We start from the raw sequence: 72,089 nt of genomic DNA on the forward strand, positions 1-72,089 counted from the left end.
GTTGTTTGGAACAAATCTGAGACACAGTCTTCATCCGTAAATTCATAGGTCTCTCGGTTTTTCTTCCTTCGATTGTTCAGGAAAGATCCTAGACTGAGAATTATTTTCTACGATATCTCTGGACATCTGATTTCCTTCGTTTGAGAAATTTAAATCTCTGGGAAAAAACACATGCACTTCTTCATGATTAATAACGTCATCTTGATTCTCCCATTGAATTGGTAAATTAGTCGTAAGTGGCCTATAGAAAAGTTGTTTCTCATGAAAAATAACATCTATGAAAACATAAAACCTCCGAGAAAATGGATTATAACACTTTTAGCCCTTTTGACTGATCTCATATCCCAAAACCACTCTTCACTGCACGAGACTCAAGTTTAATCCGTTGATATGGTTGCAAGTGAACATAGACCACACACCCAAAAATTCAAGGAGCCAAAACTACCATTGGCAAAAGATTGTAGTGACCAGAGAGAGCATCTAATGGTCTTCTAAAATTGAGAACACTAGATGGTATACGGTTTATTAATTAGACTGTCAAATTCAAGGCGTCACCCACAAGTGAGAGGAAATATGATCTCCAATCAAAAGAGACTAAGTAACTTCCAATAACTGCATGTTTTCTGTTTTGCAACACCATTTTGTTTAGGAGAATAGAGATATGTTGTTTGGTGAATAATCCATACTGAGTGCATGAATTCTGTCAATTCTTACTTGAAGTATTCTCCTTCATTATCGAACGAAGGACTTTTATTGGAATACCAAACTGAGTAGTCACCATTTGATGAAACAAGCAAAAATTTGAGCAAACATCACTCTTGTGCTTCAGTTGAATAACCCATGTCATTCGAGTGCAATCATCAACAAAAGTTACAAACCACCTCATCCCATTAAGAGTATAAATTGGTGCCGGTCCCCAAACATCAGATTGAACTAGTGAAAAAGATATATTTGCTCTATTATCACCTAAACGGAAAATAATATGGTGACTTTTTGCCATTACACAAGTTTCACAAATAAAATCCAAAAAATTACATCTACTAAAGAATGAGAGAAATAATCTCCTAAGATTGCTAAAAGAGGGATGTCCAAGTATCTTATGCCGCAACCAAATTTCCTCATTTTTCTTATTCAACAAATCTTCATTCACCAAGTGAGCTTGTCCTTCTCTGTTGGAATGTTGGATCCCATCCTCCAAATAGTACAATCATACACTTTGTCTACCACTACCATCTTCTCCTTGGTATGGATGTTCTGAAAAACACAGTGAGTAGGGAAAAATAGAGAAACACAATTATAAGATTTTGTTAATTGATTCACAAAGAGAAGATTACAATTTAATGATGGTACAAATAAAACATCTTAATTTGATAGCTAAAGTAGGGGATAACGGGATTGTACCAACTCCAATAATTGAAGATGATACACCATTGGCATTGGTAATGGTAGTTTTGGAACATTTGGGGGATAAGTGAGTAAACCTATAATGGTTACAAGTCATATGGTCTGTTACACCAGAGTATATTATCCAATCACTATTTCCAGTAAAACACATACTTGACTTAGCAGTAAATCTAGGATTTGTGGCTAGATTCCCTTTTGGATTAGTGTCCTCCTTAGCATTGGAAGACATCTAAGACACATTCTTGCCCTTTGGATGCCAATTAGGATATCTATGGAGTCAAAAGCATATATCCAACGTATGACCAATACCATTACAGTGAGTACACTTCTGATCCTTCTTTGAGGTAAGCATTTTCCAAGAGGCCATAAAAGTCTCCTTCTCCAATCTTTCCTCCGAGAATAGCATCTTGGTGATTAGCTTCCATACAAACCATAGCATAAATAGCTTGTATATTTAGAAGTGGTTTGGTAGAAGTACACGACCTCGAACCCGATCTAATTGAGGGTCAAGACCAGTTAAAAACATTTACATGTATTGGGAATTAACATTCATGGTATATTTCACAATATCATTGGCACACTTCATAGTACATTCATCAATATCATCAATTTCTTGCCATATTTTCTGTAGTTTGCCAAAATAAGAAATAGCAGAAACCCATTCTAGCAGACAAAAATTACCTCATAGTGTAGTTGATAGACTTTAGATGCATCCTAACCGACCTAATATGTTTGCTTTATAGCTTCCTATAATTTTTTTGCTGTAACCAACCAACGAAAGAGAGATCTGATGTCCTTTGTCATTGCATCAAGGAGCCAAGATTTGACCAAACAGTTTAAATCCTCCCATGCTTCATATTCCTTTGAATGAACATCTTTTGGCGCGACCTTAGTACCTGAAATAAAACCCCAATGTTTCCTCCCACAGATCTTATTTTGAGTATTCAAAGATCACTCAACATAATTGGTACCATCAAGCCATTTCAAAGTGATTAGAGAAGCGATTTCCTACACATAGAACCCAATCGAGATAGTAGTAGATTCATTCTTCTTTAGAGAATTATAATCATTTTCTTTTGAATCATTCATATTGATAAAGGCCCTAAAAAAACAACTTCATAGCGGAATGATATGAACAGAAAATAACAATTGTGAACATAGGACCAAACTTCTATTCCCAAGGTAAATAAGAGGAGATTGAAGGAGGCTCTGATACCATCTCAAAGAACACAATTGTAGAATAATTTTATGATATTTGCATTCATTGTAATTCTATCATATATATAGTACATACATAAAACATTTACAAGGAAAGAATAAAAGAAGTAACTATAGAATATTACAGGAAATATTATATAATTAAGAAAGAATTAATATCCTATAATTAAGAGAGAAATAAAAATAATAGTATCAATCAAGAATATTGACCATATCAAACTCTTAATTATAGGACATTATCCCTTAATTCTAGCACTTATATCAATCGTTAATGTTTAATTACTGTTATCATTATTAGGTATCACCAATTGAAAATCTGAAGTGAGAAGATGTTAGAATTTCTTGCCAACAGCCAAATGGAACTCTTATTTATATATGTGAGGTATTTGAGATGTTTGATTAAAATGATTATTGGGATGGGATGGAGCAATTCAGCTTCACTATTCGATGGGTGAAGTCCTAGCCGACCAACCAACTCATTACATATGGTTTCAAAGCATCAAGCAAGAAATGATTTACGTTTCGTTGGGATGAATTCGAAGAAAGCTTGTACTATTCCAAGTATGGTCGTACCCAATTTGTTGATTATTTTGAGTAATACCAAAACTTAAACAAATAGGACAATCATAGAATATCAACTAAGGTTTCAGAAACTGAAATTTAGATGCTAACTTTAGGGTTATCATGCCAATACCACTCCTAATATTTTGAAATTTGTGTAAATACCACCATTATGACTAACAATGTTACATTTTCTGTCACTAGAAAACGGTAATTTGTCATTCACTTGTTTAAAGAAGGAAAACAACTTTTTGGGATGAATTAATCTAACATCTAGAAGACAGTTTCACCATTTCATTAACTTTCCATAAGAAAAAAGTTGGTGAATATAGGGTTGTATGCCATAGAGTGGTGGTGGTCAAGTTGGTGGCGTTAAACAAGTCAGATTAGGTGGGAGCCGGAAGGGTTAAAGGGTGGTGGGGTTTTATATATGTTTTTAATTCTTTAATGTTTAATATTTCTTTTTTTACTAACTTCTTTATTTTAAATTCCTTTTTTCTTAAAACAACTTTTTGGGATGAATTAATCTAACATCTAGAAGACAGTTGACAGAAGGGAGGTATTTGACTAATTTCCAAAATGTTAGGGGTAATTTAATACACTCAAACTTAGCATCTAAGTTAACCTTATAGGTGGAATCTACAATTAACCCATTAATCAATCTTTAGTTTTTGAATATACTTATATCCGTGTGATAAGACGTGCATATATTAGTTTGTAGTTTATGAGATGCTTACCATTGTGATCACTTTCTTTTTTCTTATGTCTTTATCAAAATTCTACAAACAAATACTATAAATGCATAAAGTATGTGATAATTACATTGTTTGAAACTAATATTACAAGTTATTTGTCTCCATTTTGTTAGAAATTACATTGCATAAAGTATGTGATAAAACTCATAGTAAGAATATATATATACTCTTCCTATTAATGATATATTGATCATTTTTAAAATTAATATTAAAATATTTACTGCATAAAACTTCTAGGATATTATTAACACACTTAATTTTTTATAAATGGAAAGAAATTTCCCAAAAGACCTTTCTTTAACATAGGAAAAAGATGAGATAAACAATTTGTCCAAAACTGTGAACATAAACAATTTTAATTCGAAGAATAAGTAAGTTTCAATTTTGAAATGGTTGAAATGGGGAAAAGGATTATAAACAAAAAACCTAATTAAGCTCAAATTACTATTTTCTGTATTAGATGGGTTTTAAAGAAATTTCTTTTTCAAGTGTAAAAAAGATATATTTTTATCGTAGCTCGAAATTATGTTTACAACCATGAAACATGAGTTGGACACTTTGTTTTGATAAGGTTGTTGTGTTCTCTACCTTCGTGGGGGTGAAGAATCTCAAATCACTAAAATGGGGATTTTAGGGCAAAGCCAGTTGTGCATACGTGTTGTGTTATTTGCAACAACTACTAGCAAGTGCACTAGTCTCAAGTAATATAGTATAATAAAATACAGGTTATCGTACCCAAGGGATTGCGTAAACAAGTACTGAAATATTATTTAGTCTTAACTTTATCTAGATAATCAAAACTTAGAATGGTGATCTTTAAAACTGAAAATATTAAAATCTAAAATATTAAAAACAAATTGCAGTAAAACTAAAATTAAGAATTCAATGAGTGAAAACGGCTAAGACTTCAGGCTCATCTATAACTTCTCTGCACCGGTCAATTTACTATGGTCAATGAGTTTATTTAATTAATGTGACAACGAGATTTCCTAGGTTAACCAATATTCTCTCTCAAGCAATATTAATTCTACTTCTATTTCACAACCTAAATATCTCTATATAGATTTAATGAAATAGACGAGCATTTAGCTTTGTGAAATCCTCTAGCTTTCAGCAAAAGTTGATCCTGCTTATGACTATTGCATGTATCAATTCATATATCTCTATATCCACTTAATCCATGGCCTATATTACTAGAGCACTCATGTGAGATCTCCTCTCGGTCTCAATCACACAAAACAATTCTATCAGAAATTGATTAAGTTCCTAATAGCATTAAGCACATAATATAAACTCATCATTAGAAAAATAATTCACTAACCAAAAAGTAAAAGATTGATCACAGATCCATAAATAGACTAACCCTAGTCTTAGCCTGGGAAAATTAGTTCATAATAAAAGAAACAAGAGTAGAATCTAAGAAATAAATCATATTGAAAAAGTAAAAACAAACTCTTTGATGAATTTTGTTCTTGATTCTCCTTTCTCTTTTGTTATACAATAATCTCCCTTCAAGAATAGGTAAAATTCGGCCCCCTAAAGAGTAATCTTAATCATCCTTAAATATCCAAAAGAGTTCTAAACGAAAAAGGAAAGAAAAAACTAATAAAAACCCTAAAAGTGCTCGACACAGCCTAGGCCGTGTCTAAATGTACGTCAACACAACCTAGGCCGTGGTGTTTCCTGTCCTCGTTATTTTATCTTCATTCCACCACCACGGTCGTGGTAAACCACCAAGGCAAGGCCATGGCTTTCAAACTTGTCAGCAAATCTCAATTTTTTCAAGCTTTGAGTTCCAATTTCATTCCAATGCTCCAATCTACTCAGTTAACGCCTGAAAAGTACAAAATTCTCCAAATCAATAGCTAACCATTCATATTTCAAACTTAACAAAAACTAACATAAAAACACATAAAACAAATGAGAAATTAACTAGAAGGCTATAAAAAACAAACCTAAAAATACTAAATTTATGCAACTTATCAATATGATATGCATTGAACTGGACCAAACACAATTTATAATTCTGTGTAACTACCATAATGGAAAACATAAACTTCACACCTTATCAACTTTGGCATATGTATCTTAATCCCGAGTGGGTAGTGTACCTTGGATTTGTAGACTACAGTCTTTGATTAGAGTGGAAGGTGAGATTCTGTTGTTTAACAGATTAGTATCTTGGCTGATTAGGATTGTAATTCTAGGGGTCCGAGAACAGTATTCCATAGGTATGAAATTCATGACTCCGAAAGGTTTAAAGGATACCATCTTGTGGGTTTTATAGGTCTTGAATGATGAGACTTTGCCAAACCTTTAATGAGTGTTCATTAAACATTTATCATTCAGTGGATATAAAACCAGACACAAGGAAATTATGTAACTGAAAGGGTATATCGGTATAGTGACCCTGTTCCAGTTATCAGTGTTCCATGAGGGTATATATGTAGTTGTCGTAAAATGGAAATGCCTTAATGAAATAACTTAATTGGATTAAATTGTTAAAGTTTTTGAAAAACAAAATGTTTTATTTAGGAGTGCGTTGTCCCAATAATGGAGTCAGACAACGTTAACACATTCGGTACCTTATGTTTATATGATAAAGTGGTACATAACTAATTACATTGAAGCCTGTTATTAAACATTTCCATATGGGTCCCCTAGGTAGCCCATAATAGTTATCCTAGACAATATGTGTGAATAATAAATTATTCTAATTTAATTTGAATTATTTAGAATAGTTTGAGAAATTTAATTAGACAAGTTACGGAATGTATTCAAATACATACATTAAATGTATTAAATGGTTTAATATATTTGTGGAGAAAGACTAACTTGATTGTCATGCTTAGTTCGAGGTAATAGTAGGCTAAAACATGATATAATTAGTGGAGGAATACTTGCATGAATGTGATGCGTTGTTACTACAACATGCAAAAATAGCAAGTGCACTAGTTGCACAAAGTAATAAAGTGATGAGTGAGTATCGTTCCCACGAGGATTGGTTGCTAAGCACTAAGTTTTCTATTGTTTTCAAGTTGGAGCAATCGAAATTGTTTGGATTAATGGGAGAAAATTAACCTTAAAACTAAAACAGAAAATTCTAAATATTCAAAACTAAATTATGAAAGCGAGATTAAAACAAGGTAATATCAATTTAAAACAACGGGTAGGGTTTTGATTTCATTCAGACTCTATGGATTAAACCTACAGATTATGCTATTTTCATATTCACATGCATTGATTGTAAATCGAATTCTCTAAATTGTAAACATACATTCTCAGGCTATGTTTTCCTACTTTTCCCTATTAAACTTTCGCACCCAACAAATTTTAAGATTAATAGTTCTAAGCTCATTAAGCACCTAGAATCCTAGATTGATTTCATTGATTCTTAAATCTATCTCTAGCATTTAATACTACAATGGTGATTACCCAAGAAGCTTAACATGACTCATTTCTCAATCTCATCATGTTCATCAATTAAAAACAATAAATCCAGAATAATCACACAATCTTTGCACTAGCATATGAAAATAATAAAAATCAATTGCTCAATCCATGAGAATTCGAACTACATCAAAACCCTAACCCAAAATGGGTTAGTTCATAGCTAAATCCATACAATAAGCAAGAAAAACAATAAACACAAAGTTCAACATAATAAAAATGAGAGAAAAGACGAGATCTCCCCTAATTGAAGAATCCACCGGAGTTAATCCCAAATCTTCTCACTTTTCAACACAAATTCGTCAAATCTAAAACTAAGAAGATGAAAAAGCTGCTCTAGACTAAGGAAAACACGACTCTCCTCTAAAATGGCAACGTTTTGCTTTTATACCTCACCCAAAAACCTAAAACTGAGCCTAAAATTGAAACTGTGCGTTTTACAAAAACTAGGATTTGCAGACTTCGCCGCTGCAAAGAAGAAATCTCGCCGCGGCAACGAAGTGAAATGGATTCTCGTGCGTGACTCATTTCGCCGCGGTGAAGAACAAACTTCGCCACGGCGAACCTCCATGAAGAATTCTAAAATTATAGAATTACCCTCCGCTTGCTTCTTTGCTTGAATCTTCGATCTTCAGTGCTCTCCCATGGGAACAAGCTTCATAGTGCTTCATTCTGCTTCAGAACTCTCCCAAATTCTGAGATCTGCTTACTTCTGAGTCTAGAAACTCCAATTCGCTCATTATTTGCTCAAAATGTCTATTTTAGCCCAAAACACGAAATGTAAAGAATTAAGTAACAATTCAGGCATAAAAGAACTAAGGAGTATCTAAAATCTGGCCTAAAAGCCTAAATAAAACAGTATAATCCTCTGATTATCAGAATGTCATGTAAAATTTTAGACTAAAATGATATTGTCCAATTCCACTAACTACGTAAAGGAGCTAAAACACTATTACATGCAATTGAAATGATTTTAGATCAAAAGCAGATCTAAAATTCTCTCCTCCAATAGCCGTACCTTCTTCCTTATTTTCCTTTTGTTCTTTCTATTAATTTTTTTGTTTTTTGAAACAAATTTGAAAAAGGTTCACTTATATGAGCTCGAAAAGTGTTCCGAAAGCGTCAACACCCAATCGTTACATCCAAGAAGTTTAGGAAATACCTTAGGAATGTCCATTGGTGTAGAAACTTCAACTTGTTTTAATAGATCTTGGGTTATAGGTTTGAGTTGGTCGACTATTGCATGTTGGATGTTTTCTGGCGACACCTTGTTTTCGACCCCACATGAACCAGTTTTCACTATAATGAATTTTGATGCTGTAGCAAATGGTGAGAATGATGACACCAAGGTTAGAAAAATTAAATAATAACTCCATTTTTTTTCTAGCTTGACTACTTATTATTAACTCCATTTTTTTTCCTAGCTTGACTAATTATTATGAAATCTCAAAATATTTTTATATATGTAATATTAATTATTATATTTTAACTAATGTTTTAAACCCGAATGGGGCATTGATCTGATCAAGGGCCCTAGTCCCGGGTTGACCGATTTAATCGATTCGACAGAGAGCCTTGTTGTTATTTTGATGTTGTTGATGCGTTGTAACTACAACATGCATACATAGCAAGTGCACTAGTCGCACAAAGTAATAAAGTGATGAGTGAGTATTGTTCCCACGAGGATAGTGTTACTAAGTACCGATTTCCCTAGTTTAAGTCCTAATTAAAGCAACAATAAATTGGATTGATGAAAAATTAACAACTAAAAACAAATTAACAAAATATAAATGAATGATAATGAAATTAAAACAAAACCCAAAAACTTAACTACTTAAAAAATGCTAAAAAAAATGCTAGGGTGTTGATTTCACCTAGATACGCTAACCCAAATTATAGAATCTATTACCCAGGTTTTAATTCCTTGATTGAAAATCGAATTCCCTAAATTGTAAAACATACCTTCTCAGGCTACATTTCCCTACTTATCCCTATTAAGCTTCCGCATCCAACAAAATGAAGATTAATAGTTCAAAGTCTTTAAAGTTTTATGGAATTCTATCTAGATTTCATAGATCGCTAAACCTATTTCTAGCGTTTGCTAATCTACGGTATTTATCCCAAGAGGCACAATCACAAATCACTTCTCAGTCTCATTATGAACAACATACATTTGAATGGTGATCAAACATCCAAAAGTCATTAAGCAAAGAGATAAACACTCAATCATGAAATTAAAACTCAAAGTAAATCAATTCATATAAATTTGAATAATTGTATCAAGGTTACATTAAACCCTAGCTAAACAACTCAGTTCATACTAAAAAACGAATTAAAATAACAAAAACAAACTGAATCAAGATTAATCATTGAAAAACAAGCAAAAGATGGAGAAATCTTCTCTCATTTGAAGCCCAAATCTTCAATAATCTTCTCCCTCCATGAGCTGCCTCCCAAATGACGAACCAAGACCCTTTTTCTTTCCCTTTTGCTCTAATTTATACCTCTTTCACTTAAGGACCAAGCCCTAGCAAGCCAAAACGCGTCGTTTTATTTTTACATCTGATGCAGGTTTCGCCGTGGCGAAGATTTTTCCTCGCCACGGCGAATATTTTCGGGCCAAATTTTAGCATGATAGATTCTGAATCTGAAGAAGTGTTAAACATATTAATTGTAGCACTTTAAATAATTTTTCTACTAGTTCAAGAATCAGCACAATCCAAGGTCTACAGCTCAAGTTATGGAAAAAATACTGAAGTACGTCCAAAGACGTTTTTCTTCAGTTCCCAGCGTATTGTTCACGACTTCAAGCTAAGTTTTCGCCCTTGTCCAGTCAGAATTAGGAAAAACCCAAAACATGAAAGTTATAGCTTTTCTCCTTAGCTTTTCAAAGCTTTTAAATTCAGGTCATTCCGAGTTTTCAAGCTCAAGTTAGACAATTTACGCTCAAAACTGTCATTTATGCTAAAAATCATCGTTTAGGCCTGCAAAGACAAATTAATAGAATTAGGTAGCAATTATGGCCCAAATTGTATGAAAAGTATCATAAATCCTATCAAAATTCAATGCAAAATCATAGTGTAAAATATTATTATCAAATACCCCAAAATCTCATTGGCGTCAAGCTATGGCTTATGAACTTAATGCTCTTGCTCATAATCATACATGAGATTTAATGTCTCACCCTGCTCATCGGAAACCTATTGGTTATAAATGGGTGTACAAAATCAAATACTGTGCTGATAACTCCATTGAACGCTAGAAAACCCACCTAGTCACTAAGGGCTTTGCTCAAAGTGAAGGTTTGATTATCAAGAGACATTTTCTCCTGTTGCCAAGCATGTCACAATACGAGCTTTCCTTTTTGTTGCATTTGTTCGAAGGTGGTCCTTGCACCAAATGGATGTCCACAATGCATTTCTCCATGGTGACCTTCATGAGGAGATCTATATGGACCTTCCTCCAAGACTTCACAGATAAGGGGAGAACACAATGCGTCATCTTGAAAAATCACTTTATGGCTTAAAACAAGCGTCTCGTCAATGGAATGCAAAGTTCACAGAGACACTCACAAGCATAGGTTTTACTTAGTCCAAGCACAATTATGCACTCTACTCTTGGCATAGAGATAAACCCTTCATTACTCTTATAATTTATGTCGACAACATCCTAATCACAAGAAATTATGAGATGATTATCAGAACTTTAAAAGAGCATCTCAACAGGCATTTTCGTATCAAAGATTTAGAAGAGCCAAAATATATCTTGGGAATTGAATTTGCAAGATCTCTAGCTGGTATATCTCTTTGTTAACGTAAATATGTCTTAGAGCTCATATTAGATTCTAGGTTATCAACATGCAAACCAAGTGTTATTCTTACGGAACAAAACATCAAGCTCACCACTTAGGAATTTGATAATTGGACATCATCTTCAAAGATCAATCCACCATTGAAGGATCTTTCACATTATCAAAGATTTGTGGGTCATCTTATCTATCTTACATTGATACGATCAAATATCAGTTATGCAATGCACATTCTCGGTCAGTTCATGCATGGCTGAAAACAATCTCATATGGATGCAGCAATGAAGGTGCTCAAATACTTGAAGGGATGTCCTGGCCTAAGACTTCTCTTACCTCGGGATGGGAATTTGGACATCACAACTTATTGCAATTCGGATTGGGGCACATGTCCAATTACGAGGAAATCACTCACTGGTTTTTGTATAAAGGTTGGAGGATCACTCATCTCCTGAAAAACAAATAATTAGTCAATAGTACCCCTTTCATCAGCAGAGACTGAGTATAGAGCCATGGCAAAAACTACATGTCAGATCACCTGGATTCTTAGGCTTCTAAGGGATCTAGTGGTGCCAATAAGAAAACTTGTTTACTTATACTGTGATAACATGGCCGCAAAAGACATTGCAACAAATTAGGTATTTCATGAAAAAAAAAGCACATAGAAATTGATTGCCACTTCGTTAGAAAAAAATTAAGGAAATGAGTAATTAAGACCATGCGCATTCGAACATTGGAACAGCCAGTAGATATTTTCACAAAATTGTTATCCAGCAAACAACATTCATATCTACTTCACAAGTTTGGAGTTTATGACATATACAAACCACTAACTTGAGGGGGAATGATGAAGATTGTTTTGGAATGTTGATATTACATTTAAGTATCAAATATTTTGTTTCCGTTCGTTCCTTGATTTTGTGTGTGATTACAACATTATGACAAGATTGTATTTCCATTCATTTTTTTTTTTTTAATTTAACCTTGCACAAGCATACAATATACAATATAATACATAATACATTTTTGCTCATTCTCCCACTTCTTAGGCATACTATGGCAGCCTCTGTTTTTTCTCTTGCCTCTCTTGCCCATTCAAACTCTGGGAGAGGCGGCTTAGTTTTTTGCTTCATTTAATGAAGCTTATCATGAAATTAGCTATAGAGCTCTTTGTTTAGGCGACGGGAAGATTAATGGCTAAGGAATTCAATATAAACATCTTATTTTGTAGAGAGTTTTCATTTAAGAAAGGGAAGATTTGTTTCCCTTTGAGAGTTTTCTCCTTCCTTTGTTATGAGAGAAAGTTATTTCTCCAAATTCAAGAGAGAGTTTTATTATTCCCCCTTTGTATTTAGAGAGAGGTTGTAAAATTATTCTATAGTGAAAATATGTTGTACTTAGAGTCTAAACACACACCTAAATCTACCAAATCACACAGATCAATCAAGAACACAAAGACACCAATTTATCGTGGTTCACTTGTCCAAGATTGAACAAGCTACGTCATTGTTGAGCTCCAGAACACCGAGGCCCACTGCACTAGAGTTATCAAATGTGTTTATAGAGTACAACAATCGTTCATCAAGAATTGCTCACTCACTAGCTAACTAATCACTTAACCCTTTATAATAATCTTTGATCCTAAAGAAAGATTACCCCCCTCCTCTAATCCTTGAAGGAATCACAACCCTTAATCAACAATCTTACTGATTGTACAGAGATTACACAGTTTGAGTACTACCAAGAACCTTAGCAGAGTGAAAGATTAAAGATGAAGAGAAGAGAAATATTGCAATATTGAACATGAACTTTTTGGGCACTTTTATAGTGTTGACTTTAAGGTGATTTGTAGCCGTTAGATGCCTCTTGAATTGATGATCAGGATTTAAAGAGAGGAGTCCAAAACGACAATGATTTTTTTTCCTTTAGACGACGTCGTTGTGGGCTTCAACAATTAACAATCTCCACCTTGAAGCCTACAACTTCCCTTTAGTAGCTTCTTAGTAGTACAACAGGCTTCTCAAGTGTTCTTTCTTAGCTCAAATACATCACCTTATGTGTAGCAAGTCCAAGCTATGCTTGAACTTTGCGGTAGTCACCACTTTGGTCCCCATATTTGTTGGATTTTCTTCAGTTGGTATCTTCATTAGGTTGAGTTGGCCATTTGAGATGAGATCTCTCACGAAGTGAAACCTTACATCCACGTGCTTGGTTCTCTCATGGTATACGGGGTTTTTGCTTAGATGGATGACACTTTGATTGTTTGAGTATATAGTCACAAGTCCATCTAGTAGGTTGGCTTTTTTCAAGATTCCTTGAATGCTTCAGTCATGGCCATGTATTTAGCCTCTATTGTGGACAGTGCAACTAAGGGTTGTAATTGTGACTTCCAGCTTACATAGTTACCCCAAGAGTGAAACAGTAGGCTATTGTAGACTTTCTTGTGTCTCTATCACTTGCAAAGTCAGAATCTACATACCCAACCTGATCAAGTGAGGTGTTTCTTTTACAAAAGTCTAAACCAACATGTACAGTGTTGTTAATGTACCTTAGCATCCATTTTAAAGCAATCCAATGTTCCATTCTAGAATTGGACATAAATATACTTAGCAGTGATATGGCAAATGAAAAATCAAGCCTAGTGCTAATCATGGCATACATCACTGATCCTATGGCATTAGAGTAAATGATGTTTTCCATTTTAAACACTTCAATTTCAGTTTTGGGACACTGCAGCCTGCTAAGAATAGAGTGACTTGCTAAGGGCATTATGACTAATTTAGAACCAGCCATCCCAAATCTGGAGGACAGTTTCTTTAAATAAGGCAATTGGTGAAGTTTCAACTTATTAAGCCTTCTATTTCTATCAATCACCATCCCTAATATTTTCTTTGCACAGCCTAAATCCTTCATTTCAAATTCAATATTTAATTTTGCTTTTAAGTCATGTATACGAGCCTTAGATTTACTTATTAATAACATATCATCCACATATAACAGCAAGTATATAGGCATGTTATTAATGCAAGCAAAATAGAAACAATTGTCATATTTGCTCCTAGTGAAACCAACTCCTACTATGAATAAATCAAAATGTTTATACCATTGCCTAGGGGATTGTTTAAGTCCATAAAAAGACTTATGCAATAAACACACATGTTCAGGTAAACTTTTATCCTTAAAACCAGTAGGCTAACTTATAAAAATTTATTCTTCCAACTCACCATGCAAAAAGGCAGTCTTGACATCTAATTGCTCTAATTCTAAGTCATGGTAAGCTACAATTGACAACATTATCCTAATGGTTTTGAATTTAACTATAAGTGAGAAGATTTCATTAAAATCAATACCCGCCCTTTGTGTGAAGCCCTTTGCCACGAGCTTGGCTTTGTATCTTGGAGGATTTGACATGCTGATGCCTTCATTTAGCTTAAAGAGCCATTTGCACTCCACTAGCTTCTGGTCTTTTGGCTTTAGGACCAGGGACCAGGTCTTGTTTAGCTTTAGGGACTCTATTTCTTCCTTCATGGCAACATGCCACTTCTTGCTATCCTTGGAGTTTATTGCCTCTTCATAAGAGTCAGGCTTAGACCTCTGAATGTCTACACTAGCATCTAATGTTATGTAGATCCAGTCTACATAGCTGAATCTGGTTGGAGGTCTAATCTTCCTCCTAACTCTATCCCTTGCTAGCTTGTCTTGGTCTAGGTTTCCATGTTGGGCCTCCTCCCTATTTTCTATCACCTCTCTTTCATTATTTTGGTCCTGGTCAGGAGGCAGTAGTTCAACTATTGGTTCTATGTCCTCGGTTGGGACAACCAGCTTAGTATGGCTTGCTGGCTCCACCTCAATCTGAGTGGTCTCAACTAGATCAAAATTCAGGGAATTATTGCTAGAGATACTTGCATTTATGTTAGTAATCCTGCAAGGGAACTCATTCTCATTAAAAATCACATCTTTGCTAATTATAATTCTAACCCCTTGAACATCTTTTTCCCAAAGTCTATACCCTTTTGTCCCTTCTTGGTATCCTAGAAATACACACCTAAGGGATCTAGGTTCCAGTTTCCCACCACTAGTGTGAGCATATGCAGCACACCCAAAGACCGCAAGTGGCTCAGAGTTGGTCTTCTCCTAGACCATCTCTTTTCAGGGCAGTCAAATTCTATTGAGCTAGACCAAGTAGGCTACTGTTGTTAGGGCTTTCCCTAAAAAAGTTTTAGGTAGGCTAGTAGTGAATAAAATACATCTCACATTGTCTAGAAATGCCTTATTCATCCTCTCAGCAACTTTATTTTGTTGAGGGGTTCCCTTAACAATCATATGCCTTAAAATCCCTTGACTACTATAGTAAGAGTCAAATTCAAAGTTACAAAACTCGAACCCATTATCTGTCCTAAGGGCCTTAACCCTCCTATCTACTTGGTTTTCTACCAGGGTTTTCCAAATCTTTAAATTTGGTTAAGGCCTCACCCTTAGTTTTGAGAAGGTACACCCATACCTTCCTACTATAGTCATCCATAATAGATAGGAAGTAATTGTTCCCACCATGTGATTTGACTTTTTTGGGTCCCCATAGGTCAGCATGCATATAATCCAAGCAATTTGCAGCTAGGTGAGTCCTTTTTGGGAAATTCATTCTGTGTTGTTTGCCCAGGACACAGGTTTCACAAAAGATTAGGTAAAAAATAGACTCATTTCCACAATACCCCTGCTATTTAAGTACAACCATACCTTTTTGGCCCATATGGCCCATTCTCAAGTGCCATTTCTCTACAACAAACATGTTAGTAGATAAAAGAGCAGATTAAAAACATCAGAATACTATTGCCCACACAATATTTATAAAAAATATTTTTTAATCCCTTTAAGCAGTAATTTACCATTCTTATATACTACTATGCATCCATTTTTGTGCATTGTAACTACAGCTAGCTTTATCAAGAGTTCCTAGAGAAATCAGGTTTCTTTTAAGTTCCGATATATATCTTACTTTAGTTAGCAATATTACCTTGCCATTATCAAGTCTTATAGTGATATTACCTATGCCTTGAACCCTACAAGCGTGGTTATTGCCTATGAATACAATTTCTTGTTCATCAATTTTAAGATTTTGAAACCAATCTTTGTTAAGGCTCATGTGGAAAGAACATCCTGAATCTAACACCCATTTCTTGAAACTAGCAGAGTTAGAGATTGTAAGGGCTTCAGAAATTTCAATATTATTACTAGTGCAAGCTAGGTTACTCTCAATGCTAGCCTGTTTCTGTTTCTTTACTTGCTCATAGCAGTTCTTTTTTAGGTGACCAGGTTTGTTACAATGGAAGCACTTCCTAGTTTCTCGCTTAGGTCTGCCATTTCCCTTTCCCTTCTTTTATTGAGAACCTTTTCCACCCTCCTTACTAAACTGACTTGAATGTGTCATGCCCTTAACAAACAAATTGTTTCCATTAAGTTTTTGGATCTTTAGTTCAAGCTCCCTGGATTTCATTCCAACCACTATCAAGTCAACACTAGGGGCTATCCCACTGTACTGTAAGACATTCTTTGCTACTAGGTAATCCTCAAGCAATGAATTTAACAAGATCATGGCTAAGCTATAGTCTCCTAGTTCCTGGTCAGTCCATTTTAGTATCAGTGACATCTTTAGAAACTCATCTAAGTTTTCATCTAGTGACTTAGTGAGGTCCATTTTATATGAAAACAATGCACCTTTTAAAAAAGCAAGATTAGGAGTAGATTGCAGGGCATATAAGGTTTTAAGTTTACCTTAGAGTGCGATTGGAGTTTCCAGGCCATCTACCTTTCGTAGCACATTGTCAAACAGATTCATGATGATGAGATTGTAAGCTTTCTCATCTACTTCTGATTTCTTCTTTAGTTTTTCCTCTGACCATTTGCTAGCATTCTTCTCCAATGTAATGCCCACTTTGTTGTTTGACAAGAGGGCGTTCATCTTCTTTTTCCAACTGTTGAAGTCTATCTTCCCATCATATTGGGAGATCTCCATTCACGTCGTACTCATGGTGTTGAGTTCAGTAGCAAACTTAAGAAATCAAGATTGATTTTTGACTTGACCTTTAGAGATTGAAATTGATCTTTGATTTCCAAGATTTAGTTACAGACTCAACGATTTAGAGACCCTAGAACTCTAGAAACTGTAAAAAAAAAAAACCCTCAAAATTTTGACAAACCCTAAAACTCACGAAGTCACTAAATCACGAATGATCTTTGGAATAGATTCAAGCTTTGATACCACTGTTATACTTAGAGTCTAAACACACACCTAAATCTACCAAATCACACAGATCAATCAAGAACACAAAGACACCAATTTACCGTGGTTCACTTGTTCAAGATTGAATAAGTTACGTCCATATTGAGCTTCAGAACACTAAGGCCCACTGCACTAGAGTTATCAAATGTGTTTATAGAGTACAACAATCATTCATCAAGAATTGCTTAGTCACTAGCTAATTAATCACTCAACCCTTTACAATAATCTTTGATCTTAGAGAAAGATAACCCAGCTCCTCTAATCCTTGAAGGAATCACAATCCTCAATCAACAATCTCACTGATTGTACAAAGATTACACATTTTGAGTACTACCGAGAACCCTAGTTGAGTGAAAGATTAAAGACGAAGAGAAGAGAAATATTGCAATATTGAACATGAACTTTTTGCGCACTTTTATAGTGTTGACTTCAAGGTGATTTGCAGCTGTTAGATGCCTTTTGAATTGATGATTAGGATTTAAAGAGAGGGGTCCAAAACGGCAGTGCTTTATTTTTCCTTTAGACAGCGTCGTTGTGGGCTTCAACGATTAACAAAATCCTTCTTCACCTACATGTGGTTTTTCTTTCAATTTGTTTAAGAGTTTTCCATGTAAATTGATTTTGTCTCAATTTTTATTCTATAGTGAAAATCCTTCTTCACTTACTCGCGGTTTTTCTTTCAATTTGTTTGAGAGTTTTCTATGTAAATTGTTTGTGTCTCAATTTTATTTTGTTGGGTGATATTGCTTCCACCCAATTTCGATTTTCTAACAAAATCAGACGAGCTAGAGAACAGGTCTTCTTATTCATGGCTTGCTCCAAAACTACTAATATTATCCCATCCTAGAATTGGAAGATTTTAACACATTGGGAATGGAAGTTAACACTGAAAAGGAAACAAACTGCGCCATTGAACTGAACATCACAACAATTATTTTTATTATTAAAGTAAATAAGAGAGCAACTTCATTTATTCTATTCGGAGATTTCTTAGAGAAGAAAACACACCACTTGAGAACATCTCATAAACACACAAGCAGACCTAACTTTCAGTTTCAGGCTGCAACAAGAAACAAGCATCAGCATTCTCATCACTGCAATACAAACAAGGATGTTGCTCAACGTGCTGTTCTTGTAAAATCTTCCTGGCCATCATCACAACCTCTCTATTGCTCAAAGGATCAGAATGCTCCTTCAAAACTATCTGAACAGCATTGCTAAACGCTCCATAAGCCTTTCCACCACCCTCTATGGGGCTCATGTCTGCAGAAGTTTCATTAGATTGACACCCACTTAGCAGAATCCCTTCATCAGGCTTCAAAAATTCAAACAACTCGGATTCTTGATGAGGCGCTAACCTAAACCGAATGCTCGCATCAGCTCCGAAGTATTCCAGCAAGTGAGTGCCAATATCAGATGTGTTTATTGACGTTAGCGATGAGAGATGTTCAAGTATGGATTGGAAAGGGATGGTCTTTGGTTTGGAGGAACAAAGTTTTTGACTCTCCTGAATGATTGAAGAAGGTCCAATTTGTTCTTTTTCCTTGTCAATAAGCCCACCGCTGTGGCATGAATCTGAAAGGATTGTGAAGCTCGTACCCTTTGGCAGACGGTTAACAATTTGCCGGAAGTCCACATCTGAGTTATGGAGTCAGAAATCCATTATTAAATTGATATATAATAACAAACACCACACTCGGGAAAAAGGAAAAAAAAAATCTCATTTACAATACGTACCAGTGATGAGATTGAAGTCACAAGGGACAATGGCTTCATCCTGCCTAAAGGGTCGACCGGGTTGCCGAGAAGGAATCCTTGTGCCATGTCCACTATAATGGAAGAACAAGACATCTCCATCTTCAGCCTTGCTCACCATTTTATCAAGTGCACCTTTAATGTTTGCACCTGTAGGCATCACCGACGACCCCGGTGCATCGGTGAGGAGCTCAATCTGGTTGGGATCGAACCTGAATCGATTCACAAGAACTTCTCTCATTTCTAACACATCATTTATGCATCCATGCAGCTCATTTCTGGTGTTGGGGTAATTGCATCCAACTAAAAGAGCAAGTTTCTTGTTTCCCTTCTCCATTTTGCAATATTACTGAATAGAAAGTGACTCTGTATTGTGATTAGGGAGTGATGACTCTTTTGTTGTGATTTGGAGTGGTTTTATAGTGTGTAAAATTAGTTTATTCTGATCACTTGGAAGTTGGTTCAAGTAAACTCGAGGAGGATTACGTTAATTTGCTTTCAAGTGTCGGAAGGGATGGAAGGAAATTTGCTACGAACGGAAATGTGCTTGTATTGTACACAAGGGAAGCAATACAATAATGCATAAATTCACAATTTAGAAGTTAGCAAATTAATTAAACGATGAATACCATCTGACGCGGAAAAGCATTAGGTAAAAAGAAATGCTAACACATTTTTTTGACAAATAAATTAAGAATAATGCTACATGTACAAACAAGTCTTACAAAGATTTGTGTACAAACTGATATGACACAAAATAAATTAAAGAGTGAATATGATGAGTTTACTTTTTATATTCATTTATTCATTCATTTTAAGCTACATCAGGTTTGTACATTTAATATTATTGATAAATTAATAATATGAACTGAAACAATTAATGACATATTGTTAAGAAAGATGATTTACTTATACTAATCTCTAATCTCTAAAACTTAAAAGCACAATAGTAAAAAAATTTCTACTACTAATTTGGGGAAACTGTCCCTGTCACTGATTCTGTATAAATCAGTGGCCACGATTATTCCAGAACAGATTCAAGATTTAGAAACTGATAAATAAGAACGAACTTGATCGACTCTTTTGAGTGTGGTTCTCAATATTCTCAGACTACCTATTAATCTTCCATATTTGAATTCAAAATTGGATAATTTAGTAATGTGTTTCGTACTGTTTTCTGTTTCCTAATTCAAGAAGACAGAAATGCGCTTCCCATAGAATAACTTCTGCAGGAAGCATATTTTGGTATGGATGTCGGTCAAGTTTACGATTAACCCAAGTCCAAAGGCTATCACAGGCCCGTTATATTACTAAACTGTTGACATTGCCAATCCCCTAATGCCGTTTGTTTGTGAATTACACGCAAAATATTACCCACAACCACAAGCATATACCATTGTGACATTTATCCTCGCAAGCCACCATTCGAAGATACCAAATTCTGAAATTCTAAATCTTTTGTATCTTCAACAATCCACTACACCCTTTTGTTATACACCTAATTATTCAATCCCAAATCAACTTCTCAAATAAATAAATAAATAAAAATGGTGCAGTTAATAAAACATGCACACATGAAACAGATAAAGATTCACCATCAAATGGATCAAGTCATACACACGTAGGAAGCACAAGAGATAGTTACTTGGCGGCTCTCAAAGTAAAAGAATGGTTCCTGTAAATTAAAAGCCATAAAAATGGCAATTCTAGTTTATGTACAAATATGCTGTAGGTACTAACCTCATTATACCATCTTAATCTCGCAAGACCCTAGTATTATAGTTAAATACTGAAAAAACTAGCTCACATATGCGAGAAATAAAGTAACAATTAGAGATCTTTCCAAACATTATAATCAGAAGTTGAATTATTATTGTTTATCACGCCATCTTGGCACCCTATAAAGAATGTACTAAGAACGGGATCGACATTTACTAAAGCATGGGCTGTTCCACTTGGGCTAGCCGCAACAGCAACCTCGTCTGCACCAACTATCACCTCAGCATAACCTTTATCATCCATCTGGTTATTCTCCAGCTGCAGAAACATGAGAAGGGAAAAAAAATGAAAGTGACCAGAAATGCTATAGTACTTTTTACACATATATCCAAATTCACACCCTTCTACACTAATTTCATAGAAAGCACTGTCTTATCTTTTGTTTACTATAGAGGGCAATGTAAAAAAGCAAAAAGCCAGCAGCTCCAAGCCAGTCACAGTGTCATGTATTTGCAATTTTAGATCAAGTTGGTCTAAATAAAACCAATAAACTCGGAAGACAAGCAGCACACTGATAGAGGCATAAGGACAGATTACAAACCGAGTAAAATGGGTAAAACTACTGCAAAAGTTGAAGTTCTTTTTGCAAATGTAGTTTTTTTCTTTATCTCTTCTTTAAGAAAATAAAACACTAATTCTGCAGTAGTATATTAAAACAGTAACACATTTAGCCATCCATATGCTTATCCTCACACATTGGGAAAAATAACTGGAAACAACTTTCAACAGATATTATTTAGAATGTTTGTCGACATTAACATCTACATAGTACGAAAGCCATAAAGTAGGTCAAGGTCACCATAAAGTAGACTTCCAATCGGCCAGTGATAAAAATCAGCAATAATTCCAGATTCCTCCAAACCAAAATCAATTTAACTGAAACAGGTGGATCATAAACCATAAAGAAGTTTAACACCATACAATGTTCACCAGTTATATTAATCTTCAAAGATAATTACCCACTATACACTGCATAATTCAATATAAAATCATTAACACAAATAGGATCTCCTTTAACATAATTAAAGAGTGAACTAGTTAAAGAGTAATTCAAAATGAACCAAATTCCTATGTGTTTGATATCCTACAGAAGAGAAAGCATACCCTGAATTTTGTTTTAGCTCCCCAAATAATGAATGTCTCATTCACAGAATAATGTCTGTGATTTCCCCTCATAGCACCTGGACGAATCTCACCGAGATGTTGAGAAACACAATTAACTGCTCCACCTAGAAGTGAAATAAGATTTTATTTTAGAAATTGCAAGAGTCACCAGCACATTTACAGAAAAGCCAAACTTCACAAAACTGGCTTGAATACAATTACATCCCAAAAAAGGATAGACCAAATTCCCTAAGGCTGCATTGGATTTGCGGTGCAGATCCAATTCAAACCAAGTCTAAGAACTTCCATTTACTCATAACATTATAAGCAACCGGAAAAAAAGAATACCCCATAAATTGTAGTTAATTTGTTCATACTATGATATAGGAAAACTTCAGACACCATACGAACAATGTATCAAAATTCATATAAAGTTACCAATTTGACACATAAATCTAAAAGAATAAAGCTACAAATTTGAGGTTCTATAATACTAAATCATAAAGCTTCAACATTTACGCAAAAGTTAATACAAAAGCTTAAAATAATTCCAATAAGTAATAAAATGTACAAATGCATATAAATAAACATACCTTTAACACCAGAGTCAAGGGCAAGAGACACGGGGTTAAACAGCCAGCCACGCTTGTCTTTGGAAATCGGAGAAGGGAAATGAGAATTAAACCTGACCAAATTAGCCTTCACATCATCATCCTCTATGGAGCTCCAATTCTTCTGGGATTTGGAAAAGTCAGAGTGTTGCAATCTAAGAGAAATCCATGTGATGAAAACAAAGATTGAGAGAAGAAGAGGGAAAGCCTGAGGTCTCTTCAAAAAGGTAATGAGAAAGGAAAGACGAGACAAGTTATGAACGTTGAAAGAATTAGAATCAGAGTTTTGGGTGTTTGATGAAAGTGAATTCCTTCTAGGGTTTGCCATTTTTCAATCCAAACTCTTACTCTAAATCTAACTCCTGTTCTTACTGTCTCTTCTATATCTTTGTCTCCGTCTCTTGCTGTACTTCTGTTTGGTTTTTCCTGTTTGGGGAATGACCTTTTACACCTCCTAAGCTGAGTTTTTTAGCCCCTAAAGTTCGGCAAGAGGATATACTCAGGGGGCGTTTGGTTCAAGAATGTTAGATTATTTGGAATGTTAGATTACTGGAAAGATAGATTACTTTAAAAGATTACTGGGAATCTTTAAGAAAATGTGTTTGGTTAGTTGGTGGGTATGTTATATTAATATGGTTGGTTATGGGGAATAAATTGGTGGGTATGTTATTTAAATTATTAAATTGTCCCCTTTACAAATATTAATATAATATTATTTTTATTATTAATTTTTGATTAATTTCTTTTAACCCCCAATATTTCAGATTTAGTTAAAACACCCCTGCTTATATAAAACTTTAATTTATTACGAAATCACCCTTGGCTCCTGCCGCCGCCCGCCGCTACCGCGAACCACAGCCGGATGTCCCCGAAAGTCCCCGTGAGTACGGCACCGTGACCAAGAGGCTCTGCTATGGCCTTTTTTGGCCATATTGATGGCCGAAAACGGCCATATCGGGCCAGATCGAGGGATCTGGCCGTTAACAGCCAGATCCCTAGCCATTATCGGCCAGGTCTGGACCAGATCTGGCCGTTAACGGCCAGATCTGGTCCAGACCTGGCCCGATATGGCCGTTTTCGGCCATCAATATGGCCGGAAACGGCCATATCGAAGCCTCCCAAAGAATTTCCTTCTTTTTTAGGGACTTCGGCGATTTTTCGGCGGTGGTCCGTGGTGGTTGGCCCGCTGTCGGCGGTGGTGGGTGGGTGGCTGTGGTGGTGGCGGCTTGGTGGCTGTGGTGGTCTGTAAATTATTTTAAATATAAGGGCATTATTGTCCAAAATTTTAATTAAATAAGGGTAAAATTGAAATAGGATATTAATGTAAATTTGTTTTAAAGTAAGGGTATTATTGTCCAAAATTTTTATTAATAAGGGATAAAATTGTAACAAAAAAAGATAACCCTNTTGATAGTAGTTCTACTTAATCGACTTCCAAATTAAAGAGTATGGATATTGTTTTTATAAATTACACGACCTCAAACATTCCACCTACTCTATCGTCAATTTCTGTTAAGCTACTAGAGAAGAATTATACATTCCGGCGTTCATAAATTTTACCTGCCCTAACTTCACATGGACTGGAAGGCTTCATTACTGGAGAAAAAATCAGTCCTCCAATGTTCATGGTTGAAAAAGATGAGAATACATAAATGTCAGTCAAGAAGGTAAATCCTAGCTACTTCAACTGGAAGAAAAATGATCAATTCCTGGTTAGCTGGCTTCCATCTACCATTTCAAAATCCAGGTTTCGACATGTTGCTAAATGTAATACTTCTTATGAAACTGGAACTTGTTAGAATTGCATTTCCAGTCTGTGTCTAAAGCCAAAACTCTTCATCTAAGGAATATGTTATAGAGTACTAAGAAAGATGCATTGAGTATTAGTGAGTATGTTTTAAAGATGAAGGATTTGGGAGATGAATTGATATCAAGTGGTGTGAACTTGAGTGATGAAGAATTGTTACTTTACATATTGGATGGATTGGGACTTGAGTATGATGCTATGGTTGCCAATCTTGTTAATAGTAGTCAAACGACACTATAAGAAGCTCAATTTTTGCTGCATAAGCATGACATTAGGTTAGAAAGCAAAATAATTTGTTTACCAATTTTCATGACCAGCTACCTTCAACACTAATAGCAACTAAACAAGGGTCAAATGAGTCATCCTCTTCCTCCTAAAGTAATGTTTTACTTTTGTCTGACTCAAGTTTTGGTACTGATCACTTAAAAAACTTTAGTGGTCAACATTTTCCTGGCTCACAATACCAGTCTATGAGGCCACAGTCAAGACTTTTTNTGGGATCGAAATCGGCCGATACTCGAGTTTCGGTTTTGCTTCCTACCCAAAATCGACCCTCACAGAGTAGATTTCGGTTCTAGAAATCAGGAATCGACATTGTGCATGTCTGATTCCGGTTCTACCTCCTTAGGAACTAGAACCGGACCTTGGAACCCAGACTAAATTGAAATGTTATAAAAATATAAGGACTATTTTAAAATTTTACAATTCAACTGAAATTTTACCTTATTTCTTATGGAATTTTTTCTTGTTTTGTTTGTTTTTATTCACAACTAAATTTAATTGATCTCCTTACCCTTGTTATTAAAATTAATTCACCACAAATAACTTTTATTTCTTAATAAAAACAACTTTATCTTTTCCATTTTTTTTCTTCTCACCCATACTGAACACAGTAACACAAAAAACAATTTTCTTAATAAAAATAACTATATATTTTCCATTCATTTTATTCTCATTGATATTGAACACAACACAAGAAAAATGAAAAAAAAACATGAAATCCAAATCCAACGGTTTAATATCAACAAATCCGGTCATTTAACAAAATCCCAAATCTTCATTGCTCATACAAAAAATCAATTTGACATAAACAATCTTCATTATTCATATAAAAAATCAAGAAAGCATAAAAAAATCAATTTTGCCAGACGTTCAAATTGATTTTTCCCATATTCTAAAAATCAATTCCTGCTTTTTTTTTTTAATAAAAAAATCAACGAAGCATAACAAAAAATCTTCGTTTTCTCTTGGTTAGGTTTTGTGTGGGGAAGAAGAAGATAAGAGAAGAAATGAGAGAACTTGGCTTGTTTTGTTTGAAGACAAAGGGAACAGAGAGATAGACGTGACTTTTAGGGCTACCTTGGCTAGGGTTTTGTGTGGAGAAGAAGAAGATAAGAGAAGAAATGAGAGAACTTGGCTTGTTTTGTTTGAAGACAAAGGGAACAGAGAGATGGACGTGACTTTTAGGGCTACCTTGACTAGGGTTTTGTGTGGAAAAGAAGAAGATAAGAGAAGAATGACAGAACTTGGCTTGTTTTGTTTGTAGGCAATGGTTAGGGTTTTGGCTTATAAAAAAGGTTTTTCAAAGTGATTGGTACATGAGTTATAATCCAATGGTCAAGATTCGTTGTGAGATGGGGTGTATTTGTAATATTGTAAGTGTTTATTTGTCATTTTTGAAACAAATAGGGATTACTCTGTAATTTACTTGGGTACCTGAAACCTATAAAACAAGTTCCAGTTCCAACTATTAAGGAACTGGAATTGGCGGTTTTGGTTCTGGTTTCATTTTTTAGGAACCGGTCGGTTTCGATTCCTTCAAAAAAAGGTGAGTACCCAGACCTACCCACTCTTACTATTTTTTGTAATTTTTAGTTAATTTTAACAAAACTACGATAAATGACCCTATTACCCTCGTCCTCCCATGCCCAATAATCTAACCCACCTACCAAACAACCTTTTTCTCCTAAATACACTCCAAGTTCGACACTTACCCACCTCCCAAATAACCCTTTTTCTCCCCGATACCCTCAAAGTTCCACGGCCCATTATTGGTCACCACTGCCTCTGCCATCACCAACCAACTCAACCACCACTTCCATCATCCACCATACATTGCAACCTCACACATATTGGTCTTTATTAATGACAATCAAACTCCATTGAAAAAAAAAAATTATAACATAAAATTAAAAAATGATATAAGAAAAAATAAATAATAAAAGAAGAAGTTTATAGATTTGCTTGTTGGCCACCGCAATTGCCTGATTTGTCCCATCGCGAAGGCTAACAAGCAGATTATAGTTCTTTTTCTTCCTTTTTTTTTTTTTTTTTTGTTATTGTGAGAAGAGGAAAGAGGATAGAGAAAGAGAAAGAGAGAAAGAGAAGAAGAAAAAAGGAGGCAGAGCAGAAAGATGAGGAAAGGAACAGAGAGATAGAGGAGATGGATGTAGGGGTTAGCGGAGAGCGGAGCAATAATCCCAATTTATTTGTAATTTGCACTAGATTTTAATAGGATTTGAGTACTTTTCATTATTTTGGGACGAAATGTATACTTAATTCACGCTGTTTTTACTTTGTAGGCTTAAACATTGATTTGGAGCAAAAACGACGATTTTAAACTTGACAATTAGGATAGCTTGAACTCTAAAGATTCAGAAGATTCAGGCTTATTGCAACATTAGAATGAAGACTTGGTCAGATTCTACTAAGAAGACAAAGGAGAGATCAGCCAAGAGTTCAAGAGAAGGGCAAAAAGGGAAAGTCAACATAAGATCAACTTTGTTGCGGCAAAGAAAAGCTTCGCCACGACGAAGCTCTCTTGGAACTCAGCAATTCAAGTTGCATCGCGGCGAAGTTATGTCAAATTTGAAAAAAAACTTAAAACCAGTGTTTTGGCTGTAGGGTTTTAGACCAAAGTGGAAAGTAGTATAAAAGGGACAAAAATGATTTGAAAAGGTCAAAGTTGTCCTTGGGAGAGTAGCTCTTGGAAGGAGAAAGTACTGAAGATTAAGGCTACATTTAGGGAAGATCCTCCTATCTTTGATTGTTTTTCCAATACAAACTTTGATATACTTATTTTGTTGTTTTACTTTATTTTGTATGAACTAAGTTGTTAGCTAGGGTTTGATAAAAACTCGATACAATGATTCAATTATTGAATGATTTACTTTGAGTTTAATTTCATGATTGAGTGTTATCTTTTGCTTAATGCCCTTGAATGTGATCACCATTCAATTGATGTTGTTCACAATGAAACTGAGAAGTAATTGTGATGTGTCTTCTTGGGAGATACCATAGTTGAGTGAAAATTAGAGAGACAAACATGATATGAGACTTGATAGAATTTCACAAAGCTTAAGAGACTTTGAACTATGAAACTTCAAATTATGGATTCGAAAGGTTAATGGAACAGGTGGGTAGTATGACTGAGAAGGAGTACCAAACACCATAGGGAATTGGTTTTAGTCAATGAAATCAAAACTTGGATAATAAATTCTATAAATTGGGTTTGCGTATCCAGGTGAAATCAACCCCGACGTTTTATTTAGTATTATTTGATTCATTGGTTTATTGGGTTTTGCTTTAATTTCGTTTTCATTCAATTATATTTTGTTAACTTGTAATTAGTTTGTTAATATTTCATCAATCCATTAATTGTTGCTTCACTTACTACTAAAACTAGAATCAGTAGTAGTTATCATCATCCTTGTGGAAACAATACTTTATTCTCTACTTTATTACTTCTTGCGACTAGTGCACTTGCTAAGCGAGTAAACATTTACGCATCAATGTTTTGGGCCGTTGCCGTGTTAGGATTTGTCAAATCATGTAGCAAAATAAAACATAAAAAAATTATCGACAAAACCCTAAATCCACGATCATGGAGGATACATATGATTTAATTACATATAAAAAAAAAGAATATTTTATACCTTTGTTTGATGGCTCTCAATAATAACTCGATTTAAGCGTAGATCACACACTTGATATCCACACGGAGGCAAGATCACAAATCACAAATACGTAATTCGCTAGTTTAGAGTATTTGTGTCAAGGAAGAATTGGGCACAAAAATTGAGAGATAAATTCTCTCTCTTTTAAAAAACGGCTAGTTTTTTTTTTTTTTTTTTTTTTTTGGTTCGTAAACCTAATTTTTTTTTTTTTTTTTAATCATGCTATATAACATAATTAAAACCTTATTCCACTCTAGAATAGAAATAATCCTGCTCCTAGGTGAATAGTGTATATATATATAATATTCATCAATTTCATTTATCATTAATATTAATATTAATCAATATTAATTCTAATAAATAAAATTGCAATTTTGCTAAATTACTTCCAATACCAAAATGGACAGAGGCACAAACCTCAACAAATTTAATGCTCAACAAAATTACCAAAATACCCATTGTTCTATAAAGGACGAAATTGCCCCAAAATCTAATTATCTTAATTGTCTTCCTAGTGTGTGAATTATAGGCTCTCTATCGTGTTGGCAGGAATGCAATCGAATTAAGCACCGACTAATTAGCTCTCCATAAACAAACCAATATTTGCATCTAGCAAGACATAATGGTTACCCAACTATAAGTAGAACAAGGTGCTGAGAGTTCTTTAATCTGAGCTTAAATTGAGTTTTGTAAACTGATTTGTTTTGTGAAATGTAAAGTCAAGTCAATAGGGGTGTGTTTGTAAAGTTTGAATGTTGTTTGGTTTATATTGAAACTGTGCGTTTTAGTTATGCTTAAAACGTTGCTTTCATTCTTTATCCTTGTAATGGCTGAGTATATAACAACCTGAATTCTGTTACACATTAGCTAGAAAAGATTCCATTTTCTTCTTCAAGAGTCGTGCTTCATTTTCCTTTCTCAACTCTGAAAAACTTTCATGGTATCAGAGCCTAGACCAGTGTCTATGGTGATCCTTGATAGTAGTTCTACTTAATCGACTTCCAAATTAAAGAGTATGGATATTGTTTTATAATTACACGACCTCAAACTTCCACTACTCTACGTCAATTTCTGTTAAGCTACTAGAGAAGAATATACAATTCCGGCGTTCATAAATTTTACCTGCCCTAACTTCACATGGACTGGAAGGCTTCATTATGGAGAAAAAACAGTCCTCCCATGTTCATGGTTGAAAAAGATGGAATACATAAATGTCAGCAAGAAGGTAAATCCTAGCTACTTAACATGAAGAAAAATGATCAATTCTGGTTAGCTGGCTTCCATCTACCATTTAAAATCCAGGTTTCGACATGTTGCTAAGTAATACTCTTATGAAACTGGAACTTGTTAGAATTGCATTTCCAGTCTGGGTCTAAAGCCAAAACTCTTCATCTAAGGAATATGTTATAGAGTACTAAGAAAGATGCATTGAGTATTAGTGAGTATGTTTTAAAGATGAAGGATTTGGGAGATGAATTGATATCAAGTGGTGTGAACTTGAGTGATGAAGAATTGTTACTTTACATATTGGATGGATTGGGACCTGAGTATGATGCTATGGTTGCCAATCTTGTTAATATTAGTCAAACGACACTGCAAGAAGCTCAATTTTCGCTTCACAAGCATGAGATTAGGTTAGAAAGCAAAACAATTTGTTTACTAATTTTCATGACCTTCAGCACTAATAGCAACTAAACAATGGTCAAATAAGTCATCCTCTTCCTCCCAAAGTAATGTTTTACCTTCGTCTGACTCAAGTTTTGGTACTGATCACTTAAAAAACTTTAGTGGTCAACATTTTCCTGGCTCACAATACCAGTCTATGAGGCCACAGTCAAGACTTGTTATCCCTAAGTTTAGTAATATCAATACTAATCAAGGGAACTTCAAGTCTAGTTTTAATCCTCAAGTTCAGTCTCAGTTCTTACCAAGTGGTGAATATTTTAATCAGTTTCTTCCTACTAGCAATCAATTTCCTCCTACTGGTAAGTTCATGTATAATCCTTCTATGGTGAGGAATAGAGGTAGAGGAAGAGGCTATTTTAAGCCTCGACTTATATGTCAAATTTGTGGAAAAGGGGACATTCTTCCCCTTCAGTGCTATCATAGATTTGATCATGATTTTTAAGGCTTCATGAATCACAATAAAAATTTTGCTCGTCTTGGTTCACCAAATAGTCAATTTCAAAGTCAATCAAATGAGTCTGCTCAAGCTCTGATGGCAACTAAAATGTTGTCTAGACAATCAACGCAAGAATATGGTCTTATGTTTTAGTCAAGGCTATTCTGGTCATACTGGAGCTAGTCTGTCTCAACAACTTGTGATATATCAATAGCCTATGCCATATCAGCACTCTGTGAATTATCAGTCTAGAGCTTCTACAAATAGTACATTCAAATCTGTCTCTCCAGTTTAGGGCAATGGTCACTCAGCCCTTCCTTCTTATGTACTAGTTGCCACACCACAAGTCTTGACTAACCAAACTTGGTATGTGTATTCAAGTGCAACCAACCACATGGTAGCTAAACCAAGTAACTTAGTGGTGAAAGACAATTATCATGGAGGCTCACAGGTTCAAGTTGGCAATGGTCAGATAGTTCCTGTCACACACAGGTGAATCTTTTTTGTCCTCTTCTTATTGTCCTCGTATATTACATCTTAAGAGAATGTTATGTGTGCCTCATATAGCCAAGAATTTGTTAAGCATTTCACTAATAACTAAAGATAATGATGTTGTTGTGGAATTTCATTGGGATCACTACTTGATAAAGGATAAGATTACTCAAAGGGTGCATCTTTAAGGCTCACTGAAGGATGGATTGTACCAATTGCAATTATCTCCTCCTACTTCTGTTTCTGGTTCTAATGACCAAGCTAGGTTTGCTCTACTGTCCCAAGCTTCTAATAAAAGAGATTATTTTGTTGATATAGCCTTTAGTGATAGTAGTAAATTTCCTAGTAATCCTGGTGTTTCAGTACATCATAATAGTCAAAATCATTGTATTACTGGTGATGATTTAGATGTAAAGATTAGTAGAACAAAGTTGTGGCATGCTAGGCTAGGACATCCACAAGAGAAAACACTAAAATATGTAATGAATAAAGTTCATGTTTGTGGAATTTTTGGGAATAAAATGCCTTTTTGTGAAGCCTGTCAGTTTGGAAAAATGCAACAAGCTTCATTTCCTATGTCACATTCCAGGACTACAGGTCCTTTTGAGTTGGTTTACTCTGATTTATGGGGCCTTGCACTAGTGTGCTCATCCGAAGGATATAAGTATTATGTGTTGTTTGTGGATGGTTATAGTAGATTTGTGTGGATTTATCCTTTAAAATTGAAGTTTGAAGCCTTTATTGCATTTTCTCATTTTCATTGTCTTGTTGAAAGGCAGCTAAATGCAAAATTAAAATGTCTTCAAATAGATTGGTGAGGAGAGTTTAGGTCTTTTTTGAGTTATCTACAAACTCATGGAATTGCATTTAGGCATCTTTGTCCTTACCTTCATCAACAAAATGGAAGGTTGGAAAGGAAGCATAGAATCATAACTGAATTTGGTCTAACACTTCTGGCTCATGCTACTATGCCATTGTGTTTTTTGTGGCAAGGTTTTACCACTGCAGTATACCTTGTAAACAGATTACCTTCTGCTTCTATTGGAGACATCTCACCTTTCTAGAAACTTTTTAGACAAGAGCCAATCTATGATGTGTTTAAAGTTTTCAGATGTTGTTGCTACCCTTACATTAGGTCTTACCAAAAACATAAGAACATAAACTCTCTTATCATACTTAAAAATGTGTTTTCTTACGCTATCGTTCATTTCATAAGGGGTAAAAGTGTCTATCTCCCTCAAGCAGGTTTTACATTGTTAAGCAAGCAAAATTTAATGAAACCAAGTTTCCATTTAAACATGGTTTTGAATGTTTCTCGTTTAAGGATGGTGATAATGCAGGTTTAGCTACAACTTCTAATTCGATTATTGGACCAACTCCTTGGAATCTTTCAAACTGTGTTGATCTTATGCCTTCTTTTGGAGTCATTTCAAAACTAGAAGTTAGAACCAATAATCCTTAACTAGCTACTAGATACCCGATTCCTAGTAACACATGATTCAAAGTTTATTTCAGTTATTGCCTCAGCACCTAGAACTCTAGAGTCTGATTTTTGTGACACACAGAAGGAGCTAGAGTCCACTGAGGAGCTTGCTATTGTATCAGAATCTAGTAGTTCATAATTGAGCATCCTAAGGTCTCAATCAAATACATTACTTAGTCAACCCAGTGACACTTCTAGTCATAGCAATTATTTAGGTTGTCCTGCTGGAGTTCAACTTGAAGTCGTCCAACCTCTAACTAAACTTGCTTTATCAACTACTAATAAGCATCCTATGATTACTAAATCAAAAGATCGTATTCCTATACCTACAAAGCTAGCTTTGCTGGCCACTAAACACATTTTAGTTGAACCAAAAAATGCTTCAAAGCATTGAGTGTACCAAAGTGAAAAACAACAATACAAGAAGAATTTCAAGCCCTTTAGCGAAATAACACTTGGAAGTTGGTCCCTTATGCATCAGGCATGAACTTAGTGGGGTGTAAGTGGGTTTTTAAAACCAAACTTAAGTCTGATGGCACTTTACAAAAATACAAAGCAAGTGGGACATCCAAATTNCTAAAGATAATGATGTTGTTGTGGAATTTCATTGGGATCACTACTTGATAAAGGATAAGATTACTCAAAGGGTGCATCTTTAAGGCTCACTGAAGGATGGATTGTACCAATTGCAATTATCTCTTCCTACTTCTGTTTTTGGTTCTAATGACCAAGCTAGGTTTGCTTTACTGTCTCAAGCTTCTAATAAAAGAGATTGTTTTACTGATATAGCCTCTAGTGATAGTAGTAAATTTCCTAGTAATCCTAGTGTTTCAGTACATCATAATAGTCAAATCATTGTATTACTGATGATGATTTAGATGTAAAGATTAGTAGAACAAAGTTGTGGCATGCTAGGCTAGGACACTCACAGGAGAAAACACTAAAATATGTAATGAACAAAGTTCATGTTTGTGGAATTTTTGGAAATAGAGTGCCTTTTTGCGAAGCCTGTCAGTTTGGAAAAATGCAACAAGCTTCATTTCCTATGTCACATTCCAAGACTACATGTCCTCTTGAGTTGGTTTACTCTGATTTATGGGGCCTTGCATTAGTGTGCTCATCTGAAGGATATAAGTATTATGTGTTGTTTGTGGATGGTTATAGTAGATTTGTGTGGATTTATCCTTTAAAATTGAAGTTTGACGCCTTTATTGCATTTTTTTCATTTTCATTGTCTTGTTGAAAGGCAGCTAAATGCAAAATTAAAATGTCTTCAAATAGATTGGGGATGAGAGTTTAGGCCTTTTTCGAGTTATCTACAGACTCATGGAATTGCATTTAGGCATCTTTTTCCTTACCTTCATCAACAAAATGGAAGGGTGGAAAAGAAGCATAGAATCATAACTGAATTTGGTCTAACACTTCTGGCTCATGCTACTATGCCATTGTGTTTTTGGTGGCAAGGTTTACCACTGCAGTATACCTTGTAAACATATTACCTTCTGCTTCTATTGGAGAAATCTCACCTTTCTAGAAACTTTTTGGACAAAAGCCAATCTATGATGTGTTTAAAGTTTTCAGATGTTGTTGCTACCCTTACATTAGGTCTTACCAAAAATATAAGAACATAAACTCTCTTATCATACTGAAAAATGTGTTTTCTTATGCTATCGTTCATTTCATAAGGGTACAAGTGTCTATCTCCCTTAGGTAGGTTTTACATTGTTAAGCAAGCCAAATTTAATGAAACCGAGTTTCCATTTAAAGATGGTTTTGAATGTTTCTCGTTTAAGGATGTTGATAATGCAGGATTGGATCAACTCCTTGGAATCTTTCAAACTATATTGATCTTATCCCTTCTTTTGGAGTCATTTCAAAACTAGAAGTTAGAACCAGTAATCCTTAACTAGCTAGTAGATTATCAACACCAGATACAAGATTCCTAGCAACACATGATTCAAAGTTTATTTCAGTTATTGCCTCAGCACCTAGAACTTTAGAGTCTAATTTTTGTGACACATAGAAGAAGCTAGAGTCCACTGAGGAGCTTGCTATTGTATCAAAATCTAGTAGTTCAAAATTGAGCATCCTAAGGTCTCAATCAAATACATTACTTAGTCAACCCAGTGACACTTCTAGTCATAGCAATTATTTAGGTTGTCCTGCTGGAGTTCAACTTGAAGTCGTCCAACCTCTAACTAAACTTGCTTTATCAACTACTAATAAGCATCCTATGATTACTAAATCAAAAGATCGTATTCCTATACCTACAAAGCTAGCTTTGCTGGCCACTAAACACATTTTAGTTGAACCAAAAAATACTTCAAAGCATTGAGTGTACCAAAGTGCAAAACAACAATACAAGAAGAATTTCAAGCCCTTTAGCGAAATAACACTTGGAAGTTGGTCCCTTATGCATCAGGCATGAACTTAGTGGGGTGTAAGTGGGTTTTTAAAACCAAACTTAAGTCTGATGGCACTTTACAAAAATACAAAGCAAGTGGGACATCCAAATTGACTTAAATAGTCACAAGAGAAATTGACATAAATAATGCTTTCCTAAATGGCGCCAAGGGGTTCCAACAAACACTAGGCCTTGACTATTTTGACACTTTTTCTCTTGTGATTAAACCTGCCACAATTAGAGTTATGCTCTCTTTAGCTGTACATCATAAGTGGGACATCCGACAAATTGACATAAATAATGCTTTCCTAAATGGGGACTTGATAGAGACAGTGTTCATGGTGCAGCTTGAGGGGTTCATTGATGCTTCATATCCCAAGCATGTATGCCAACTTCACAAAGCTCTAGATGGCTTGAAACAAGCTCCCAGAGCTTAGTTTGAAAACCTGAAAATGCTTTAGTCTCATGGGGTTTTACCGATTCAGTTTTTGACACAAGTCTTTTCTTCATGAGAAAGGGCACACAAGTGAATATCTTCTAGTATATGTTAATGATAAGTATCACAAGATCTGATTCTTTCTTAATTACTCAGATTATTGCAAATCTTAACAGACAATTTGACTTGAAGCATTTGGAGCCCTACAATACTTTCTTGGTTTTGAGGTTCATCAAAATGATTCTGCATTGCTTCTTACTCAATCTAAATATGCTTAAAAGTTGCTTATCAAAGCTGGAATGGCTGAGTAAAAACCTTGCAATACACTAATGGCTTTAGGTGTCAAGCTAGGGAAAGAAGATAGTGAATTTTTTTATCAACCATTTCTGTATATAAATGTTGTAGTTGGATTGAAATATCTCACTCACTCCAGACCTGATCTAGCCTACTCTGTAAACAAATTGAGTCACTTTCTCCAGTCCCCAACTGTTGCTCATTGGACAGCTTGTAAAAGGGTTCTTTGATACATTAAAAGAAGTATTCAGCATGGCTTGTTGTTTCAAAGTAATCCATAATTTATACTAGAAGGTTTTGCGGATGCTGATTGGGCTGGTGATGTGGATGATAAAAGATCTACCACTAGTTATTGCATTTTTCTTAGAGGCAATTTGGCGTAATGGAGTTCTAAGAAGCAAAACATTATGTCTTTGTCCTCCACAGAAGTTGAGTACAGACCCCTTAGCTAGGCAGCAACTGAGTTGGTCTGGATTCAACACCTCTATATAGAACTTGACATTCCCATAAATAAAACTCATGTTCTCTGGTGTGATAACATGAGTGCAGGAACTTTATCTATAAATCTTGTTTTTCATGCTAGGACAAACACATAGAGATAGATGTGCACTATGTGAAGGAGTTAGCCACGAAAGGAATTGTCTGTGCAGTACATTTCTACTGACTATCAGATTGCTGACATTTTTACAAAAGCTCTTCTTGGTGCAGTTTCAATTTCTTCGGGCTAAGTTGCAGGTAGTTCCTGAACTTGAAAAGTATCAACTGCACATGGTGGTATAGTCTCAAACAGTTTGAAGATTTAGGTTTGGATTGGGTTACTATCTAATGTTTTGTGAGTTGTTGTGTTTTGGAATATGATGATCAATTGAGGATTGGCAAAGTTGGGAACTGTATATTGCAGAAGGGTGTGTAGACTGGTGTTATGTGTGTCAAATGTGCGATGGATTGCAAAGTATTGTAGCTAATTAAGTATAAGGGAGTTCAATTTAATTGAGTATAAGTGAGTTCAGTTTAAGAGAAGATATTGGGTAAAGATGAGAAGAATGAGTCATATGTTACTAGGAGCTGAAACAGTTAGGAACTTCAGTTTAAAGGGTAATATTGAGCAGAGAAGAAGCATGTTAGAGAGTCTTGTTTAAGGGAAGATATTAAGCAAAACAAGGTTGCTGGAAGTTTTTTAATCTGAGCTTAAAATAGATTGTTCTTGTAAAGATTCTGTTTTGAAAAATGTAAAGTCAAAGGCAATGGGGTGTGTTTGAAATGTTGTTTTAATTGAAATGGTACATTTTAGTTATGCTTAAAAACGTTGCTTTCTTTCTTCATCCTTGTAATGGCTGAGTATATAACAGGCTGAATTTTGTTACACATTAGTTAGAAAAGATTCCATTTTCTTCTTCAAGAGTTGGCTTCATTTTTCTTTCAGCTCTGGAAAACTTTCACAAATTCAGCGAATTACTACTTGTCAACAGTATGATTATTGTGCAATTCATCCTTTCATCATTTATTATCTCATGAAGGTATAAATTACAGAAATAGTGTCACCTTCAAATATACATCACCTGACATATTTGTATTTGGTTATCGACCGACCAAATGAAATTGGATTTGAACAACAACTCACACCACAACCATTCGTTAGAGGATATATTCCACAGACACTGAGGTTAATTACCATCCATATGAAATCCTCTAATGGGTTAGTCTAGTGAACTTGCAAACAACTAGCACCCATGCGTTGCACCATGTGTCACCAAACAATCTTGACATGTGAGAATGTCACTACTATTTGGTATAGTTGTTCAAAGCTATGATAGTCTACCATATTATCTGAGCCTTTGGTCAGATTAATACTGAGGCTACAGACATTTCTAGAATAGCCACCTATGTGATCATAGGTCCTCACAATCAAGATTTAAAACACTTGATTCCCCCGTCACAGTTCAACTATTCTAAGGACATATATCAATATATAAATAATATAATAACATGATATAGAAAAATAGCCTTTATTGATTATTAAAATGATATTGCAAGATCAATTATAAAATAGTATTGGCTCTAGTGCACCTACACTCATATGTCGAGGATATAGTATGTTAATATTGATAGTATCTAGGAAGTGCTAAATTAAAGTTTTAATTTTGTTGTATAGTAATAGTACATGTCTAGTTTTAATTTTGAATTCTTTTGTTTGTAGCATGCGGAAGCAGATGATAGAGATGGTAATGGGCTGGGTCGTGATCGATACCTGGCCCGCCTAGCTCGACCCTGTGACCTAGCCCAGGCCCGTGCAAGGATGTCGGGTAATGCCTAGGCCCGACCCGATGGCCTTTTTGTGACTCCCAATCCCACCCATGTTAATTTCTATAATTTATTTTTCTGGGCAATCTTGATATATTTTTCTTTGTCATTCATATTAACTTAATTAATAGTACTTTTTCTTTAATCGCCATATTTTTTATGTGTATAGATTATATGTGGACAAGGGATCTTGGGTTTGAATAAAACGCAATTAATTGTTACATAAATTCATTTCAAAATCATAATTAAATAAATAAATTTTTAATTTTTTTTAAACAATAAAACTCAGGTCGGGCCTTGCGATGGCTATCCTAGGCCCGACCCAACCTAGGAGGGAGGCCTAAACCATACCCGCCGTGCCCATCCCTGCAAACAGCGGGTAATGCCCTTACTCAAAAATCTGGGTACAATTGCCATCTCTAAATGAGGAGTCTCAATTTGGTTCCTATCGACCTTGAGATTGAAAGGACAGTGAGAAAACTTAACAAAGAGAAAAAGAAAAGGCAAGAGATACCAATTGTAGTTATAGCAAACAAAAGAACTTTAAGAGAGTTTGCGGTACCAATGGTTAAGGGATGTAGTCCAAGCATTATGAGGCCACCTATTCAGGGCAACAATTTTGAGATTAAGTCAGCATTTATTCAAATGATTCAATAATCAGTTTAGTTTGGCGGTAATACTTGTGAGGATCCAAATTTGCATATATCAAACTTTTTGGAGATTTGTGATATGTTCAAGCACAATGGAGTGACAGATGATGTCATTCAGTTGAGATTATTTCCAATTTCTTTGAGTGATAGAGCTAAAGGGTTGGCTAATGTCACTACCAATGGGAACTATTACAACATGGGATGAGCTAGCACAAAAGTTCCTTGCTTTTAAAGTATTTTCCACCAGCTAAGTGGGCCAAGATGAGAAATGATATTACCTCCTTTGTTCAAAGTGATAGTGAGTCATTATATGAAGCATGAGAGAGGTACAAGGAGTTGTTGAGGAAGTGTCCACACCATGGTTTGCCTATTTGTATACAAGTGCAAACTTTTTGCAATGGTTTGCTACCTAATGTTCAAACCATGGTGGATGCTGCATCGGGAGGAGCCTTAAACAAATTAACTCCAAAAGTTGCTTATGAATTGCTTGAAGTATAGGCGAGTAGTAATTATCAAAGACCTAATGGTTGAGTAGCACCTAAGAAGAATATGGGTTTGCATGAAGTTAATGCCTTCACCGCTCTATATGCTCAAATTCCAGCGCTTCAAAAGCAATTGGGAGGTATGAATATGAATTTTGTTCAATCTCTTATAAGCTACAGTGTTGAACTGAGTTCGAAGCTGCCAGTACTCAACTCAACAAATCCGGGAGCTTCAGTGAGTTGGAGGGTATACGTGATACGTAATTTTGTAGTTTTTAAAATTGACACACCCGCCCATATTCGAAATATGTAAAAATCAAATTTGGGATCTAGAAATTAGAAAAAAAAAAAAAACACCAAAAAACTTAAACCTCTCTACGACTCTGACGATCTGCCCCTGTCGTTGACGTCGCATGTGCCTTTCGCCGACGTTACCATCACATTCGTCGTCTTATAGTATGCATCATCTTTCTTCCTTTCGCCTTAAGGCCGACCAATGTTGGGTTTGATAGATTAAGCCAGTGTTGGGTTTGACAGAATCAAGCTAGCGTTGGTTATTTGAGTATATGGGTTTTTTTAGAATTTTGTGGTTGGTGGAGTACGGTGGGTAAAAGGGCTTTCTAATTTATTTTTTTCCTTTTTCTGAAGATTGCTAGTGGAGGTCTTTGATTATGATGATTTGGATATATGGGTGGATGTGATGGTGTTTTTTATTATAAGGATTTTGGGTATATGGAGTGGTTGTGGTGGTTTTTTTTTATTATATAAGAATATAGTGTGTTTGTGTTTGGTTGACGATGTGAATGACTAATAATACCCTTCTGTTTTATTCAGATTGTCCTTCAATTTCTTCTTCTACAAAAGAAAACTAAAGCAAGTTGTGAACTTCAGTTTTTCTTCAAGCCGAACCTGCTCCAGCTTCAATTTATGCTCGAGCCAAAAATGTGTGAGCTTAACCTGAGCCTCGAGCTCGAGTACTCTTTTTTGATGTTAAGTTCAAACACAACACCTCAAGCTCGATATTGTAACAGTCGAGTCGAGCTGAGCTCAAGTAGCTAGATACTCGATTCAACTCAGCTTGATTTCACTCCTAATTCAAACCAAGGTGTTTCACTTGGGAGTTACATTTGAAAACTTTAGCCTCTTTTATAACATTTTTAACACTCCAGCCATTACTTCTTTTATTACTTTTCATTCTAAATAGTAATTGGCTCTAGTGCACCTACACTCATATGTCGAGGATAATAGTCTGTTAATATTGATAGTATCTAGGAAGTGCTAAATTAAAGTTTTAATTTTGTTGTATAGTTAATAGTACAAATTGTCTAGTTTTAATTTGAATTCTTTTGTTTAGTGCATGTGAAGAACGATGATAAGATGGTAATGGGTCGGTCGGGTCGGGATCCGATACCTCTTGGCCTGGCCCTAGCTCGACCCGTGACCTAGCCCAGGCCCTAGCAAGGATGTCGGGTAATGCTAGGCCCGACCCGATGGCCTTTTTGTGACTCTACTAGTCCCGACCCATGTTAATTTCTATAATTTATTTTCTCAGGGCAATCTTTGATATATTTTCTTTGTCATTCATATTAACTTAATTAATAGTATCTTTTTCTTTAATCGCCATATTTTATGTGTATAGATTAATATGGTGGACAAGGGATCTTGGTTTGACTAAAAACGCAATTAATTGTTATCATAAATTCATTTCAAATCATAATTAAATAAAATAAATTTTAATTTTTTTAAACGATAAAAACTCAGGTCGGGCCTGGCGATGGCTACCCTGGGCCTGACCCGTACCTTGGGAGGGAGGCCTAAAACCATACCCAGCACGTGCCCATCCCCGCAAACAGAGGGTAATGGCCTTCCCGTACGGGCTAGTTACTCAGTTCATGGTGCAGCTTGAGGGGTTCATTGATGCTTCATATCCCAAGCATGTATGCCAACTTCACAAAGCTCTAGATGGCTTGAAACAAGCTCCCAGAGCTTAGTTTGAAAAACTGAAAAATGCTTTAGTCTCATGGGGTTTTACTGATTCAGTTTTTGACACAAGTCTTTTCTTCATGAAAAAGGGCACACAAGTGATATATCTTCTAGTATATGTTGATGATATACTCATCACAAGATCTAATTCTTTCTTAATTACTCAGATTATTGCAGATCTTAACGGACAATTTGCCTTGAAGCATTTAGAAGCCCTACAACACTTTCTTGGTTTTGAGGTTCATCAAAATGATTATGCATTGCTTCTTACTCAATCTAAATATGCTTAAGAGTTGCTTATCAAAGTTGGAATGGCTGAGTGCAAACCTTGCAATACACTAATGGCTTTAGGTGTCAAGCTAGGGAAAGAAGATGGTAAATTTTTTTATCAACCATTTCTGTATATAAATGTTATAGTTGGATTGAAATATCTCACTCACTCCAGACCTGATCTAGCCTACTCTATAAACAGATTGAGTCAATTTCTCCAGTCCCCAACTGTTGCTCATTGGACAACTTGTAAAAGGGTTCTTTGATACATTAAAGAAAGTATTCAGCATGGCTTCTTGTTTCAAAGTAATCCAGAATTTATACTAGAAGGTTTTGCGGATGCTGGTTGGGCTGGTGATGTGGATGATAGAAGATCTACCACTGGTTATAACATTTTTCTTAGAGGCAATTTGGTGTAGTGGAGTTCTAAAAAGCAAAAAGTTATGTCTTTGTCCTCCACAGAAGTTGAGTACAGACCCCTTAGCTAGGCAGCAACTGAGTTGGTCTGGATTCAACACCTCTATATAGAACTTGACATTCCCATAAATAAAACTCATGTTCTCTGGTGTGATAACATGAGTGCAGGAACTTTATCTATAAATCTTGTTTTTCATGCTAGGACAAAGCACATAGAGATAGATGTGCACTATGTGAAGGAGTTAGCCACCAAAAGGAAATTGTCTGTGCAGTACATTTCTACTGACTATCAGATTGCTGACATTTTTACAAAAGCTCTTCTTGGTGGCAAGTTTCAATTTCTTCGGGCTAAGTTGCAGGTAGTTCCTGAACTTGAACAAGCTATCCAACCTGCACATAGTGGTATAGTCTCAAACAAGTTTGAAGATTTAGGTTTGGATTGGGTTACTATCTAATGTTTTGTGAGTTGTTGTGTTTTTGGAATATGATGATCAATTGTGGATTGACAAAGTTGGGAACTTGTATATTGCAGAATGAGGTGTGTAGACTGGTGTTATGTGTTGTCAAATGTGCTGATGTATTGCAAAGTATTATGTAGCTAATTAAGTATAAGGGAGTTCAATTTAATTGAGTATAAGTGAGTTCAGTTTAAGAGAAGATATTGGGTAAGGATGAGAAGAATGAGTCATATGTTACTAGGAGCTGAACATGTTAGGAACTTCAGTTTAAAGGGTAATATTGAGCAGAGAAGAAGCATGTTAGAGAGTCTTGTTTAAGGGAAGATATTAAGCAAAACAAGGTTGCTGGAAGTTTTTTAATCTGAGCTTAAAATAAGATTGTTCTTGTAAACTGATTCTGTTTTTTAAAATGTAAAGTCAAAGTCAATAGGGGTGTGTTTGAAATGTTGTTTGGTTTATATTGAAATGGTACATTTTAGTCATGCTTAAAAACGTTGCGTTTCTTTCTTCATCCTTGTAATGGCTGAGTATATAACAGGCTGAATTCTGTTACACATTAGCTAGAAAAGATTCCATTTTCTTCTTCAAGAGTCATGCTTCATTTTTCTTTCTCAGCTCTGGAAAACTTTCACAAATTCAGCGAAATTGCTACTTGTCAATAATATGATTATTGTGTAATTCAATCATTTCATCATCTATTATCTCATGAAGGTATAAATTACAGAAATAGTGTCAACTTCAAATATACATCACCTTGACATATTTGTATTTGGTTATCAGACCAACGACCAAATGAAATTGGATTTGAACAACAACTCACATCCACAACCATTCATTAGAGGATATATTCCACAGACATTGAGGTTAATTACCATCCATATGAAATCCTCTAATGAGTTAGTCTAGTGAACTTGCAAACAACTAGCACCCATGCGTTGCACCATATTGTCACCAAACAACCTTGACATGTGAGAACTGTCACTACTTTTTGGTATAGTTGTTCAAAGCTATGATAGTCTCACCATATTATCTGAGCCCTTGGTCAGATTAATATTGAGGCTACAAACATTTCTAAAATAGCCACCTTATGTGATCATAGGGTCCTCACAATCAAGATTTAAAACACTTGATTCCCTCGTCACAGTTCAACTATTCTAAGGACATATATCAATACATAGATAATACAAATAACATGATATAGAAAAATACGCCTTTATTGATTATTAAAATGATATTGCAAGAATCAATTATACAAATAGTATTGGCTCTAGTGCACCTACACTCATATGTCGAGGATAGTAGTATGTTAATATTGATAGTATCTAGGAAGTGCTAAATTAAAGTTTTAATTTTGTTGTATAGTTAATAGTACAAATNTATGATTTTAATGGATTTTAGTGACTGAATTCTCATAATATTATACTAAGGAGGTTCATTATCAAAAAAACTATGAATTGAAAGGTGACTTTCTTAGAACTTAAAGACCAACTTGATACTTTCACTAAACCCTAGGAACTAAATTCTTTGTAACTCCCTCCAAAATGTTCGAGAATCACTTATCCCAAGAATTTTACAAATATCCAGTACATTCCTATATTAGTTTTGGGGGATAATTACTTAAACCCCCCTAAGTTTGGTCACATTATAAACCCCTGAGGTATCAGTATTAATTGAAAACCCCCTATTGTCTAGGGGTGTGCAAAAGAATTGTCCAGAATTGGAATCGAAACCGGCCGGTACTTGAGTTTCGGTTTTGGTTCCTACCCAAAATAGACCCTCACAGAGTAGATTTCGGTTCTAGAAATCAAGAACCGGCATTGTGCAAGTCTGATTCCGATTCTACCTCCTTAGAGTAGATTTCGGTTCTAGAAATCAGGAATCGGCATTGTGCAGGTCTGATTCCGATTCTACCTCCTTAGGAACTAGAACCGGACCTTGGAACCCAAACTAAATTGAAATGTTATAAAAATATAAGGACTATTTCAAAATTTTACAATTCAACTGAAATTTTACCTTATTTCTTATGGAATTTTTTCTTGTTTTGTTTGTTTTTATTCACAACTAAATTTAATTGATCTCCTTACCCTTGTTATTAAATTAATTCACCACAAATAACTTTTATTTCTTAATAAAAACAATTTTATCTTTTCCATTTTTTTTCTTCTCACCTATACTGATCACAGCAACACAAAAAACAATTTTCTTAATAAAAATAACTATGGCTCCGTTTGGTTCAAAATTTGGGGGTTTTGGGAAAAGTTATTTGAAAAAAGTTAAAAAAAAGTTGAATTGGGCGGGTATTACGATGTAGAGTTTATAAATTAATAAAATATCCCATATATTTGTTTTTTTACAAAATACCCCCTATAATAAAACATTAAAAGTTAACAAAAATACCCCTAACCCACCCTCAAACACCCCCAGTCGGCCACCACCACCGGAGGTGGCCGGAATCGTCTTATGGGCGCATGACCGGCTGGATCTTGCCGGTCATGCGCCGATATGGCCTTTTCCGACCAGATCCACGGTGGATCTGGCCGTCAACCGCCAGATCTGGCCGTCAACCGCCAGATCTGGCCGTCAACCGCCAGATCTGGCCATAGATGCTCTGAACGACGGCCAAACAAACGGTCGTCGTTGATTGTTTGGCCGTCGTGACCGACTATTTTGGCCTTAGATCTAGCCTTTTCCGGCGCACTACCGGCCAGATTCAGCCGGTAGTGCGCCATCCTACCAGATTCCGGCCATTTTCCGGTGGTGGTGGCCGGAATCTGGTAAATGTGGATTATTGGGGTGTTTTTGTAATTTTAAAAAAAATATTTAGGGGTATTTAATTAAATTATCAAATTTAAGGGGTTTAAAAAAAGTTGAATAATATTGGGAGTAATATTCCCAAAAATCTGAGTTTTTGGGTATTTTACTGTTTAACTTTTTTGGGAATATTAAAAGTAGTATTCCCAAAACTGAAACAAATGCAGCCTATATATTTTTCATTCATTTTATTCTCATTGATATTGAACACAACACAAGAAAACTGAAAAAACATGAAATCCAAATCCAACGGTTAAATATCAACAAATCCGGTCATTTAACAAAATCCCAAATCTTCATTGTTCATACAAAAAATCAATTTGACATAAAAAATCTTCATTATTCATACAAAAAATCAAGAAAGCATAAAAAAATCAATTTTGCCAAACGTTCAAATTGATTTTTCCCATATTCTAAAAATCAATTCCTGCTTTCTTTTTTTTANACAACACCTCAAGCTTGATATTGTAACAGTCGAGTCGAGCTGAGCTCAAGTAGCCAGATACTCGACTCAACTCAGCTTGATTTCACCCCTAATTCAAACCAGGGTGTTTCACTTGGGAGTTACATTTGAAAACTTTAGCCTCTTTTATAACATTTTTAACACTCCAGCCATTACTTCTTTTATTACTTTTCATTCTAAAAATTTCCTTCTTTTTCTTCGTGTTTGCTATATTTTTTTGTCTTTTTCCTCATATTTTTCTCTCTCTCTCAAACACTAAATTACTTCCATTGTTTTTGAATTTTGACGATGAATTACTTCCATAGTTTGTATTATGTTTTGTGATTTTTTTTTTTATTTCTGTAATGCTACAACAATGTAATAGAGTATCCATTTGTACTGTATACAATTGTTTTTGGGATAATGTATAAAATTTTATTTCAATAATTGTTAATTTGGATTTAAATTTGTTATTTTGTAGTATTATTAATTATACAATAATAGTAATGGTATTATTCAGTCAACAATAAATTTGTTATATAAATAATGAAAATAAATTTATTTTTTGTAATTAATTTAAAATTTTGAAAAATTAAATATAATATACTATAGTTATATGAAAACGTTATACGATAACTTATATACAACGGTAAGTTACCATTGCATATATATTTATACTCTCTCTGTTTCAATATATATATCGTTTTACACTTATTACTTTTTTCTAAATTAAGTGTTTGTTTGACAAAAAAGTTGAGCGAACCTCTCTCTCTCTTTCTCGTTTAACAATATTTTCCACCAAACTTTGAGAGGGAAGAGTAATTTTAAATTTGATAATTTTTCAATTTTTCAATCATTGAAAAGTAAATAAGAGCCGACAAAGTAGGAGACAGAAAATCTGAGTCAACTTTTTGGTAATGTAAAAGAGTGTCAACTGCCAACAAATTATTGATGAGGATTTGTTTACATTAAAAAATTACTTTCTCATAAGAGAGAAGTATGTCATCATTAGTTTATTAAAAATTGTGTAATTTGCTAAAACCACAGATATTTTGAAATAGAGGGAGTATTTGTTTATAGTCTTTCAATGTTTTTTTTAAGCATCCATACCAACCTAGGTATTAATAAGCTTCAAATCCCACATAGTCTTCTATTAACTTAACCGTCATGGCTTAAATAACAAATTAATAAGCTATAACTTAAGCTTATCTATTTTTACTATATTAAATAGAAAATGATAACTAAACAATATTAATCAATGTTCTAAAAACCGAACCGGGCCCTGACCTAGCCAAGGGCTCAGTTTCCAGTTTAACCAGTTTAATCAGTCCGATCGGTCGATCGGATCGATGACATCATCATGCTGACGTCATCATAACACCATGATGACATCAGCATGATGATCCACAAAACAAAATGTCATATTTTTTTAAAACAAACCCTACAGGCTGCAACAATAATGAAAACATCAACCACCACACAAACAAATTTACAAAATATCAATCCTCAAGTTCAAAGGCATACAAAATTATATAATATCAATCCACCAACTAGCACACAAACAAAATTACAAAATATCAGTCCACCAACCAACATACAAAATTACAAAATATCAATCCACCATCCATCAATCATAAGTTATTAATGATTTCGACCCAAATTCAATTATATCAACTCCCAGAGTCCCATCATCCATCTCAATTCCTACAAATGAATTAAAATACAACAAAAGAGTTAGAATAAAAACATGACATAAATTACTACATTAATTAATATAATAATCCATCTCAATTCCTATATTCATTTGAATCATTTCCATAACATAAATTTAAAACAAAAAGTCAAAAACATAGTTTATTTTTCCAATGATCTTCAATGGTTCAACCCATCCTAAACTGATTATCCACATCATCGTTTGAGTCATCATCATTATCATCACCATCATCTACAAAAAATTTAGCAAAAATTAAAAACATAAGTTAAAACTTATGATGTACATTGCTTTTTAATATTATAATTTAAAATAGCTATCAAGTTGGTTAAAAGTTGGAAAACAACCTTGTAAAACATCTGTTGAATCATAGTAGGGCTGATCACCAACACGAATAAGAATAGATCCTTCATCATAAAGTGCTTGCTCCAATTCATCTAAATTGAATTCATCACCCTCTTTTTCATCATCAGCAATCCAAAATTCTGTTATGTCGATGCTTCCAAAATCGATAGGATCACAACTACTTTTTTTGTAACACATCCTAAAAGACACGCCAAATAAAAATATCAAGAAAAATAAGATATAACAAAAATATGAAATTTGCCAAAACTTTATACCTATTTTTCAAACGCAAGTTATAATGGATGAAAACAAGATCATTCAACCGTTGATGCTCCAATATATTCCTTCTTTTTGAATGGATACGTTCGAAAACACTCTAATTTCGCTCACATCCCGGAGAGGTTAAAGTTTGGCTTAAAATTTTAATTGTAAACTTCCGTAAAACTGGAGTACTGTACCCATATGTCCTCCACCATTCATCTAATTGAAAGTCAAAGTGTTAAGTTAACCATATGAAATAAACTTAAATTCATAACTCAAAAATTATACTTAAAATTGAGAAATTTAATAACTATCACATACCAAGTCGTGTGGTTTTGCAGGTTTGAATGACAAACTCACGAGAAAAGCTTTCCTCATGGTCTCGATATATTCTACTTTTGACCACAAACTTTGACTTGTTCAACCTGAATGCACTTACTTTATTGTCAACAACATCAAGAAAACCACGCATGACCTCTGGTTTCTTGCAGAAAGTTGATCGGTCATACTAAAAAGTTGGATTAAAATAATAAGTTGCAGCTTGAATGTCACAGCACAAAAGCCTATCCCACTGCATCTTAATAACATTGTATAAGGCTTGTACAATGTCTTTTTATTCTTAAAGAACTTCTTGATCACTTTTTTCGCTCTATACATACCATCGTACACATATCCTATTGCAGGCCTCTCATCTGAGTCCACAATCTGCAACAAACGCATCAAATGAGCCACAATTTTGGTAACTTTACCTATGTCATCCTAGAATTCATTATCTAGAATTATGGGAATAACATCTTTGCCTTTACTACTTTTGGCATATCGAGAGTCGACAAAAATCTATCTATCACCATAGCTTGCTAGTATGTTTGTGCTCATGGAAACTTTTTAGTGCAATGAAAGTAATAGCAAAACGAGTTAAACCTGATCGTATAATTTCCTTACAACCCTGTTCAAGTGATAGATACATAGTAGATGTTAGTAAATTACTATAAAATATTTATTATGTAATGAATTGACAAGAACATGAGTTAAAGGTTTATAATCTATTACCTCTCTTTTCCTCAACCAACCTATCAAGATTGTGTGATTATACACAAACTTGGTTACTTTAGATGCATGTTTTACAAGATGCACTATGTGGTCCAACTCAACTATATCTTTCAAAATTAAATTTATGCAATGTGCTGCACAGGACGGCCAAGTAATATTCTCATACTTCTCAGACAACATTCTTCTAGCAGCTCTAAAATTTGCTCCATTATCCGTGACAACATGGACAATATTGGTTGGTCTAACCCATAAAGCTATATCCTCAAACAACTTGAACAATGTAAAAGCATCCTTTACAATATCTAAAGCATCAACTAATTTATAAAGTAAACACCTTTAGGATAGTATACAAGAAAATTAACCAATGACCTATGGGAAGTATCAGTCCAACCATCAGCCATTGATGTACATCCAACCTCTTCCCAAATATTCTTGTAACTATCAACAAATAATTGCACTTCTTTCTTAGGATCTCTCAATAAATTCACATGCATAGCATTGTAAGTAGGTTGTTTATACCTAGAGCCAATTACAGCTACATCATCCAACATAGGCTAAAAATAAATTGAATTTAAAGCATTCATTAGGATGCAAGCATCATAAAAGAACCGTGCAACAGACATGTCTGTTCTCCACTTTGCTTCTTTTCCAGCCAAAACACGCCTAATTAAGGGTTGACTCCCAAGAGTAGTTCGTGGAGCAAAATAATTACTAATCACCATAGGTTTCTTCCTCTTACTGCTCATACATTTTTTTTTACTGCCACTACTACCACCTTCATTCATGGTCATTTGTGATGGAAGGACCTCTTCACATTCTTCATCTAACTTATTACCCTCAAATTCATGTACCGTAGCACCATAAGTGCTTGCATACTTTCGGAAATTTTCTTTTTCTTTATTCTTTACCCCTATTTCTTTTAGTGATTCATTCATTTGGAATTTAACATCAAATGGAACCTTTTGACACTTTGCAATATCCCCCTTTACTCCTACTAGGTGTTGCTTCATCCGGAAATACCTCCACCTCTAGTAACCTTGCCACAATGAAGACAAGATAATATTTTCTTTCTATCTTTATCAACACCTTCAATATCATGTCCCCATGCTATATTGGTCCTTCCTCGAAAAGATTGTGAGGAAATGGATGCAACCGCTGAGTTTTGTGCAAACGAAGATGATGACATTCTCTTCCCTAGCAAGTGGCAACAACTACTAGGTCAACATGTCATTCATCAACACAATAAGATCAAAAATTGACAAAGTGAAAAGCCACAAAACAAACCCAAAATCACAAACAACAGAAACAAATTAAGTTTATCAAACTCATTCATCAACACAACAAGATCATAAAATCCAACAATCCATACAGTCATAACACATAAGTCATGATCCAACAATCCATTCATCTTCTACAAATTAAAAAGAAATGGTAAGTTGGTAATTTTAAAGACAAGATAATGTCAATAAATTCTTTAACAGCTACAAAGCAACTTGTTATGTTCTTCTAAAAAAACCCACCAAATTGGGACACAACTGCAACACTTTTAACAATTGAGAAAACAAACCTTAGCATATACTCTCTAACTCTCTTACACGCCATCATCTACACACAACATGGGACACTAGTCAAGTCTGAAGACATAACATTTCTCTTTAATCTCCACATGTAACTTTCAACAGCTAGATCAAAAATTACTCTCTAACTCTCTTACACGCCATCATCTACAGTTTTACACACAACATGGGACATGGGTCAGGTTTGAACACATAACATTTCTCTTTAATCTCCACATGTAACTCTCCACAACAAGATCAAAAATTGACAAAAGAGAAAAGCTACAAAACAAACCCAAATCACAGATGGCAAAAACAAATAAGAAAGAAAGATAAGATGACTCGAAGCTCTTACCTGTATACTTGGTCGACAACGACGGCAGATGTGTGTGAAGTCTAACGAGGTTGAAGTTGAAGGAAGTTGCGAGAATGCAGTTTGTAGACAACAAGGTAAACATCGGACATAGATGACAGACAAAGACAATGACAGCAATGAAAGATGCAGAGGGTGATGATAGATGTGAAGTTGATGGAAGTCACGAATGCAGCTCCAAGACAGCAGGGCAAACGAAAGAGCATAAACGTAGAGCTTTAGGTGAAGACACCATCGGCAGATTGAAGATTGAAGGCTGAAGAGATTGAAGGAGTCACAGTGAATGGAGGAGCAAAGCAATCGCAAAAATGGCAAATGGGTTTTTAAAAAAAAAAAAATTGGGTTTAGGTTGGGGGTTTTTCATTGGACCAGATTTGGTGCTAGTTCGATTGGATCGACAGTTTGACATAGTAACGCCAGTCCAATTGCGTTCCAAGGCGGTCCAATGATGAATTCCGGTTTTTTATCTCTTGTGAACCAAAGTTTTAAACGAAACCCGATCAGACTAGGCAAGCCAATCCGGTCTGGGTTTCAAAACATTGATATTAACAATTGTCATTCTGTATATAAATGAAATATATTCCCATGCTTTATGAAACATAGTGTTTGACTATTTATAGGCGCTTACATCATGATTTATGTTCTTTATTCCAATCACCATTCTTTCCTTAGTTTCTTTTTAATTATTTTAACCAAACAATAGATATTAATAAAATTTAATATTTTACTTTTTACTTTTTATTTTAACCCTTAGAGGGTGAAATAAGCAATGAAGTCAAGTTAATTTTATTAAAAACAAAAATACCTATTTACAAATAAATCGGTCTTCCTTTTCTTTAAACATCCAAAAGGGAAAAAAAAAAAAAAAAGTATTTGACAATTAATGCCATTTAATTTGGGGAAAGTAAAGTTGAAATAAATTCAAACAACAACACCTTTAAATCAAAATAAAATTAATTTTGATAAGTTTTATTGCCTAATAACACAGACTAAATTTTACCCAACTCTAGTCTACAAAACAAATCAAAATGGTCCAAAGTCAAAGTCATTATTTCAAGGTTGGTTGGGTCTTTGATTATATGAGAATTAATATAAAAAAGAGATTCGATCCAAAAACTTCATCTCTCCCCACCATCACCCACAGTTGCAACTGGCAACCTTTGTGAATCACCCCATGGTATCAACCTACAACCTTTGCCACAAAAAAGGAAAAAAAAAAAAAAAACATATCTGTCTCTTCTCCTCCTTCACTTCACTATTCTTTTCTCTACTCCTCTTCACACACTTTGACTTCTTGGGTAATAATTTTCTAGCTCCAACTCCAGCTCCGGCTCTAGCTCGGGTTTAAGTGAAATAGCTTCTTCCAATGCTAAACCTCCTACTCTATCAACATCAACTCATAAGCACAAAAAAGTAATAGAAGAATGCTAATGGAAGGGATTTTAAGATTTTAGAGCACTAGCAGTTCTATTTTTGGGTTTGTTGTTTAATTAGTCTTGTGATAGGAACCCACTCCCAAATTAATAAGAATTGGGTTGGCCTGTGGGTTTGATATAAATTGGGCTAGACAACAGTCCTTTTGTGGGCTTAGGTAGAATTGTCCTTCGAAAACCGTGTTAGGAATAGTGTAAATATAGGTAAGGGTAATTATGTAATTGTGATACAGTAAATATATTAGGGTTGTATATTGTATTTTTTTAATTAAATAAAATATATGAATTCCTTCTCTACGAACATGGTATTAGAGCCAAAACCCTAGGAACCACATATGTCATTTTCTAGTGTCTTTTGTGGCTTTTCCGGCTACTTCCAGCATCGCATTAATAGTGTTGCATGAACAATGTTGTGTGAATAGTGCATGTGTGTTTTTTTGGTGACTGGTCTGTCTCCTTTTATCTACTTTCTATGTTTTCCGATTTGGTTTTTCTCTCTCTTCAATTTGGTCTGTCCTTGTTGTTTCAGTGATCTGATTTCTGGTCAGATTGTTTCTTTATTCTATTTAGCAATTGTTTGAGTCATTGGTATCAGTTGTTAGACTTTGAAGTGTGGGTTTGGTGATTTGAGTTTTAAAGTCATTTGGCAATGTTGTTTGTTTGTTTGAATTAAGTGATTGAATTTGATTGTTGGGTTTATTAAGCTGTGATGATTTATTTGGTTGTTGGGTTTATTGAGTTGTGATTTATTGCGAATATGGGAGATTCCAGCAAACATACAGTGACGAAAATCTCAGTCACTCCTTCCACCAAAATTACGGATCAAAAACTATTGGGAAAGCAGAATTTTGTTCATTGGCAATGAACTATTAGACGATATGTTTCTAGCATTGACATGGGGGATCATTTAACTAAGGACCCACCTTCAAAAACAAAGACTAATGAGAAAGCTAGGAAGAAATGGTTGATGGAGGATGATAAATTGTTCAATCAGATTTAGAAAACTTTGGATCCAACGGCAGATGATATTACTAATCACTGTGATACAGTTAAAGAGTTGTGAGAGTATCTTGAGTTTTTATAGGCTAGTAAACAAGAGTTGTCCCATGTTCATGATTTGTTGTTGAGGATTTATCAAGCTAATATGCAAGGAAAGACGTTACTTAAGTACTATACAGAAGTGAAACAAGTTGTTCAAGAAAAAGCAGGCTATATTTCCTGTGACTACGATGTTGTGACGATAAAAGAACAAGAGGACCAAGTGATTGTGCAGTGTTTTCTAGCTGGGTTGATGCCAGAATATGATGTAGTTCGGACACAGCTCCTTACTAGTGACAAACTTCCTTCTCTTACTGATGTTTATGCTTGTCTTTTTAGGGTTAGTAAAGGGGAAAATAGAGGCATCGCACAAGATTCTACTACAGATCATGCTGCTTTAGCTAGCATGAATAGTAACAATGGTAAAGTAAACAAAGAGGTGAGTCATGATATGCAGAGTAGTCGTGGTCATGGTACTCGCATTTGTTTCCATTGTGGTGCTGAGGGACATGTCAAAATGTATTGTTGGAAACTTCATGGGAAGCCTCAGAATGGGCAACGATCTCAGAAATATGCCTATGTTGCCACTCAAGATGGCCTCTTACCTACTCCTTCCGTGGTTACTATTCCTACCAATGAGTATGCTTGCCTCACACAGGTTGCTAGTCATTTGTCATCCACTCCATCGACTGTTGCTACATTGACACAGTTAGGTAATCCTATAGCTTGTGTGTCTACTTCTAATCGCAATTGGGTAATTGATTTTGGTGCTACTCACCATATGACGAGTGATACATGTATCCTTTCGTCATTCTCTTTATCTTCTAATTTGTCTTCTGTCACTTTAGCTAATAGGTCTATTGTGTCTATTATAGGGTGTGGTAATGCTAATCCCACCAAATTTATATCTCTCCTCTCTGTTTTGTGTCTTCCTCACTTTCCTTTTAATTTATTGTCTGTCTGTCAAATCACTAATACATTTAACTGTGGTGCTTATTTTTTTTCCCTACTCATTGTGTCTTTCAGGATCTTGGGACAAAGAAGATTATTGGTAGGGGCTGTGTTTCAGGTGGCTTGTACGTGCTTGCTAATATTTCTACTCTAGTGCAACAACCTGTTGCATGTGCTAGTGATTTATGTGTCCCAGTTTAGAGTCAGTGTCTCATTTTGAATGTGAATCATGTCGGTTTGGTAAACACCATCGTGTGTCGTATAGTTCTAGAATAAATAAATGAGCTATAGCTCCTTTTGATATTATACATTCAAATATTTGGGGTTCGTGTCCTGTTTTATCTAAATCTGGGTATAGATACTTTGTCACTTTTGTTGATGATTTTTTCCGTGTAACTTGGCTATATTTTATGAAAAATCGTTCTAAATTATTCTCTTTTTTTTTTTTTGTGCCTTTTATGCTAAGATACAAAATCAATTTGCCTCTTCTATTAAAATTTTGCAAAATTATAATGCCAAAGAATATTTTTCTGTATCTCTTTCTTCTTTTTTGTCCACCAAGGGTATTATTCATTAGTCATCTTGCGTGTATACACCTCAACAAAATAGGGTTGCTAAAAGGAAAAATCGTCATTTGTTGGAGGTCGGTCATAAACTTCTTTTCCATATGAAAGTTTCCAAAGAATTCTGGGCAGATGTGGTTTCCACTGCTTGTTATTTGATTAATCAAATGCCCTCCTCTATTTTAGGTTGTCAGATTCCTCATTCTATTCTTTTTCCTTCTCAGTTTTTATTTCCTCTTCCTCTCAAAGTCTTTGGGTGTACTTGTTTTGTTTAGGATGTTCGACCTCACATTTCCAAATTAGATCCTAGGTCTCTTAAGCGTATATTCTTGGGTTATACTCATTACCATAAGGGTTATCGTTGCTTTTCTCCTACATTGGGTAAGTATATTGTCTCAAAGGCTGTTTCATTTTTTGAAAATACTCCTTACGTAAAATCTTCAGATTCCTCAACTCCTATTATCTCCGATGATCTTCTTATTTATATTGTTACTCAGCATAACTCCTCACCCCCTCCTCGTCCTCCTATTACTCAAGTTTTTGTTCGTCGGGATAATCAACAACAACATATGTCACCCATATCGGCCTCTGACTCATTGCCTTTACTGTCAGTCTCGTCCCAAGATCCAGATCCTTCTGACCTTGATTTTCACACTGCTCTTCCTAAAGGTAAGCATTCTTGTACTTCTCCTATTTAATCTTTGGTTTCTTATACATCCTTGTCTCTGCCCTCCAAGTCTTTTGTTGCATGTTTAGATTCAATGTCCATTCCTAGTTCTATGTCTAAAATGATTGCTCATGATGGATGGCAGAGGGCTATGGTAGAAGAAATGTTGGCCCTTGAGCATAATAATACATGGGACCTAGTTGACTTACCAACTGAAAAAATGGCCATTGGGTGTAAATGGGTGTTTGCAGTGAAGGTTAATCCGGATGGATTTATGTCATGGTTGAAAGCTCGGTTGGTTGCTAAGGGTTATGCTCAGACATATGGTATTGATTAATCTGAGACAATTTCTCTTGTTGCTAAAATGACATCTGTATGATTATTGATTTCTCTTATTGCTTCTCATGGTTGGCCTCTTCACCAACTTGATGTTAAGAATGCATTTCTTCATGATGATCTTCTTGAAGAGGTTTACATGGAGCAACCTTTGGGGTTTGTTGCTCAGGGGGAGTCCGGAAAGGTATGTAAGCTCAAAAATCTTTATATGGCTTGAAACAATCTCCACGTGCTTGGTTTGGGAGGTTTAGTAGTGTGGTGTCTGAGTTTGGTTTACATAGAAGTGCTTATGATCATTCTATCTTTTATAAGCAGTCTAGTTCTGACATTCTCCTTCTTTTTGTTTATGTTGATAATATTGTGATCACGGGTAGTGATAGCAGTGGCATTCATAGTTTGAAAGATTTTTTGGCTTCTAAATTTAACATGAAAGATTTGGGCTCTTTAAAATACTTTCTAAGAGTAGAAGAATTGTTTTGTCTCAACGAAAGTATGTGTTAGATTTTTTGACTGAAACAAGTTTAACTGGAGCTAAACCTTGTGATACTCCTATGGTTCCTAATGTGAAATTGAATGCTAAGGATGGAGAGGTGTTTGGTGATGCAAAGCGATATAGACATATTGTTGGAAAATTGAATTATCTTATAGTAACCCGTCCAGATATTGCATTCTTAGTGAGTGTGGTGAGTCAATTTATATCATCCCCCATGACACCTAATTGGGATGTTATTCTTCATATCTTAAAATATCTCAAAGGAGCTCCTGGACGTGGAATCATTTATAGTAATCATGGTCATAGTAAAGTAGAAGGATTTTCAAATGCAGATTGGTCAGGGTCATCTGTAGATAGATGTTATGTGACTGGATTTTGTGTCTCTGTTGGAGGAAATCTTGTTTTGTGGAAAAGTAAGAAACAACCTATTGTAGCTAGAGCAAGTACAGAATCTGAGTATCGAGCTTTGGCACAAGTGACGTGTGAACTTATATGGATAAGACATCTTCTTGGAGAAATTGGAGTTGGATCCAGGGACTATGGATTTGTGGTGTGACAACCAAACAGCAATACATATAGCAAATAATCCAATTTTTCATGAGCGGACAAAGCATATAGAGGTGGATTGTCATTTTGTACGGGAAAAGCTTGAACAAAATTTGATTGCTACTAACCATGTCAAAATAGGGGAACAACTAGCTGATATCTTTACTAAATATCTAGATAGAAAAATGGTAACTTACATTTGTAACAAGCTGGGCATGATAGATATATATGCTCCAGCTTGAGGGTGAGTGTTAGGAATATTGTAAATATAGGTAAGAGTAATTATGTAATTGTGAAACAGTAAATATATTAGGGTTATATATTGTATTTTTTTTTTTAATTGAATAATATATATGAATTCCTTCTCTACGAACAAACCGGCTTGCCAAGGGAGGATGCCCAAGCCCTTTATAACCCACATGCCTACCCTTTCCCTTTCAATGTGGGATCCTAAAACACCACCACGCTTCTACAATCGACGTCCACGTCAACCTCTTTACCCTTTGGCTGACTACGCAGATCCCCTTTCCCTTGGGCCTCCATGCCCTTTCTCGGGGTAGCAGCCCAGGCCCAAGGTCAGCCTGCCACATTGGTGACATCCACATGGGCGTAGGATCATGCTCTGATACCATTTGATAGGAACTCACTCCCAAATTAATAAGAATTGGGTTGGGCTGTGGACCTTTGATAGGAATTGGGTTGGGCAATGGTCTTTTTATGAGCTTGGGTAGAACTCTCCTTGGAAAACCGGCTTGCCAAGGAAAGGAGTCCAAGCCCTTTATAACCCACATGCCCACCCTTTTCCCTTCCAATGTAGGATCCTAACACAAATCCCGTAGTCACCCAAGGGGTAAAGAGGCCGATGTGGAAATTGGTTGTGGAAGGGTGGTGGTGTGTTAAGATCCCACATTGGAAGAGAAAATAGTGGGCATGTGGGTTATAAAGGGCTTGGGCACCCTCCCTTAGCAAGCCGGTTTTCTAAAGAGAGTTCTACCCAATCCCACAAAATGACCATTGCCCAGCCCAATTCTTATCAAAGGCTCACAACCCAACCCAATTCTTATTAATTTGGGAGTGAGTTCCTATCATCTTGACAACGTATAAAAGTGGAAGTAGAGATTTTGGCACTACAATATATAGGTTATTAATTAAATCAAGAAAGCTGAAGACTTCGCCTTCTTGGAAAGATGATGGTCTTGCTTCTTTGGAAGTCATAGGATATCAGGTGGGTGTGGGCAAGTTTTAAAGGCTGAGTTATGGGAAAGCAATTACTACTTCAAGGTTATGTGCTCCAAATGGGGCTCATTACCTTGAACCTTAACATTTGAATTTCTTCAACTTGATCAGGAGGAGATTTCTTGATTTTGGTTGGCACTAGTGATATGTATAACAGGAGTATGGGTTCATAGAGTGTGAGGAAATTGGTTCAAAAAGCACTAAAATAGACTCAGATAGCTTTGCAAACTAGGGTGATATGGTAATTAGAAACACGTAGGTCATTGAAAAAAGGATAAGGTTGCAAAATGGTTGAGGTTAGGATTAAAAGAGACAAAAGGATAAGGAAATCTCTACTTTGTTATAATGAAAGAGCTAGTGCTAAGACAGAGGTAGTGCGATGGGCGTAAAGAGGAAGAGTAATAGTAATAGAAGTACAAGAATTAATAACAATATAAACAGAACTTGATCTTAAAGAATTTATGTAACAACATCTTGGTTCCATTTCTCATCGTCTTCTCCTTACGGTTTGTGTAACAAAAAGAAGATGAAAAGGTTTAGTAGTAATGGGAAAAAAGAGCCTCAAATCAATAGAAAATTTGATGCTTGTAAATTGTAATTGAATATCTTTTTGCTTGATCTTTAGCGAGTCTGTTGCTTTGGGCTTGCTCCGAACGAGTAAGTTTAACTTTATTATATACAAGTGAGAAGCGCAAGGAGAAAAAAAAAGGGAAGAATCAGCCAAGGAAGTTCGTGGGGGGCGGCTTAATTGGAAACGTTTTAAGGGGAACAATATTCAAAGTCTCTTCTTCACAAGGAGCTATGAGATAAAGTTAATGTATATTCTAAGTCTTGCTCACTATGAGCTATGAAATAAGCTGATGTATATTCAAAGTCTCTAGCACAATATGAGGTATGAGAAAAGTTGATGTATATTCAAAGTCCCTCGCTCAGTATGAGCTCTAGAATCTTCACACGTCGGTAACACTCTATCCCAACATTCGTCCAAAAAGGACTTGAACTGTGTTGAGTTTTTATTATGTTACCAATGCTTTATATAGCTAGGGTGGGAAAATGTAATTGGGTCTTTTTAGAAAGGAAAAATGTAACTTTCGGAGTCATAATCACATGCAATTTTGAATTTGACATAAAAGAATGAAGTAACAAGCTTGGAACCTAAACTATCCCAAGAAATTTCCATTTCTTGCATTTTAATTAACTTTTCTCTAATCCACTAGCTTCGTGAATCCCTTCATTACTCCCGTGCTCTTTGAAAGACAGGTGTTTGACAATTTATAGCACTTACATCATGATTTACGTGCTTTATTCCAATCACCTATGTTTCACCATCCATGACCAACTTGATCTTTTATGGTTTGGGGACAGGACAGTAATTTCAGCATTGCCACGTAAGGGATGACAGTTACTTCAAAATGATGAGATTTGAGAATTAATGCCATTTGATTTGGAGAAAGTAAAGTTTGGAATAAATTTAAACATCTTTAATCGAAATAAAATTCATTTTGATAGGTTTTAGATTAATTAATAACACACGCTAAATTTTACCCAATCAAGATTCTTAAAGGCATTCCAATGATGAGAGCTTGGTAGGTTCTATGACATTGGTTAGATTTTTTATTATATGAGAATTAATATAAAGAAGATATTTGATCCCAAAACCTTATCTCTCCCCTACCATCACCCACAGTAGCAACCTGCAACCTCTGTGAATTATCCCACAGTAACAACCTACAAAACTTCGCCACAAAAAAACACGGTTTTCTCCACATTTTTCACTTCACTCTCTTTTCTCTATTTCTCTTCACACACTTTGACTTCTTGGGCAATAATTCTTCAGCTACAACTCCAACTCCAACTCCAACTCCGGGTTTAAGTGAAATAGTTTCTTGTAATGCTGAAACTTCTACTCTATCAACATCAAATCATAAGTACAAAAGGTAATAGAAGGATGCTAATTGAAGGGATTTTAAGATTTGCTTTAGCACTAGCAGGTATTATTTTCTATTTTTGTCATTGCAATATCATTTAAGTTATTTTATTTTATTTTATTTTTTTGATAATGGAGGTGTTGGGCCAGCTTGCACACTTCTCGATTAAGTTAGCTTTGGCAATGTATAAACGTGGAAGTAGAGATTTTGGCCAGTTAATTAATCAAGAAAACTAAAGACTTGGCTTTCCTGGAAAAAGGTGATGGTCTTGCTTCTTTCAGTTCTTTGGAAGTCATAGAATCATGTGGGTGTGGGCAAGTTTGCAAGGCTGAGTTACCGGGAAGCAATGGCAAGATGATTGCTATTAAAAAAGTTGTTCAGTTCAGCCTCGAAAGGATGTCGCGGAGTTGACTGATGCAAATGGTAAGTTATTGAGCAAGAAAATTAGACAAATCCAGCCTGAGATTAATTATTGTAGGTCAAATTAGGCACAAAAACATTCTTCCTTTGTTGGCTCATATATATCGACCTAACAATCATTTATTTATATATGAATTCATGAAAAATAGAAGTTTGCAAAATATTTTGAAAGATGTTTCACGAGGCAATAGAGAATTGGATTGGCTTACTAAACATAAGATCACACTCGGAGTGACAAGTGGAAGTGAATATCTACAAAAAGTCACAGCGCGGTTATTATTTACATAAATTTAAATCTCGCAAACGTGCTATTGGATGATGATATGGAAGCTAGAATCTCTGACTTTGGACTTACAAAGCAAATGCTTGATGTTCAAACACATATCACTACTTCAAATTTGGCGGGAATAGTGGATTTCATAACTCAAGAGTATTATCAAATGCTGAAATTCACTGAAAGTTATTCTACAATGATCATTCTCTATATATTAATGAAAAAATTAGATAAAGACATCATTAGATCATTTAAAGTCTTGTCTATACAAACATATTCTACAATGATAAACAAAAGAACATTGACTCTATATACATAAAATAAAATTTTATTATTTTCAAGACAAATGAATGACATTCTATTGACTACCAGTACCACTTTCTCATATCCTATACACATCTTTCCGACTAATGTTATTTTACATTACAACTTAATTTCTACTTTATTAAACATCCCTAACTTTGATCATGAAGTATCCCTTTGAAGCAAATAAACATATATACAAGATCCTAATAGAATGAACCAATACAAAATCTAAATTTCGTTTTGACAATTTAAGGGTTGCTTTAATCATATGACTTCTTTTAAGTAGTAAACTTGATAGAATCTGTAAGCGTTCATAAATATGTACATAAAGCATAGAAGACAGAGAAAGATAGGAATCTGTAGATTGTTACTTGGTCACGGTAAATGGCAACTCGTAGATGGCAACAGACGGCAGCAGATGTGAAGGCTGAAGCTAAAATCTGAGCTGAAATGACTTATCCGGCAGATTAGCAATGGCGATGGTGATGATTGAAGAGTTCACATTGAAGACTGGAAGACTGGAAGTTGAAAAATGAAGCGCTGAAGCAGAGTAGAGCAGACTACAGACCGAATACTTGAAGACTGAAGAATGAAGACATGAGGCTGAATCGCTGAAGCTTAGCTGAAAGCTTGAAGGAGATCTGACTTCTAAGATCGCGAATGGAGGACACGAAGAGGAGGACTGGACTGGAGAGTGGAGGAGATCATGAATGGTAGTAGCAAACCAAGATGAAAAAGTGAAAAATTGAAGAAGGGGAGACGGCTCTGTATTTGTATTCTGTAGCTCAAAAGCAAATTAAAAATGTGTTTTTTAATAAAAATTTTGAGGGTTTGGTTTGAGTTTAACACTTTGACTTTTATGTGTGCGCATGTGGTTGTTTTTAATTTTTAATTTTTTTTTATTTCATGTGTTAAATTGGAAATGTGTGGACCGAAAATCTGTTAAATACCGGTTGGACCGTCGGTTTGCTACAGTACGACGGTCCAACCGCGGTTTGAAACGGCTTGATGGTAAATCCCGGTTATTTGCTCTCTTCAAACCAAAAATGCAAGCGAGTGATGGTCGAACCGGCTCGACTGCCCGGTCCGGGTTTCAGAACCTTGCTTTTAAGCATGCATATGTTAAGATTATTGAGAAATTGAGATGAGATTGATGATTATTTATGCTTGTTGTTGGATATATGTAAGTATGAGAAATGTATGTGGATGAGGGTTGTTCCAAGAAGAATTTCCTACATGCACGCCACCTTAATTGAGTGGCCTAAGAAGAAAGAAGAATTTGTATAGTCCGCAAGAGTGCATGTAGATGAGGACTGTACTCACTCACACGACCAAGGTTCCAAATCCATGCATCCACCGAGTCCGATCGGCAAAGAATAAGAAAAGAAAGAATGAGAAAAGAAAGAATAAGAAAAGAAAGAATGAGAAAAGAAAGAATAAGAAAAAGAAAGAATGAGAAGCCTTGAACAAGCAAAAAAAAAAAAAAAAAAAAAAAACAAGAAAGAAAAGAGAAGGTCGGGCAAGCAAGACAAGAAAGAAAAGAAAAGAATAGAAAGAAAAGAAAAGAAAAGAAAAGAAAAAGAAAAAAGAAAGAAAAATGCATTTTTATGCATTATTGCACATGCATTTCATTCATGCATATTACCATGTATTCCACCATGGTTAGAAAGAATAGAAAGAAAGAACAGAGAGAAGGAAAGAACAATGAGAATTAGGAAGAAAGAAAGAACAGTAAGAATTAGAAACGGAGAAAGAAAAGAGAAAGAACTAAGAATGAAAGAAAGAAGAAAAGAATTAAGTAAGGAAAGAACCAAAGAAGGAGAAGAGTTAAGAGATTTACTTACTGAGCATTTTTATGCTCACCCCGTTGTTTTTCCATGTTTTTGCAGGAAATAGGTGAGCAGCGGTCGGAAGGACGTTGACAAGCAGAGAGAATTGGCATTACTGTCCACCATTGCTAAGTTTTTGTGCTTGTTATTTTGCTATAAGTAAAGAATTATATTTTGTAAGTAAAGAAAAATTTGGGCCCAGCTATTTTCATATGCTAATTATATATATTTTTATTGTATATGTTCTAGAATATACTATTAGAAAGAAGTCATTACACTAAAACATAAAGTTTTAGCTCTATTTCTCAAATTTTTAATACTTCAAGAATTAGCTCAATCAGACTTTTATAACTTCAGTTATGACTGATTCAGTGAAGCATGTACAGTATAAGTCTTAAAAAGCCAAATCCAAATTCTATTCATTTTTAACCATGTCACATTCATTTGCACATTCATAGTATTTGCCATATCATTCTAAGTATAAAAGGCCATAAAAACCTCCCTTTTTACAAAACCAAAAAGTGCCAAAATATCGTCCAACTACAAATCTCTTAATTGGCATAAACATCCTCCATATGCACACATACACCAATCAACACACCCATTTAAACAATCCATAACCAAAACATAGCATCACACTCAAATTAACATAAATAGATGTAAGTTTCATCAACCCTAGGTGTTATCATTGTAGTCATAAGGGAGATTTTTTCCTTACATTAGTATTGAAAGCACAAAGACACTCCTCCTTAGCTCCAACGGTTCACCCTTTCTACCTTACACACATAACCACTTATGAATTTCGTTTAACTAAAAATCAGAACAACTAGGGTTTTGAAACTCACCTTAAACCCTGAAATTGAAGTTCTTTAAGTGTGGATGGTGATCTTCTTTGAAATTCAACTTGAAATCCTATGAAAATTTTGAGAGAGATAGCTTGAATTTAAGTCTTTAATGGAGGAGAATGAGACTTGAAGAAGAGAGTTTGATGTTCTAAGAGTGTTGGCCAACTTAACCAAGAGAATATCTTATAAATATTTCATTTTTTTAATTCCCAAATGGGATTGGCCATCAAAAGTTAGAGATATGGGTCATTTGGTATAAATTTTGCAAATAAGGGCATTTTGGTCATTTCCACTACAATATAATTATTACAATCCTTTAATGCCATTTGACTTCTCTTTTATACTTGGTTACCAAGTAAATCCATAATATAATTAACTAATTTACCCATAATACACTTTTATGGATACTTGATTCCTATAAATTATTGTGAAAAGACCATTATACCCCTTGGGAACCGTTCATGTTGTTTAACCCTACTAACCTCCTTCATGGCCCTTTAACCATATTTCTTATCAGTATCATCAATTCCTAACACTTTACAACATTTACGTCTCATAATGCATGCAGAATGACCATTTTACCATTTTATTGATAAAAATCCTTTTAAGGGTAGAATTACATACCTTATAGCATCGGAACACTTACGTGGGGGTTTACATGCCTACAAACATAAGTAAGAATCTTTGACCTAGAATTTTCCCAAAAAGGTAAGGAACATGGAGCCACCAAGGATGACAACCTTGTCTTTGGCAAATTGGGAATGTCTTGAGCTACCCATGTCATAATCTTGTCCACTCCATTAAATGTCTCCATGTGCATATGTTTGACTAGCCTTTTTCCCTCCATTTTAACCTGAAAATCTTGGCTCCAACTATTCAAACTACACCCAAATAAATGGAATGGGCCTATTGGATTAACAATTGAAGGGCTTGGACGAAATGGGCTTAACTTGAGCTCATCTTGCTTCATTCCTTCTCATCAGGCCGAATTGACTATGGGTTTGGAATTGTCTTGCAGTGTTACTTCAACTTAGGCCAAATTGCTTTTAGAATCATGAATGACTTTTCCCTTGAACTTTGTTTGGTTTATATGAATATTAATGGGCTGCCTTGTGTTAGAGTAGGTACTTTAGAGCCAATCAATTATTGTAAAATTGACTCTTTGTAATAATGTTCATTAATCAACAAAAGGCATTTTATTCAATATCGTGTAAATCACATCTGTATGTATTGATATATGTCCTTAGGATGGTAGAACCATGACGAGAGTAACAAGTATTTCAAATCTTGATAGTGAGAACCCTATGATCACATATGGTGGACATTTTAGAAATGTCCGTAGCCCCAATATTATTCTGACCTAGGACATAGATAATACGATAAGACTATCATAGTGTTGAACGACCTTGTTGAAAGGTAGTAACTAATCTCACTTGTCAAGGTTGTTTGCCGATAACCTGGTGCAACACATGGGTGCTTGCTGTAGGCAAGTTCACTGGACTAAGCCACAAGAGGATTCCATATAGATGGTAACCCTAGTGTCTAAGGAACAAATCCTCTAACAAATGGTGGTGCATGTGATCTTTAGACTTGAGATCACCGGAACGCCTTGTGCACCGATTGGTGTAGTTTGATACTAGCTCAACGTAGTTCTATTCAGATATGTCAATACAATAGTGATTAGCTGCATCGAGGAGTGTATCAAGACTATGGTGGATCAATAAAGGATTCATCACTCCCGGGTATAGGATAAGTTACCTCACTAGACAATTTAGTAAATGGCAATGACACTAAATCTGTGGCCATAGTGGGATTGAGTTGTTGCTCAATCCAATTTATTATTCCGGTCATTGGTCTAGCAACTGAATACAAAGGTATCGAGTATAACTGAGGTTGACACTATTTATATACCTCAGTCTTAATGAGATAACAGATGATGAAAGGATTTGATTGCACGGTAATCATATCATTGATAGGTAGCTATTTCACTGAGTCTGAATCTATCAGGTGGCCATGATGCCTTTTTAGGGGTCAATCTTGGTCTGTGTGTAGTGAGACGATTAATTAGTGTTAATCGCGATACTACTCACTGCCGGCATGATGAGGAGCCTACGGGTCACACACTTAGAAGATAATTTAAGGATCGTTTTGTTCAAGGGGTATTTTCATCTTTTAGGGCAAAATGGTATTTTGGTAATCTCACAGTGTAATTAAATTTGTTGAGGTTGTTGCCTATATTTAATTTAATATTAAAATTAAATTAGTGAGATTATATTTAAATATATGTATGCATATATTTAAATGAATTATTATTATTAATTAAATGTTAATATATTTTATAAATATATTAATTGATTTTAATTATAATAATAATTAATTAAAAATAAAATACCATAAGAAGGGTGTTTGGATACAAGGGTGGATTAGAGTTGGAACCCATGTGTATTCCTTATAGGAATAGAGTTTTAACAACTTGCACTATATAAGTGCAAGTTGTGTTAAAGAAATTATTTTTATTCATTCCTTTATAAAAGAAAGAAAAGGTAGCCCCCTTTCACCCTTCTCTCTCACGTTCTCCCCTTGGTTTTGAATCAAAGATTTTTCTTTGATTCAATTTGATTCTTGAAGCTAATTAATGGATCTAGCAAATTCCTCTTTGGTTTTTTGGATTGTCTTTGTGTGGATCACCGTTTGTTCGGTTCTACATTGAATCGGTAGCGAAGTAAATTCAGAGACATTTGAAAGAGCCTCCAAACGTGCGTAAGATCTATGATCCTTGTCTGGATTGATATTATTTTGTGCAAATTTTTGGTTTAACATGTAAACTATATAATCCATACCTGGATTTTGGCATAAAAGGAATCGATTCATCCTTTTGATTTTTGTTTTTCTGCTACGTTAGGTAGATTGATTCTTAACACCTTGAATGTGAATTTGCATCATTCTCCTTGAGTTGAAGAGGATTTGCCCTCAAATTCACAAAGTGATGAAACTCGGCCAAAATAAGATACAACCAGCAAAGTACAATAAGAAACCGACAAGAAGAAGAAGAAGAAACAAAGATAAAAAAAGAAAAACACTCACTCTACCAACCTAAGCCCTGATACCACTTGATCCATTTGTACTAAGACATGAGTGAGTTAAGCTAGCTTTCAACATGAACATCACAAACAACACAAGTAACTTCGGATCTCCACAATAATATCACCCAAAGACAACTCCAAACTTCAGCACAATAACACAACACAACACTTGCAAACTATTGCAACTGAACACAACAAGCCAAACAACAATGAAATAACAAAGTGAACATAAAAAGGCCAACCTCAATGCTTAAAGGCAAAGCACCCGCCAAGAGATCCAAACGTAAAGGTTGTGCAACCGGTTTGGATTTTCCACCACCAAGTTCGGCCAAAGCTTGGATAAAGGATTCAAAGAAAGCTCTCTCAAGAGCTTGGTTTTTCATTCATAAAAGCTAACCCATTACAATACAAGGTTTGGCTTTAAATAGCCTTACAAAATGGTGCTCACAAAAAACTAAAACATAAAATAAAATAAAAAGGGTCACATGTGGTGCCTCAAGGAAAGAGAAAGAAAAACACACATTACAAGAGCACATGGGTTGCATAAAAATCGATCCTAGGTTTTCCTTAAACTAAAAAAAAAAAAAAAAGATTGATAGATTCTTTAACTTTCCAAAAGTGGAAATGGGTCAAAGTATTACAGTAGGTGCCTCTGAGCCAACAATATTATTGTATGTTGACTTTATGGATCACGAATATTCAATATATAAAAGGCATTGATTATGTTATGTAAAGCATATTTTATATGTATGTATTAATATATGCACTTAGAATTGTTGAACCGTGACGAGAGAATCAAGCAGTGATAAGTCTTGATTGGGAGATCCCTGTGATTACTTCATGTGGCCATTCTAGCAACTTCTATAGCCAAAGTATTATTTTGACTTGGGGCACAGATAATACGGTAAGACTATCATAGTGTTGAACGACCCTACCAGAGGTATTGACCGATCTCACATGTCAAGGTTGTTTGGTGACAACTTGATGCAGTGCATGGGTGCTTGTGATTCATGAGTTCACCAGACTACCCATCAGAGGACTCCATATAGATGGAAACACTAGTGTCCATGGAATACATCCTCTAACAGATGGTGGTGCATGTGGTCTTTAGATTTGAGTTCACCAAAGCGTCATGTGTACCTATTAGTGTAGTTTGACACTTACCAAAAGTAATCCTGATAGGGTTATCAATATAGGAGTGATTGGCTACATCGAGAAAGACATCATGACTATGGTGGATCAATAAAGGATTCATCACTCTTGTGTACAAGAGATATTATGTCGGTGAGATTCTGATGAAAGACAACGACCTTGGAATCTGTGGCCACAATGGAATCGAGTTGAAGCTCGATTCATCAATTGGTCTAATAATCGAATCTGAATAGGTCACAGTGGTTTATATTTGAAGCCGACATTATTCTATGCTTCAAACCTTGATGAGATAATAGATGATGAAAAGATTGACAGCACGATAACCATACTGTTGACAAGTAGCAAATTACATTGAATCTGATTTTGTCAAGTAGCCTTGATGCCTTACTAGGGGTCAATCCTAGTCTGTGTGTAATGAGAAAATTGATTGGGTGTTCATCGTGATATTACACACTACTGACATGATAAGGAGCCTTCAGGTCACACATATAAAAGGCAAACTAAAGAAGAGATTATGTGAGGGGCATTTTCGTCATTTATTGATGAATGGGTATTTTGGTAAATCTTATGTAGCAATTAAATTTGTTGGAAGGTTGTTGCTTGGATCCAATCCCGTATTGGATTTAATATGTAAGATTGGTTATTTATTTGAATATGTATATTGTCGTGTGTATTTATATATATATATTGTAAATAGATAAACCGTCAATATTAAATATATCTATCGGTGTATATATGTTTTAAATATTGAAAGAATGTTATTAATGGATAAAAATAATACTGGGGAAATACCCAGGATATGATTTTGTTCCGGAATCATGGACACTAATGAAATATTTAGTGGAAGGGTATTTTTGCAAAAACACCTTCAAGGGATTTTAAGGCAACCCTATAAAAGGGCACTTTTCCCTAAAATCAAACACTCTCATTCTTCACTTTCTTGACTATGGAGAGTAAATGGTTCATTGATAGATTTTTCACTCAACTTAAATCTTACATCTTCTTTAGTCTTCACATCAAGATCTAGTAAATCTCTTATGTTGATCCTTGTCTTTGTGTGGATACCGGTGCTTAGATCCTATACTTGGATTGTAAGCATTTTTCATCTGGATCTTGAAAAAGTGGTGGAGCCTCCAAATGTGCGTATGGTTCCGATTCTTTCATGGGTCTTGTTTATTTTATAGCATATGAACATTGTTATACTCATATTTGTGTTTTGGGGCATAATAGTGTTTATCGGTAAATTTTTGTTTTCCGTTGCGTTGATTAAAACACTAACACAAAGAGCCACTAAGAGTGTCACGGATTGTTCTTTCCGGAAATGGCAAGTCTTGAGTTGGCATTGTCATAGCTTGCCTCCTTGACCTTTTGATCCCATGTGCTTGCACTTTGACCCACGTTTGAACTTTCCCTCCCATTTTGAATATTTGGTTCCCATGAGACTAAATTGTAGCCAAATGATGGATTTGGGTTTAGGAATTGGGTTGGGTTTGCCTTGGGCCACGTGGACTCATTCGGCATGGCCTTTTTGTCTTGGGCTGAATTGTCTTGAAAGGCTATGATGGTCCTCTTGGCTTGGACCGAATTGTCTTCACAAGCTTGGATTGATTTTCCCTTGGGTTTTTCTTTATCCGCATAAAAGTTGGTGGGCACATTTGGAACATTTGTATTGAGTGAAGGACGCGGTTTACTTGCGTCAAATCAACTTGTGTCACAATTGATAGTACAAAAATGCTATGAAAGCCTTTTACCAGAACTTTTGAGACAATATATATATATATATATAATTATAATTGCAATTACAATGAGATTTGCTCTTTTGCATTAAGTGAAGGATATCAAATCGACTTACGTCACAATCGACAGTACGAAAATGTTATAAAAGCCTTTTACAAGAACTTTTGAAACTTATATATAGTGAATTTCACAAAAACGATACTGCTTGCACTTTTGTTGATTGAAGGACACGTTTTACTTGCGTAAAATCGAGTGGCATCACAATCGGCAACTCGAAAACACTACAAAAGCCTTTTCCGCGAATTTTTGCGACATACATATAGTGAATTTCGCAAATACAATGTGGTTTGTGCTTTTGTATTGAGTGAAACACACGGTTTACTTGCATAAAATCGAGTCGCATCACAATCGGCAACTGGAAAATGCAATGAAAGCCTTTTACCAAAACTTTTACGACATCTATATTTTGAATTTCACAATTACAATGAGATTTGCACTTTCATATTGAGTGAAGGACACGCTTTACTTGCATCAAATTGACTTGTGTAGTAATCAATAGTACAAAAATGCTATGAAAGCCTTTTACGAGAGTTTTTAAACTTATATATAGTGAATTTCGCAAATACGATGACACTTGCACTTTCGTTTTTAGTGAAGAGCATGGTTTACTTGTGTAAATTTGAGTGGCATCACAATCGGCAGCTCGAAAACGCTACAAAAGTGTTTTTCGAGAATTTTTGTGACATTCATATAGTGAATTTTGCAAATACGATGAGGTTTGCACTTTTGTATTGAGTGAAACACACGGTTTAGTCATGTATAGGGTTAGATTATTCTTCTTGTTGTTTATTTTGTTTCTCTAACCCATGACATGTCCTGAGGTAGGAAAAAAGATTGTTTAGCTCGTCCCTAGTCCAGGTTAGGCTAATTGTTTTGTTCCTAACCCAGGGTATGTCTTGAGGTAGGGAGTGGAGAAGGTTCGCCATCTCCTGTTTGTTTCTTTTAGTCTTGTATAGGAAAATTGATTCTTTTTGTCCTAACCTAGGGCTTGTCCGGAGGTAGGTTGGACGCTTTTATAGGCCTCTCTGTTCATTTTTTATCTTTTATAATGCATACTTACTTACCTGAAAAAAAGAAGAAGAAGAAACACATGATTTACTTGCGTAAAATCGAGTGGCATCACCATCGACAACTGGAAAACGCTACGAAAGCCTTTTACCAAAAAAATTGCGGCATATATATATAAATTTCGCAATTACAATGAGATTTGCACTTTCGTGTTGAGTGGCGATTTACTTGCGTAAGATCGAGTTACATCACAATTGACAGTACGAAAATGCTATGAAAGCTTTTTATGAGAACTTTTGTAACATATATATAGTGAATTTCACAAATACAAGGACGCTTAAAGTTTCGTTTTAAGTGAAGGACAAGGGCAAAGAAAAACGTTGGACACTCCCTAGGGAGGACTGAATGCTACTAAGAATGACGAAGGAAGGTTGAAGTGTTTCCTAAACCCATCCAAACCATATCAAGCGTATTAGTTTAAGCACTGAAATTATTTTCTGAATTATTGGTGTGGAGAATAGTAAGCATCTTAATTTTAAAGTTAAACCAGTTCAAAATATTTTGTCACCAACAAATAAATAAAAAAAATTATTTATGTAAAAATATAATATTGGGATAGATTATAATAATTTATTTTATTTTATTTTTCCTTATACATCATTGACGTAGAACAAGCCAATACTATGAATATATAATAGATGTCCAAGAATTTGAAAAGAAGTTAAAAGTAATTATTTTCTCAATTCAATTGATGATTATTAATTAGTTTAAATATTAACCCAAAGATGTTTATTTACTTTCTCCATCATATAAGATTTCAGCTGTGACATCAATATGATGCATGAGTAATTTTCTTCTTTCTTAATATCTCGAGTAAATTATTATTTTGTATATTTTATTAAAATTTGTTTTAGCTATTAAAATTATTTGATGGGGTAGATGATTGAAGTTAAGAGTCACAGGCTTCGTTTGGTTGGATTTTGGAAATACTACTTTTAGTATTCCAAAAAAAGTTAAACAATAAAATACCCAAAAACTCACAATATTATTCAACTTTATTCAACATTTTTAAAACCCCCTAAATTTGTTAATTTAATTAAATACCCCTAAATATTTTTAATGTTTTTGTTACGGCGACTCCGGCCACCCTCCGGCGGTGGTGGCCGGCTGTCCGTATTTGAGGGTGGATTGGAAATGTTTTTGTTAACTTTTAATGTTTTATTATAAAGGGTGTTTTGTAAAAAAACAAACATAGGGAATATTTTAAATTTGTAAATCCTACATCGTAATACCCGCCCAATTCAACTTTTTTTTTTAACTTTTTTCAAAAAACTTTTCCCAAAAACACAAAATTGTGAACC

At 35.0% G+C, this 72,089-nt stretch overlaps 2 protein-coding genes and 1 non-coding gene across 3 annotated transcripts; all 3 read right to left on the reverse strand.

Moving 5' to 3' along the window:
- Positions 1–18,396: 18,396 nt before the first annotated feature.
- Positions 18,397–19,595, reverse strand: LOC116120491 (metacaspase-9). Its single transcript, XM_031406438.1, has 2 exons — positions 19,208–19,595; positions 18,397–19,108 (listed from the first exon to the last, which is right to left on the reverse strand). Exons 1-2 carry the CDS (start codon positions 19,560–19,562, stop codon positions 18,513–18,515), a joined length of 951 nt encoding a protein of 316 aa, XP_031262298.1. The 5' UTR covers positions 19,563–19,595; the 3' UTR covers positions 18,397–18,512.
- Positions 19,596–20,861: 1,266 nt separating this feature from the next.
- Positions 20,862–23,157, reverse strand: LOC116120490. Its single transcript, XM_031406437.1, has 3 exons — positions 22,702–23,157; positions 22,109–22,233; positions 20,862–21,262 (listed from the first exon to the last, which is right to left on the reverse strand). Exons 1-3 carry the CDS (start codon positions 23,045–23,047, stop codon positions 21,056–21,058), a joined length of 678 nt encoding a protein of 225 aa, XP_031262297.1. The 5' UTR covers positions 23,048–23,157; the 3' UTR covers positions 20,862–21,055.
- Positions 23,158–38,922: 15,765 nt separating this feature from the next.
- LOC116120495 lies at positions 38,923–39,029 on the reverse strand. Its single transcript, XR_004126560.1, has one exon. It is a non-coding gene; the product is annotated as a small nucleolar RNA R71 (small nucleolar RNA).
- Positions 39,030–72,089: the final 33,060 nt, after the last annotated feature.

This window comes from Pistacia vera, unplaced genomic scaffold (assembly GCF_008641045.1).
Source record: "Pistacia vera cultivar Batoury unplaced genomic scaffold, PisVer_v2 Contig938, whole genome shotgun sequence".
Taxonomy (NCBI): Eukaryota; Viridiplantae; Streptophyta; class Magnoliopsida; order Sapindales; family Anacardiaceae; genus Pistacia; species Pistacia vera.

Excerpts from the sequence above, each read along its gene's own strand:
- LOC116120491 (XM_031406438.1), bottom strand. The coding sequence starts at position 19,562 with ATGGAGAAGGGAAACAAGAAACTTGCTCTTTTAGTTGGATGCAATTAC. Across the intron at positions 19,109-19,207 it reads TGACTTCAATCTCATCACTG|ATGTGGACTTCCGGCAAATT; the intron begins GTACGTATTGTA and ends TCCATAACTCAG.
- LOC116120490 (XM_031406437.1), bottom strand. The coding sequence starts at position 23,047 with ATGGCAAACCCTAGAAGGAATTCACTTTCATCAAACACCCAAAACTCT. Across the intron at positions 22,234-22,701 it reads CCTTGACTCTGGTGTTAAAG|GTGGAGCAGTTAATTGTGTT; the intron begins GTATGTTTATTT and ends TTTCACTTCTAG. Across the intron at positions 21,263-22,108 it reads GAGCTAAAACAAAATTCAGG|CTGGAGAATAACCAGATGGA; the intron begins GTATGCTTTCTC and ends ATGTTTCTGCAG.